Source organism: Aulonocara stuartgranti (genome assembly GCF_965226115.1).
Source record: "Aulonocara stuartgranti genome assembly, chromosome: 15".
In the NCBI taxonomy this organism is placed as follows: Eukaryota; Metazoa; Chordata; class Actinopteri; order Cichliformes; family Cichlidae; genus Aulonocara; species Aulonocara stuartgranti.
Window position 1 is genome coordinate 34,268,211 of NC_138951.1, and position 60,948 is coordinate 34,329,158.

Sequence of the window (60,948 nt, forward strand, 5' to 3'; positions counted from 1 at the left end):
CCACAAGCAATGAGGGAGCGTGCAATTGGCATGCTGACAGCAGGAATGTCAACCAGATCTGTCGCCCGTGCATTGAATGTTCATTTCTCAACCATAAGCCGTCTCCACAGGCGTTTCAGAGAATATGGCAGCACATCCAACCGGCCTCACAACCGCAGACCTCGTGTAACCACACCAGCCCAGGACCTCCACATCCAGCAGGTTCACCTCCAAGATCGTCTGAGACCAGCCACCCAGACAGCTGCTGGAACAATTGGTTTGCACAACCAAACAATTTCTGCACAAACTGTCAGAAACCGTCTCAGGGACGCTCAACTGCATGCCTGTCGTCCTCATCGGGGTTTTGACCTGACTCCAGCTCGTCGCCGTAACAGACTTGTGTGGGCAAATGCTCACATTCGATGGCGTCTGGCACGTTGGAGAGGTGTGCGCTTCACGGATGAATCATGGTTCACATTGTTCAGGGCAGATGGCAGCTGAGAATGTCCCAGTTCTTGCATGGCCAGCATACTCACCGGACATGTCACCCATTGAGCATGTTCGGGATGTGCTTGACCGGCGTATACGACAGCGTGTACCAGTTCCCACGAATATCCAACAACCTCGCACAGCCATTGAAGTGGAGTGGACCAACATTCCACAGGCCACAATTGACAATCTGATAGACTCCATGCGACGATGTGTTGCACTGCATGAGGCAAATGGTGGTCACACCAGATACTGACCGGTTCTGGGTCCCCAGACCCCCAATAGCGCAAAAAACTGCACATTCCAGGGTGGCCTTTTGTTGTGGGCAGTCTGAGGTACACCTGTGCACTACTCATGATGTCAGATCAGCATCCTGATGTGGCACACCTGTGAGGTGGGATGGATTATCTCAATATAGCAGATGTGCCCACTACCACACATTTGGACTGATTTGTGACCACTGTTTGGGAGGGATGGTTATATTGTGTATCTGGAATGAATTTTAGGTCTCTACGTCCATCCCATGGGGAATGGGAGCAGTAACAAAGGTGTTGCGTTTATATTTTTGTTGAGTGTAGTTTAGCTGCAAGGGCAACAATAAGAGTAAACAAAACAATAATAAAAAGGTACAAGACAGTTATTTGCCATTAAGGAGACGGGTTGCAGTGGGGATAAGGGAAATATGGAGTCTTTTGGTATTCCTCACAGGTACTCTAAAACGACGGCCAGAGGTCAAACTCATTGTAAAGTGGATGGTTAAAACAATTAATAGAATAAGCCTTTCCCAGCACGTGCTTGTTATAAATGGCCAAAAATCCATCTTGCAAACGCCTTGAGAGTTTGCTGGGAGTTTTTACCAAAAGTCCCAACCAATTCTTGTTCTTCAGAGTCCTGTTACCAAACCAGGCAGCGATACAGAAAGAAAACATATTTAGTAAAACTTTTGTAAAACAAGGACAACATAATAATAATAATAATGGATTGGATTTATATAGCGTTTTTCAAGGCACCCAAAGCGCTTTACAATACCACTATTCATTCACTCTCACATTCATACACTGGTGGAGGCAGCTACAGTTGTAGCCACAGCTGCCCTGGGGCAGACTGACAGAAGCGAGACTGCCATATCTGGCCATTTCAGATAAGACATTAAAAGATCTCATTTTTGATAAAAAGAACAGACTTTGCTGAACTTTTTTGGTACTGGCATCAGCATGAGGTTTAAAACACAGTTTGTGGTCAAGAACAACCCACAGATACTTGTAACTCTCCACAATCCCAATATCAGCAGTTTTAATGATAGTAGGTGATGGGCTATAAGAAGACTCCCTAAAATCAATAATCATGTCTTTTGTTTTTGACACATTTAATGAAAGGAATGCCTTATCACACCAAGCAGCAAAATCTTCTGCAACCGGCCCATGGACTGTCTCGTTTCAATCGTTCTGGCCAATGACGTTGAGGTCAAACAACGTGCGACTGCTCTTAAGTGTCAGTCTGAGGTCCAAGCTGAGCATCTTACTTACTGAGCATCTTATAGAGAGCAGGTTCGATTCTTTCAAGGTTACTGCTGAATTCCACAAGGGGCTCCACAGGGGCTCTGGTCTGGTGTTTTTATGAACCACACAGGCCCGGTCAAGCACAGTGGATCCAGCAGGGGAGATAACTGCACCTTCTGGTGCTAATGTATCTTCGGAGATTATCTTACAACTGTCGTGGCTTGTGTTTAGGACAGAGTGCAGGGGATAAAGTTTGATGGATTGTTATAGACAGTCGGAATGCAGACATTTTATGTTTGCAAGAGACAGGGTTGTCCAAACAGGACTTGGGAAAACTCAATTGCCTTAATGCAAGATTTTGGGAGTGGGGGGAATCAACAACTGATCCCAGCACAACTATAGTCAGAAGCACAATACCAGAAGGGGTTGCTGTTCTCTGGGACAAAAAATAGACCCTGTGATAAAGCCCATTAGATTGGATGTAGACTGGTGTATTGGTATACAATATACACAGAATAATAATAGCTTTATTATTCTTAATGTTTTTACTCCCTATGAATCTTTTGAAAATGAGGAGGAATACCTCAGTAGTCTGGCTTTTATTAATGCATTTATTCAAGATAATGATACTTACAGTATATATGTTGTGGGTGATTTTAATGCCACTCAGACATCAGTTCTCGGTTTGCTAACCACTTAATCCATTTCTGTGAAGATAATAATCTTATCCTTTCTATCAAATTGTTACTGCCTCCAGATAGCTACATATACCATAAGTGAAGCCTGGCATAGTACATCATGGCTGGACCATTGTATCTGTATAGCTGATGTACATGCAACTTTAGAAAACAGCAACAACTGTAAATAATATAGCTAATATTGCTACCAATGTAAAATTAGACTGGCCAGCGTTTAGTGACTAAACGCGAGACTCTGTCTTCAACGCAAAGTCACTAACAAGAATTGAGGCATGGAATGTAAGAACTTTCCTCCAATGCAGGAAACTGGCCCAATTGCTGCTTGAATTCAATTGGTACACAGTACCGGAACACATCAGAGGAGTAGGCATTGTCATGTCCAAGAAGGTGGGGACAGCTCTCGTAGGCTGGAAGTCTGTCAACGACTCACAGCCTGATTTCGCACAAACGTCACGAAGATCACGATCTTCCAAGTATATGTTACACTGCCAAATAGACCTTCTACAACCACCTTCATGAAGCCTTACGCGAAATCCCTCACCATGACATAGTCTTGCTTATTGGTGACCTAGACGCAAAGATCAATAAAGAGCGGCGTGGTTTGGAACACTTTATCGGTCCCCACGGTTTGGCCTCTTCAGTTGCAGCCGCTTATCACGTGGCCAGCCCCCTGAACTGTTAAGTCACCACCCCTCCCCACGAGGCCGACCCCCTGAACTGTTGAGTCGCCACCCCTCCCCACGAGGCCGACCCCCTGAACTGTTGAGTCGCCACCATTCCCCACAAGGCCGGCCCCCTGAACTGTTTCACTTGCCCTCCTGGTCAACCCCCGGAGCTTCTTGGCTTTGGACAATTGAGCAGTCAACCTTCGGGCCGGCCTCCAGAATTGTATTTTTGGACTCTGTTTTGTTTTTGCTCGTTGCTCCGACTGCTCCAGTCGTGCTCCATGTTCCCTGTGTTTAGTGTCAAGTCCACATCTGTGTTATTCTTCCTGTTTTACTTTGACAGTCCCTTGTCTGATGTTAGTGTGTCTAGTTTTGCTTCACCCTGGTGTCATCATGTTGATTGCTCCCAGCTGTGCTCCCCTCATGTGTCTCATTTCCCTCAGTTTATTTTAACTCTGTGTTTCTCTCTGTCAGTTTCACGTTGTCCCCTCACCATGCTGTGTGTTTCTCCTTCTGTGTTCCCTGAGATTTCTGTCCCTAGTTTCCAGGTTTCCCAGTCACGGTATTACAGAGTTTTTAGTTTTAAGTTTATTTTTGTGAAAATTATTCAACTGCTATAAAGCAGCCTCTTTGAGTTTATTTCTCCGTTGAGTGTCTTGCGCTTGGATCCTACATCCTGCCTACCACATAGCCATACCCTGACAAAAAGTGCGATTATTCTTTTGTTGTATTTCAACACTTCTGTTTCATCAAAGCAATTTTTTTTCTGTTTGGGAGTTACACATTTTACAGATTTCAAAAATTTTGAGAAAATGTAAATTATGTCAACCAGCAATACTTTTAGCACTGCCTAGTATTGAAATCTTGTATCAAACAAATCTAAATTGTGTCTATGTTCTATATTTGTGGGTGTGAAATTGCACTACTTGCATTCTCTCACTACTGCAGAAGACTATTTTCATATACAGCCAGCTCACCCATCATAACAGTGTGGTGCTGAAGAAACTAGTTTCCAAGAGTTTAGAATTTGTCTTTTTGCAGACATTGTACCAACCAATTGTCAACAATCATAACAAACAATTTTAGCTCAGGCCTCCATGTTTCCATGAATTCCTGAGATATACATACTCTTGTGTCACAAATGCATGTCATGGCACCACCAGTTACACAAAAAGCCTACATGTCATCTTTTGTAGTTTTCAAATAAATATGTGATATTTAATAGCAGTTTTTACTCTACATTAGGCATACATTTTTGAAGTACTCTTTCCAAATTCAGACAGCTTTGAGTTAGAGTATGAAATCGTTTGGTTTAAAAGTCTTAAAACTATAGTAAAAGGGTTTTTATTCACCATTCACTGAGACAAATCAGTGACTGACTTTCCATTTTTGACCGAAAGCTTTTAATAATTTTACTTTACTTTGTATTTTGTGAGCATAACTTATGAAATATGCCTTAACTGTTTTGATAACTGCATTAACTGTGGTGAGAATGAACTTGCTCGTGTGAGAACAGCACCAAAGAAATCCATAAAAATTGTAATTTAAATATCTATTATATTTGTACTATACAGTAGGTGCTATGCTATGTTAAATAATTTAAACAATTTGTTCTTGTTTTACCAAAGCATGCTCTTAAGTTGTTAATTATTTCACACTCACACTGGCAACTTGAACATGTCTCCACCTTCAAAGGAAGAGAATGACTCTGTATTCCCTCAAACAGGTTGGATTTTAAATGACTTTCCCTCTATGAACACAGTGTCTCTAGTTACAAACTATGTTTATTTGCCAAATCTACTGTTATTTAAAGGATGTTTTGGAGGCCAGTGAGGACAATGGCAATGTCCAAAATGTTTCTGCTGAACTGAAACAGCCACACACTGATGGAGTGGAATACAAATTCATCGACCAATAGTAGTGCTGACAGTAATGCCGAAGAAGATTTTTTTCAAATGCTCTTTGCCACAGCAACCATTTTGGGTTTTTTTTGTCATTGATCAGAAAGAATGGCAAAAAAACACAGAAAGGGAGGCTTTTCCAAGGTCTGCAGTGGACTAATGTTATAGCCACTGGCATAAAGTCAGTACACCCCTTTTGCATTTTGGTATTTAAGAGGCAGAGCATCAAAACCAGTCAGTCAAGGACTAAGGCACCTGTATTTTCTTGTACGGCATATTGCCGTATTCAGGATTGTCCAGTGACTATGGGAAACAATGAAAAAACCCTGAAGTGTTTTCCCAGGAGGTGAGATGTGCCACAACACAAAAGAACTGAAAACAAGATGCGGTGCGTGGAGAGTCCAGAAATGTCATAGTGGAAAAACTGGAACCCAAATTACCACAAAGTCTTTACCTGGATTCTCATCCTAAAATCCCAGAACATAAAATCCCAGAACAAGAAGCAGAGTGTCGGGATGAGGCGCCATCAAAAGATGTCCTTTAAAATATTTCATGGTCACACAGAACAAAAAAAAAAGACCTCATTCAAATGAGATGGCCAAGTATTCATAGACAGACAGCAAGGATTTCCAAATGAAGTCATTCAAAGCGTGCTCCTGCATCCTAAGGGGATAAACACTCTTTCAGTCTTTTACTAGAGGTGCAAAGAAGTCATTGTTTCCTTTGATGCGACAGCAAGAATTATCTGTAAAGATAATTCTTCTGCTACTCCGCACTATGTCTGTGAAGTCATCGTGAGAAATCCATTCAAGGGATCATCACCACTACCAGTTGCAACATATGTGACATGTGACCACACTACTGTGTCTGTGACATATTTTCTTCAGGCTTTTCAAAAAGAGATTATAGGATGTATAGAAGTAGGACAAACAAAAGGCCAGTGATGATTATATGTGATGGCTCTCTTGTGCTTCTACAGTCCATTTCAATAACATTCTGCAGAGTAGCTTTGGAAGACCTTCTGGAGAGATACTTTCAGCTTATCACTGGACAGAGACACAGACAACTTTGATATACTCATTCTCTCTTTTGGATGAACTGATGCTACATGTCTTATATCATAGTCCCAAAAAAATTTAGGAGTCAACAACACATACATAAAGACCTTATGTCCCAATTCCTAAGCCACATTTGAAGGCCAATTACGTCACAGCCAGACTCCCAATTCGAGGGCTTCTCCAAATGCATCCTTCATTTCCCTGGATTTGAAGGATGGGTCGGGTGTATCTTTCGTGGTCCAGTCTATCCCAGAATTTATAGTGCGGCCCAGTCAATTCACTTTCCAACAATGGCGGCAGCTACGGAAGCGGTAGAAGGGGCAGCAGAGGACAACTACATTTTTAAATTTGAAATACATATGTTAAGGTCGAGGGTTTTTTTGTTTTTGTTTTTTTTTACAGTCATTAGACTTACGTGACTGTAGATCAGGGGTGGGCAATTCCAGGCCTCAAGGGCCGGTGTCCTGCAGGTTTTAGATCTCAACTTGGGTCAACACACCTGAATCTGTTAGGATGCCTGGGTCGTTGACCCAGGGTTTTTGAGTTTATTATATTATTTATACTTTCTAGTCTTTGGTTTCTTTGAGTTCTGTCTTATGGTTTATGTCTCTGTCCTCTCTAGTTGCTCTGTCTCCCCTGTCACCTGTATCCCCTTGTCTAGTTCGCATCTCTGTGTATCCTTAGTTGCTATTTCCCCGTGTCCAGTCAGTGTCTGTGTCTGCCCTGGTCCCACATCTCTGTTCCCTCTGTTGCAGTGCGTGCGAGTCTGTGTCTTTAGTTCAGTCTGTGTCATGTTTCCTGTTTTATTTTGAAGGTCCTTGTCTGAGGTTAATGTATCTGGTTTCGCTTCCCCTTGTCTCGTTAGGCCTGATTTGCCCCAGCTGTGTTTCCCTCCTGTTACCCATTCCCTGATTGCTCCCTCTGTGTATTTAAGCCCTGTGTTTCTCTGTGTCGCGATCTACCGTTTATGGTGCTGTGTGTTTTGTCTGCCTGTATAAGTTATTTGGATTCTTACTTTTGTTCTGTTTGAGTTCAGCATTAAAGCTGTTTCAGTTTACATTTGTCTCTGGAGTCTGCACCTTGGGTCCTTTTCCTGCCTGCACACAGCCGTCACATAACAGAAGATCGCAACCAGAACATGGACCCTGCAGACTCTTTTTTCCTCGGAGTTCAACGGCGAGATGATGCGGATGGTGAGTCTGCTCAACCGCATTGCCCAGTCACAGGATATACGGACTATGGCAGTCGGGCTAAGTGCAGTAGATGCCACCATTCGTCATAACCCTCAGCTTTCTCAGTTTGCTAAGGACACTAAGTTGGATGGCACCATTACTGCCTGGAGAGAGCAAGTCAAGGCTGGTGAGCTTGCTCTCTCACTCACTACATCTTCCCCACCGCTGCCCCAGGACAACACACACTCTCCCCCTGTCTCAACATTGCCACGGACTTCCTCTCCCTCCCCACAACAGCCTTTTTCCTGGCGGCTATGTGGTCGGAGGATGAGGAGGTGGTCTCTTTTTCTCCACCGGTTCTTCTTCCCTCATCCCAAAGGAAACTGCGTTCAGGCCGCCGCCACTCCAGAACCGTTGAACAAACTCCTCTCGGGGGAGACGGTGACTGTTTATTGCACGCTCCATTTGAGCATTCTGACTCTGGACATTCTGACATCGCACCCACTGTGAATAACATTGTGTTTCACTCTGAGGAATCTGTTTCACCTGAGCCAGCTAATACAGAGACTGTTAGCAAAGTTGCTTCTTTGGATTGTTTAGTTTTCCAGTCATCTGTTCTGCAACCTGGTCTTGCTGGAGGGTCCGAGGGGTCCGTCCGGCCTTCATCTGTTGGTCCCGCTGGGGGTTCTGGAGAACCGCTCCAGCCGTCTTGAGTCTCCGCTAGAGGGTCTGAGTGGCCCGTTCAGCCTTCTGTCTCCGCTGGAGGGTCCGAGGGACGGCTCCCAAGCCGTCGCCTGCAGCGCCAGCCTCAGCGGCTCCCAAGCCGTCGCCTGCAGCGCCAGCCTCAGCGGCTCCCAAGCCGTCGCCTGCAGCGCCAGCCTCAGCGGCTCCCAAGCCGTCGCCTGCAGCGCCAGCCTCAGCGGCTCCCAAGCCGTCGCCTGCAGCGCCAGCCTCAGCGGCTCCCAAGCCGTCGCCTGCAGCGCCAGCCTCAGCGGCTCCCAAGCCGTCGCCTGCAGCGCCAGCCTCAGCGGCTCCCAAGCCGTCGCCTGCAGCGCCAGCCTCAGCGGCTCCCAAGCCGTCGCCTGCAGCGCCAGCCTCAGCGGCTCCCAAGCCGTCGCCTGCAGCGCCAGCCTCGCTCCGTCTAGCTTCGTTTGCGCCTGAGGTCCCCATGCTGTCCGGCCTGCTCGTCCTGCACGTCCTGCACGTCCTGCTTGTCCTGTTCGGCCGCTTTCCAGGCCGATGACTGGACGTCGTTGCCGTTATGGACGGCCCCCTGAACTACGTCGCCGCCGGTGCCTCCCGCCTGCCCGGCCCCCTGAACTGTTTTCTGGGTTCTTGGGCCGTCAGCCTCCGGGCCGGCCCCCTGACCTTTGTGTGAACTGCGCCTGTCGTGAGCCTGTGTTTTGTTATGTTGCTTTCCGGGCTCCGGTGTTTGCACTTTTTTTTTTTTTTTTTTGTTTCTGGCTCTTTGTTTAGTTTGTTTTGAGCCCTCCGTCCTGTTTCCCCCCCTGTCATTGTACTGCTTTAATCATACATCAGAATTTAAGTTAGTAGCTTTGTCACTTGACTGTATATTGGCAATGACTGTACTTTCATAAAGATGTCACAGACAGGAAAATATTAGGAAATGTTGTGGGTAATGATAACCACCATGACAAAGTAACATACATCAATATACTGCCAAATTGTACAACTGGAGCTCACTGAAATACAGTGAAATTTGATTATGTAGATCCTTAAAGTTTGACTAACTGTTTCACTTGTGCTGATAGGAGGATGGCCCAAGCTTTGCATCTACCAATGGCAGTGCTGAATGCACAGGTAACAAAGCTCTGTATTACCCTACATTTTGCTTTTTTCCTTCATTGTTGGTAAAACTGTAAATTGGCTTCTGTCATTTTTAAATTGCAAATTGTACAATTGGTTCCAAACCTGAATATATCAAATAAATGCAGTTATAATTCTCATTGAGGTAGAACAGCAAATCACCAGAGAAATGAAAAGCTACAATTCAGATGTGTCTTCAGCAGATACTCTGCTGTCACTGTAGGTAAATAACATGAAATATTTTTTTTGTTAGAAATAAATTTGGTGTAAGTAGAGGTTGTGCAACAACTATTCTTTTCCAATAAATTCAGCCTTTCAAGTGTTTAGGCTATTTTAAGGCAAAACTCAATATATTGTAAATTAAACACATTGCTCAAAGACAGTCTCAACTTGCTATTGTTAGTTCATCTTGAACCAAGTCAAAATTTTTAATTTTGCAGTTGCTGATGGGACAGATGCCTTTAACCCTGCACACAAGAAAGAGGTAGGATATGTCATCTTTCTTTGGTTCTTAAAATGGACCAGTAAACCAGCTGTGCACTTAAACAGCTGTGATAGACATTGCACATTGTTAACGCTGACATATTCACTTTACATTATTATTTAAGGAGCAGTTTAGGGTTGTTTGAGTACTCATCTACACATTATACAGCTGTCAAGCCAATATTGCAATTAATAATCCATTAATATTGAAATTTTCACTATTCATTCAGTGTACATCATGCTAGAATGACTAAGAATGATTGCTGAAAATATCACATGCACACATTATGTTTTTGCCGTTGAAAATAAACATTCTGGGATAGTTTGATGTGTAATATGTACAGTTCATTCAGCTTAAAGCAAAGGTTAGACTGCAGTGTGTTTAGACGGTTAAATTGGTAGAAGGATTAAGTAGGCAAACTCCTCCAGTTTGGACCTCAATATAAAAGGTAGTAAATTAGTTTATGCACTGCAGATACATATTCATGATTTCTGATGTGATAAATATTCTTAGTATTTGTTTTCATGATTGGGTCCATATATTTTATTTATGTCAAGATATGTACATCTTGTGATGTGAGAGCTAAGTGGAATCAAATTGTGGCCTTGATTTTTATGTTTTTTCTTAATTTTAATTTAAAAAAATTACAAATGTCAGCCACATTAAAATGTTTGAGGACAACGTTAAAAACAAATCATTCATTGTAATACAGTTGTTTAAATACAAGGTATGATTAGGCCTTGTCTCAGCAGTAAGGCTTCTTTTCGTACCTATGCTTTTTGCTGTTTGTCATTCCCTCTTTGTTCTGTCTTGTCTCTCCACTACTATCTAATAAAGCAAAAAACAAAACAAGGGTTTTGATTTATTTCTTTGTTTGCAGGTTCAAAGTCGTGGCTTGCCTAGCCTCCAGAAACTCAGGAGACATAGTGTATGTGAGCAACGCTACGAGAGGGCACATAGTAAAAAGTTAAACGACCAGAGGGAGAGGACCTTGTTTCTACACCGTAGCCTCAATACGAAGGTCAGTTGTACTACTACTTCTTTTGGATCCTCCTTTTAGGGGTCGCCACAGCGGATCATCTGCCTCCATCTCACTCTATCCCTAACATCCTGCTGTCACACGCTCTTGACTTGTTAGCACATCTCCATTTCTGTCTTTAATCAGCCTAACCTGCTGCGCATCCTTTCCAGCTCGATCTCTGTCTAGCCAATCAGTACAAGTCCTTCCTTCGATCCTCACATACAACTCACTATAAGCCTTTTTCTTCTTTGCCACCTCTCTCTTGGCTGTACTCCCAATGCTCATGTCTACTTCCTTAATCTCTCTGACTATCACACTTTTTCTTTGCTAACCTCTTCATTTGGACATTTTCCTGTACTTCACAATACCATCAGGTTTCCTGTCCTTTTCTCTGTCTAGAGGATACCCCAAGCGCTTTCTTGGCCGTTGCCCTCCCACTTCAGCTGTACTTTCCCAGTCATCTGGTAACTCTTCTATACTGCCCAACGCCTGTCTCAGCTCCGTCATGAACAACTGTCTTCCTTCCTCATTTTCCACCATTTAATTTTTGCCTCTGCCTTCACTTGCTTCTTTGTCGTTACGTCCAACTTCATCCTACAGACTGCCATATGATGCCGCTTAGCTACATTCTCCCCTGACACCACCTTACAGTCTCTTATGCACCTTCTGCACACTTGTGTGCACCTATCTTCACTCTCATACATCACAATATGTTCCTCCCTCTTCTTGAAGTATGAGTTAACCACAGCCACTTTGATTCTTTTGGCAAAATCCACCAACATTTGTCCTTCTGCATTTCTATCCTTAACACAATACCTAACCAATAACTCCTCATCACCTCTGTTTTCTTCAACTACATGTCCATTGAAATCTACTCTAATCACCAGTCTCTCATTCCTAGTAAAACTCTCTACTACTTCATCTCACTCACTCCAGAACTCCTTTCTCGTCTACCTGACATCCAACCTGTGGGACATACACACTGACAACATTCAACATAGCCTCTCTCTTCAGCTCTACCACACTATTCACATACTCTTCCTTCAGGATTACCCGTACTCCATTTCTCTTCCTATGAACACCCTGGTAGAACAGCTTGAATCCACCTCCAATGCTCCTGGCTTTGCTTCCCTTGCACCTGGGCTCCTGCACACACAATTAATCTACCTTCCTTCTTTCCATCATGACTTCCAGCTCTCTCCCTTTACCAATTATATAGTCCCTAGAGTCCGTACTCCCTCCCCCCTGTGGCTGAGTTTTACTACATCTTCTAATAATGTACTTTAGACAAAATGGTGTAATGCTGAAATATTTCCTTTTTTTTTTTTTTTTTTTCTGTCATGGTAAAGATTATTTCTGGCTTCAGCTGCAGTGTCTGTCTTAGCTTTGTAAGACTTTTTCCAGGTTCTAACAAAGAAAATAAATACACTGCAGTGGTTTGAGCTGAAGGAGAGGAGGTTGTCTGATATGTGTACTTATTGATTTAGGTATTACATCTTGCAGTAGTATAGCTTAGATGTGCTACACTGAGTCACACAGAAGATGATTTTCATACGCTACAGTATGATTTTATTGCTTCACTTGCTTAGGTTGAGGAAGGTGAACATAGTAGTGTATTGTGGTGACAGCTTGTCAGACTGCTGATAATAAAGTGTGCGGTTAAGAATGGTGCTTTATGTACAGTGCAGAAGCACAAGGAGAAAGTAGTTTTATGATAACTCAACATGCTAAACAGTGTAATACTCAGAAAGGTCTTTCCACCCTGCCGGAAAGTGTGAGCCTTTCACAATGACAAAAACAAACAAACCCTTGTTTAGAGTTTATATTTTGCTGGCCAAATCAAAACTGTGACCCATCTTATCTGAAATTGACAACAACTGTGATATTGCTAGAGCAACTGCTGCAAAAATGCATTAACACATTTACAAATCTGTGTTGTAGCAATAATTATTCTGGAATTTATATTAATCTGTAATTGTTATTTGTATCTTTTTCTATTTACTTTTCAGATGGAACAGCAGTTGTCCAGTGACAGCAACAGTACCATTATCATTAAACCCACTTCAGCTGATTCTGACATGGATACAAGTGTACCTGAGCTCAGAAGGACAGACAGTGTTATTGTAAGTTTATTCGTATAACTCCACAACAGATCTCAGATTCTTGTGCACAGAGCACAAAGTGAATAGATGGTAACAGTCAAATTTAAAACTAACAACTAAGTGTTGTGAAAAAAAAAAATTACAATAACTATCCTGTACAATCATGTCACCTTCTTGGATTAAGAGCAAGCCTTGATAGAACGACTGTAAGCTTGAGACAAGGGGTTTCTCATTTATCAATATTGTCAGGGACACTGATGTTTAATGTCTTTTCTAGTGTCTGAAGTTCAGAGGTTTTAGTGCTTCAAGTTCAAAGGTTTTCAAGGTGTTACAGCTACAGTAATAACAGCAGTTTAAATTCAATTAGCATTGCATTTGCATAGGTAGTAATGTATGATTGCATTTAGTTTGCAATAAAAGATTTTAAGGAATAGCTTAAAGTACGTAATGACTTAAAATGAATCAACTGTATATTCTGTATGTTCTCATAAAAGGTGATACATGTTATTTTTAAGCCTACTTATATTTTATCTGTGACACATTTTAAAGTCTCTTTTGTGTAGTGAGGCAACAGGATTCTTCATTGTGATAGGATCGTTTGGATCATTATTTCTTGTGAGGTGGTTCCAAAATGCCCATTTTATTGTTTATGCGCTATGACTAAAAATTATTTCTTTGAATTTGACAAAAGGAGCTCAACAACTGACTGTCATGCTTTTGTCGCCTACTAATTAAGCATTTGTCAGTCTCATCCCCTGACAATCCTAAAATGCAATGCACTACTAAAATCTTCAGTTTACCTGGAACACAGTAGATGAGTAGATATTATTCTACCTTACAATCATAAAACAATGTTCTTCAAAGGTTATTGGTCCAGGTAAAAAATTATATCATATATTTAAATAAAGAAAATCAATTTCTATAAACATTAGTGTATATATATACAAAAAGAAAACGAAGTTCAGCAATTTCCTAGAAACAGGTTAGTTTTAAACATCTGGGACAATGTAATCTCTAAGCTAACACTAAGTGACTGTTAATGAGTGTGACACCACAGCTGTATTGACAGTCTTTGGGTAATGACAGCATATCCAGACAAAGCCACCCAGGGTTGTTTGGTAAATGTGATGCAGCAGAGGAAAGATTACTTAATATGACTAGTTCAAATTAAGTTGTGACATGTGTGGTACGGTAAATGGTATTAATACCACTGTCAATACCAGTACAGCTGTTACAACTACTACTGTACTACCTCTGGTCTTTAAATGCTTGTGAGTGGAAAAATTTAACTATTTTCTTTCTTTCTTTTTTTAGCTTACCAGACAAATGCTTGGATGCCTATCTATATCAAGTCCTGACATCAGTGAGGAAGAATATGCTCCTCAAACTGCTGAAGAAAGTGACAGTTCTGCAGAAAGTATCATACGACACAAAAGTAAGAAGAAAAAAAGCACGGAAAACTACTTCAGGTAACTCTCAGGAAGATGTCCGACAACTGAAGAGAAGGTGTACCCTAACTCAATGCAATTCCTCAAATTCAAATGCTGCAGAAGACACAAACACATCTGCTTCATTTGATGACACCAGAGAGTCCTCTTCACCTGATTGTTCTGACGTGACGGTTATGACACTAAGGAAGAAGAAACATGGTGGCTGATTGTACAACAAAAAGTTCTACTGTAAGTTTTGCTGTAAACCTTTCAGCAAGATGGCACGCCATTTGCAATCAAAACACAAAGATAAACCAGAAGTGGCAAAAGCAATGGCTTTCCAAGTAGGGTCTAAAGAGCAGAAAATACAGTTGAGTTTATTAAGAAATCAAGGGAACCGTGCCCACAATGAGGTGATTAAAAAAGGACGAGGAACGCTGATACCTCGTCAACAATCTAGTGTACCTGTGAAAGCCAGTGATTACTTGCACTGTATTAATTGTCAGGGTTGCTTCAAGAGAAGGTCACTATGGAGGCACATGCAGAGATGTCATCTCAGCAGGAAGGTCAAAGCTTTAAGGCCAGGAACATCTACAGTCCAGGCTCCATGTAAATATGCAGAGCCAGTCCCAATGTACAATTTTGGAAATTGGTACAAGTCATGCATGATGATGAGATAACAAATGTTGTCCGCACAGAGTTGCATACTGAAATTTGGGGAGCATCTTTTCAATAAGCATTGGCATGATGTCACTAAACATGATTATATCAGACAGAAGATGCGTGAGACAGGGCGACTGGTGCTCCAAGGACAGAAAAATGGCAAGTTGAAAATGGTGTCAGATTTTTTTTTGCGAGATCTCGCAAAAGTTTTAGCCGCATTCTTCGGACGCCGGCTCGAAGCCGACCGGGAGGTCGAGGCACGATGTGCCGGGAAAGCGGTGTTCCTCCCGGCTGTAGTAGGTCTCGACCTCCTGTTAGCTCGAAGCTAACGCGAGGATTGCGACTAAAACTTTTGCGAGACTGACTTTTGCGAGATCTCGCAAAAGTCAGTCTTAATTTTTTTTTCTCCCATGTCCCCTGCGGGGCTCCGTAAAAGGCAAACGTGGAAGAAAAGTCCCATACTCCTCACACCTGATATGATGACATCAATGGATTTGCTCGTGAACACTCGCTGAAATTGTGAAGTATTAGATGAAAATCCTTTCATGTTTGCGAGACCGAAAGCACTTACTCACATCAGAGGGTCAGATGTTGTTCGACAGATCACGCAGAGCTGTGGAGCAAAACAACCAGAAGCGTTGTGCTCTACTAAATTAAGGAAGCACATGGCCACCATGTCCAAGATCCTTAACTTAAAAGACAATGAAATGGATAATCTGGCAGACTTCCTTGGCCATGATATTCGAGTGCATCGCAAATATTACCGACTGGGGACGTTACAGCTGGCCAAGATAAGCAAAGTCCTTATGGCCATGGAACGAGGACAGCTGTCAGATTTCAAAGGAAGAAATCTTGATCCACAAGGTAAAAAAAAAAAATGTGTTAATAAATTGTGTATTTAAAATCGAAGTATTTCAAAAATCATGCAGTATTATGCAGATGGCCCATGAGGGATGAGAGCTCCCATTGGTGTAGAGTAGCTAAGACTGTGCGTCCGTAAGCACGGTGGATGATAAGTTCTGTTCTTCTACACTGTCTACAAATGTTTTATTACTCATGAAAGGAGCTTCTTTCTGAGGAAAATTGGTAGGAGGCCTCAAATAGGAGACTGAAAAGGGCTCATTTGTAATAAGCCTTTTCAGGTCATGTGCGAAATGAAACCCACCTGGTGGATACATTTGTGTTCTACCAACTTTCTGCAGACTGAAGAAACTCTCTGGTAGAGTAATAAAACACTTTAACCTAACAAGAAGTTCAATTGATGCAGTTTCTAGAAAACTTTATCTGGATGACTGACAACCTTCAGACAAATACGTATACAGAGCTTTAACTACAGCTATCCTCCTCTCCCTATACCCTATTGTGTGATACTTAACATTGCTTAGGAGCAGTCGTAATATTGTTTTTTTTGTTTTTTTTTTCCAAATGGTTGCTGTGTTTCCCAGAGAACGTAGCTGTTGACAGTGATGCATCAAACAGTGAAGATGAGGATAACACGAGTGTGACAGATGCTGCGTCATCTGCTGCTGCACTCTCATCTGCTGCTGCACTCTCATCTGCTGCTGCACTCTCATCTGCTGCTGCACTCTCATCTGCTGCTGCACTCTCATCTGCTGCTGCACTCTCATCGACAAAATCTTCAGGTATGTTGCTAACTTGTGGATTACTCTGCTGTTGCTAAAGTATTACCATTAACATAAGGGCTATTGCAGGTTAAGCACAAGAAAAAGATACCAGATGTAGGTTGCAGTCATATCATGGATTCACGCTATAACTTGTCAGTCTGTCACAAATGCAGCTGTGGAGGTAATGTCAGAGGTGAAGCTTTTATGCAATGCATTATGGGCATTTTCTTGTACTTGAGGAATACCAACAAGTACAAAGTATAGTCCAAATGTACCTATAGCTTTTGTTATACTTGTCGACATACTCCAAGTATCAGATCTGGTCATAAGGGGAGTCATGTGATTACACACCAACTTGATGCTCTTCTTTTTGAATAACACAGTTACTGTCTACTTTATTCAGGGGCATCACAAACCACAAGAAGGAAGTGGACTGAAGCAGAAATAAAGGCTGTGGAGAAGACACTAATGGAGTACATCAGCTCTGGAAAGGTTCCTGGGAAGACAGTGTCTCAAATTTATTGAGACTTCACCATTAGCACTGAAAGAGACGTTGGGAGGGAGTTAAGTTTTACGTGAAAAACCGAATTAATGCTATATAGTGAGAGTCAGTGAAAACAAGCTAATGTCAAACAAATGGAACATAAACAGCTCCAGTTACAGTTAAAATTTTCTCCTGTTTAGAGAGAGAAAAAAAAAAGGATTGTTCATTTCAACCAGGCAATTGTCACGGTGCTGGGTCGGGGACCCAGTGTTCTTTGTTATTATTGCGGGCTCGTGTTATGCTGTGACCCCTCTGTTCTGTGTCCTGTCATCCCTGCCTGTGGGCTCCCTCTGTTCCAGTTTAGTCAGGTCCCTTTGTTAAGCCCATGTCTCTCAGTCTGTCTTCACATGTGTGTTTTCTGTTTTACTTTGAAGTTCTGTGCCTCTTGCTTTGCCCTCGTCTTTGTGATTTGTATCAGCTGTGTTCCTCGTGTGTTCTGACGCTCCTTGTTATTCCCCTGTGTATTTATGTCGGCATCTCCCTCAGTTCCGTGTTGCATCGTACCCTCACCCTGCTGTGTTTCTGCCCGTGTATCCTGCCTGCTATTTCCTCAGTTTGTATTCTCAGGTTAAGTTAGTTTGTGTTCAGCAATAAAGCTGCTTTTTCGGTTCACTTTCGTCTCCGTGAGTCTGCATTTTGGGTCCACCATTTCCTGCCCATCTACACACAGCCATGACTGCAATGGTACATTAGTATTGAAAATGTTTTCTTTGCTGTTCAGGTTAAGTTTGAGCAGGGAGTTTTCTCTCACATTTAACTGCAGCTATATAATTTGCTGTGGACAGAATTAAAGGGTCTGTGAACCCTTTCTATAACCATGCGAGTATAACATGTGACCATACTTGTTTATACTAAATTTTCTTTTCAGTCCATGTGTGCCTTTAGGTTTAGTGTATTAATACTTTGAGTTTATGCAAGCATGAGATGGAGAATTTGTTTTTGATTGGTGGTGTCTTTTTAAATTATTATTGAATTTGGGAGGCTAATTATAATGATTAGTAGGGGTCTGCAAAATCTAAAATAAATAAATATTGATAAATTACATTTGGATAATATTGGCCACATTAATCATACAATTAAGGCAAAATTGTGGTACTGAAGTAGTCTTGATTAGGCTGGGGTCTAAAATACCAAAGTGATTAAAACTGTCTTAATGTCTTCTCACATTCACTGTTTTTTAAAAGGGTAGACCACATGAAGCAGAATGTTAAATGTATGAGCACATTTTACATATTAAATCTTCAGTATTTTGTATCCCCTTGTGGTATTTTGATATTTCAGTATTTCTTTTTATACTGTATATCTGAAAGATAAGTTGGGAAGCTAAGCTCTTTAGTTGAAACATTTTTTTATTTTTTTTTTATTTTTATTGAAAGCAGGCCAGTGCACAAATACAAGGGGTAATGACAAAATAACAAAAACAATATAAAAATCAATAAATGAAAATATGTAGCAGACACCATTCTCTGAAATCCAACCAGCACTTGAAAGCTTTTTCATTATACCAGCTTTGATTACTCTGGGTTGTAAACGTGCAACAGTGTCACCTGGTGGTGGTTTGTGAAAAGACATAAAAGCTGTGTCCCCACCAGGTAGAAAAACCTGACAAAAATTGGATTTTGTAAATTTAACAAATTGTGGTACCAAAATAGATGTTTGGGCCCTAAAAAAAATTAAGAGTTCAAGTTATGCCTTAATAATACCTCTATTACATTTAGAAATGTTGTGTCCCCATGCGTAACCTCCTAGATGGAAGTGCCCACGTGGCTGGAAAAACGTGTATGTGTGTACGGGAGCGCGCCTGAGGCTGTGTGTTTGTGCGCGCTCATGGGCGCGCCTGTCTCGGGGTCCGTGTTTATAGGTGAAAATTAGGGCTGGGTATCGTCACTGATTTCTAGAATCGATTCAATTCCGATTCACAAGGTCCCGAATCGATTCGATTTAATTAGATTCGATTCGATTTGAATCTGGGAAATTTTGACAGTCAGAAATATTATAATTCAGATCAATACATTTACATATTTTTGTATCTATTAAAAGGAAGCTGACACACGCAAGACTTTATCAAAGGTGTGAGCATCACAGCAGATGCCTTTGTGTCAAAGTAGCTGAAGATAAAACACAGAAAAACATGAAGGTGATTTTCCTGGCCTGGGATTTTATAAAAATAATCTGCAGTACATCAAAAATAGTGATGGGTCGTTCGCGAACGAAATGGCTCTTAGAGCCGACTCTTTGACGTGAACGACGCGAGCCGGCTCCTTATCGCGAGCCGTCACGTGGGTTGTATTTTTTTTTTCTTCTCTCACCCTCTCTCTCTCGCACTTTTTTCCCGCTTCACTCTGCACGCCAGCCTTGTGCTTTACGCTGGGCAGAGGGGGGAGGGGCAGTAGTTACACTCAGTAGCACAGGATCAGAGCCAGAGGGAGAGAGAGAGAAAGAGAGCCAGGGACAACAACGTCACATTAGAAAGGTATAGTAATCATCCACAGCTATTTTCGGTTGCAGGTGATAAAGGATTCAGAAAGTTTATTCATGCAGGTCCATATGACAGAGAATGTGCATGTTCTTTTTGTTTTCATATTATAATTTATATTTAATTGTATTGTGTCTTGCAGTGTTTTGTGTTGTTTTCACTTTAAATTTGTAAAAGGAAAAAGCTGAAAATTTAAATAGTTAAAAGTTGAAATGTGAATAGTTGATTTTTGTATTATATGATTTATTTATTGCATTTTATGTGGAGTGAATAAATAAAAGTATATTTACGGTGGCCCCTAGAGACAAAGCACATACAAACTTCAAATCAAGTACGAACTCTGAAGCACGTACAAACTCCAAAACACGGAAAAACTCCAAAACACGGAAAAACTGAAAACACGTACAAAACACAACAGAAGTGCTCCAGGATGCTAGGCGCAGTGTTGAGCTTTTGTTACCTAGTGGCTACACAAGCCAGCAAGTACCAACGACCGGATTTGGTGTGTGGTAGTAACAGATAAATGAACTTTTTTTTTTTTATTATTTGAATATATATGAATGCCTGTGTATAAACACACAAACAATGCACACATGCTTTCAATTGTGTAATTTAAGTGATCTAGTAGCTCTGCTTTGGAAGTTCAGTTCATGCTAGAAATGTGTTTTGGAGTTTGTACGTGTTTTGTCTCTAGGGGCCACTGCATATATATGTATATATAAACATATATAAATAAAACCACTTTTTTTTACGTTAGTAATTCCTTTTGTGCATAATTTTATATTATTGTTAATAATAAATTAATTAAAGCAACAAAACAACCCAAAGAGCCGGTTCGGAGCCGAAAGAGCCGGCTCTTTTTAGTGAGCCGCTTACGTCACTGTCATGAGACATTGTCGCCAAAAAAAAAAATCACGGTTTCAGTAACGCAGTGTTCCTACGGGAAAGTAACAGTAATCTAATTACCGTTTTTGCAATAGTAATACCCTTACTTTACTCGTTACCTGAAAAAAGTAATCAGATTACAGTAACGCGTTACTGCCCATCTCTGGACGTACCTGGCCAGAGGAAAGGCATCAAGAGACACCGGTACCGACATAGGCCTGTGGGCACGTGCTGGTTTGTATTATTATTGTGATGGGTACAGATTGTATGTCAGAATTCCTAGTGGGACTTCTGGTCTCTGTGCCATGGTACGTTTAGGTGCACCTCTCGTTTTAATAGGTGGAAAGGGGGTGCGGCTGGGTAAGCCCGGCACCGCTCATCTGACAGCCAGGCGGAGACGCCATGTGTTGGCCAAACAGTCACCAGGATCGTTTGACCTTACAATAGGATCACCGACATATATAGATGCCATTGGGGTTCCTAGGGGTGTGCCTAATGAATTTAAGTCAGTGGACCAAATTGCTGGAGGGTTTGAAAATCACCCAATAATTTCTGCATTCTTTCCAGTAACTCCTAGCAAGAATGTGGATCGTATTAATTATGTGCACTATAATGTCCTGAGACTGGCAAACCTTACCAGGGACGCAGTTGAAGGGCTTGCTGAGCAGTTGGGTCCAACATCTTTAATGGCAGTACAAAATCGGATGGCGTTAGACATGTTGTTGGGGGGAAAAGGGGGTGTTTGTGCGATGTTTGGGGATATGTGTTGCACCTTTATTCCAAATAATACAGCTCCCGATGGCTCTGTGACCCGAGCGCTGGAAGGCCTGAGGACGTTGTCCATCACAATGCATGAGCATTCGGGAGTGGATAACCTGCTGGAAGCATGGATGACCTCTGTCTTTGGGCAATGGAAAGGTTTCATTACTAAGCTAACAGGCAGAATGCTACAAGCATAGCTCTAAAGAATGTAGCATCATGGGCAGTGTAGTCCGTGCTGCAGGGAGAATGGACTGCCATACACGTTGTGGGTCTGTGAGCGCGAGGAGGGAGAAAAAGGGGAGTGGAAAGGTACGAGTTGTCATCGAGGAAAAACGGCAGCTGGAAGCATGTAAATATAATAACCACTGCAGCCAAGAAGAGTGCCTGACGAGCCCAGTTGTAAGTAAGCTATTAAGACTCGACTGTACACCGTGTTCGTGTTTTCCTCCGAAAACAATAAGTTCCGTTGGAGCAGCCTTTCAACGCCTCTCTCTGTCCCTCGCAAGAAAAGTTGACCCACACAACAAAGTAAAGCTATTTTTCGGCTACAAGCCGACAGGGACCCCGCCGTATTAGTCAGAGGTCCCTTTACTACAGTTCGGAGTCGCGGACCTTCAGTAATAGTAATAAATCACACAGCAACAGTACATTCACGTTGTTGTAAAAAGCATGATATTAAGTAATCCAAAGTATTCAGAATACGTTACTGTCATTGAGTAACGTATTCCGTTACTCCATTACAGAATACATTTTGGGGCATGTATTCTGTATTCTGTAATGGAATACATTTTAAAAGTAACCTTCCCAACACTGTATACATATGCACTTACACACACGAATGCGCACACAAACATGTAAACATAGTGCTTAGTTTTATGGCACCTGGCAGAGGGCTTAGAAGGGGTGGGTCACATAAACAAAACTGTTTAACAGACAAAGGAGTTGAGATCTGCAGAGGAATTCCGGGGTCCTGTACATCTCCCTTCTAGAAGGTGTAATCAATGAGTGTGGATTAATAAAAGTGTTGTGAATTGACTGAGTCCCGGTGTTCTTTCTGGAGGCCTGAGGAATCAACGAACCGGGGTGAAACTGCTTTCACAACATAAGACATCACACAACCATGAGAATTTGAAATGAAATTACTAGGTTTAACATGATCTCCATTTGTTTTTCAAGATAATGTATCTAAAAGAGATGCGGGTTGTCTTTGTTGACCCATTTGGGGCAACACAAGCACAAATGGATAAGTGCAGGAATGTAACAAGGTAAGTAAAAAAGGCTAATGTTAACCACAGCAGTCATTTTTCTACATGTGAATTACATAAGGCTGCTGCACTGAATAACATTCAGTACCTGGTGTATTTGTTGTTGTTTTTTGGGTTTTTTTTACACAGCTCTGGTTAGGAGAAAATGTCCAACCATTGGCAAATGGACGTGTTCAACTGTTGCCCATCCAAAACAGCAGGACCTAACATCCTGTGGTGTCTTTGTATGCAAGGTAAGTAAAATGCTCATGGTGTATTGTACCTGAATGAACAGATTCTAATGAGTAGACAATGTTCAGCTTGCAGAACAAATACTTTCAGGGACCAATATACTCTACCCTGTTGACGAGGAGGGGGTTGCCAGGCTCAGACTGGACATAGCGCTCTCTCTGATCCAAAACTCAGGTATACCCGAGAAACAGCATTTGGACCTCCATTTAAAACATTTGTGTATATCCTCATTGTGGCATATGTATTTTTGTACTCAATTGCAATCTACAACTTTTCTACCAGGGCATGTGCTGATGTCATTGTTGAGACTACCATGATAATGTAAAAGTGACTTAAAAAAATAAATAAAAAAATCAGCAGTTTCAGATTTGTCTTATTGATAAGGAGGAAGAAACTATAGGGGAAATTGAGAGGGCATGCAGAGAACTGTTGTGTGACTCATTTGCAGATAGTGAAGGACAAGGAAATCTGACAGAGGATCCAACTACAACTTTAAGAAGTTGACCTAAGGTAATCATTGCTTTTGGTTTATGAATTTACTAATTATGGCAATTCAGTTTCCATTGATGTCAAGACTACCATATTTTCTGCAGTGCAAGGCGCACTTTAAATTCTTATATTTTCTCAAAAATCGACAGTGTGCCTTATGAATTCTGGTTGTGCTTACTGACCTTGAACAGATTTTCCGTGGTACACGGCACTCAAGACTCTGTTTTAGTACGACTTTGGTAAGCTATGAAGCCATACCGCTTGATGGATTGTTGGAGCTTTACAGCTACCGTAGTCAGGAGCCTTGGAGTAATCTGGGAGAAAACTCTGCTTCAGGTCCCAAAGTCAAACGAACACTGCGGCATCACTGAGAGTTAACTGTCTGAATTCCTTCATCTTTAATAAAATGATCTGTGTTGCTGCTTTAACAGGTGCAACAATTAAGTTTAACATCCACGCATCCATGAAAACAGAATAGTTTCCACCTAAACGTAATATACCATGTTCTGACTGAGAGACTTCTCTCAACAAAAAAAAAAAAAAAAAAATTAAAACATACAGCTCTGCTATCACTAACAGGATAAATAAAGACGGAAAACTAAACAGCAATGACTTTTGTAGGGTTATTGAAGTTGGACTAGCTTGTATATAATGATGTGCTACATGTAGCACATCATTATATACAAGCTAGTCCAAATGATCACTAGCAACACAACTATGTTAGCATAATAAACTCAGGCTACGTCCACACGTACACGGGTATTTTTGAAAACTGAGATTTTCGGCACAGTGTGACGTCAAAAAAGGCGCACACCTTTGACGCTGCGTTTTCTCAGTTTTTCTCGTCCACACGTAAATGCAAAAATCTCCGTTTTCAGTGACCGAAAACGCCGTTTACGTGGACGAATGGTGCAAACGCATAGAAAAATCTGCGTTTTCAAAAATACCCGGGTACGTGTGGACGTAGCCACAATGAAGCTGGAGGATAATTGCTAACTTTTTTCCACTTGATAAAGTTACGTGAGGGTTCCCGATGGTTGGGCACAAATGCAATCGCTTGGCAGGATGCTGTAAACTTCAGTCAGGAGAACTACTGAGATAATCCATCCACAATACGAGGTTAGTCATTAATATACTGCAACAACGTGGGAATAATGCAGCTGCGAGAGAATTCAACATTAATGAATCAATGGTATGGAAGTGGAGAAAGCAATTAGAATGAGTTGAGCAAAATTTGACTTATCTGACTGTTTTGTTTCGCTTAGTGCGCCTTATAATCCGGTGCGCCTTGTGGTCCAAAAAATATGGTAACATAAAAGTGTTGCAAGACTAAACACTTGAAAACCATGAAATGCAATATACCATTAAACATCACACATTAAACCAGAGGTTCCCAAAGTGTGGGGCGCAGAGCCATTGCAAAGGGGGATGCAGTATGAAAAATGGACAGGTTTTTGATGGGGCTCCCACACAAACGCAAAGCAAGAGATGAAGCATCGCCAAATATGTTTCCAAACAAACTTCCTTCCAAGTCAAATACTAGAAAATATGATAAAGCATATCTTGCCTTTAGCTTCACCTGCACAAGTGCCGAGGTAGGTCTCCCCGACAGAATTAGTTTCCCCTACATCAGGAGCACGCGGTGGGCTGTCCAAATCACTGTTTGTCCGTATCCCACATTCTTGATTTTTAGTTTATAAACACTTCTTACTTCTTGACTAACTACTCCTGACATTTTGGAGAGGTTCGCTCTTTATACAGTAAAGATACAAATAATATCAGTCTGATCCGTCACAATTTGTTCCTCCAGCCCAAATTACAGACAAACAGTATCTCACAGTTGTTCATGTTTTTGAACCCATTTTGCACAGAGAGGTATTTTTTGAAAAACGTATTGATAGCAATGTTGAATATTATTACACAGGAAAAAAAGCAACTACATGTAAAATAATTACACCATGACGCCTCTGTCTTTCTAAATAGCGGGACTGTGTGTGTGTGTGTGTGTGTGTGTGTGTGTGTGTGTGTGTGTGTGTGTGTAAAAAAAAACAAAAAACTGCAGATATTAAGATTAACAGTATTTTGTCGCCATCTACCACTGTAGAAATTTATCTCATGTAAACAATAACGTGGCGCACAGCTTTGACGTTGCGTGATGAACTCCGTATTCCTCGTCCACAAACGCAAAAACTGAGTTGAAAAAAAAAAATCTCAGTTTTCAGTGATTCGAAACGCTGTTTATGTGTGGACGCAAGATCCAAACACAGAAAAAGCTGCGTTTTCAAAAATACCCATGTACTGTAATGTTCTCGAGAAACCTAATATATTGTTTTTGGTGTGCTGTAAAAGACAGTTTCCCTTTGTTCTAAAAGCAAATAAATATTGCATTATAAAAAAATACCCATGTAGGTATGAGCGTAGCATAAAAGAGTTAGTAGTTTATTTTATTGCTACCTGTAATTTATTGCAGTTTACTTTTATTTGTTTACGAAATAAACTGCACGGGAGTTTGAAAACAAAACCAAAGGGGGGCCTAGCAAGAAAAGTATAAGAACCACTTCATTAAACAATATTTTATTGGTCAACTGTTGCTTGAATTAAAGTCACAGCATGTCTTATAGAGCCCAGAAGATACGGAAGGATCAAATATACGAGCCACCTCCAGAGAAGACCACAAGGAGAGAAAGGGCAACACAGTGTATAAATTACAGGTAAATCAATCATTATAAACTTTAATGAAAACATAATGATCAGTCCTAACATAATGATCACTAGAGGTGCAGCTCTGTCTTTCATACACAGTTCAGAAAGGAGACGGTTACATCACAAGAACCTGAGCATTTTTAAGTCAGAAAGCTGTGTATTAAACAAAGTGCAACACTGTGTTCTCTTGTGCTGAAAATTATTTCTCTTCCATTTCTAGTAGTCTTCCTTTTAATAGATTTCCCCTGCTGATTAATTTTTCATTGCGGTAGGTTACACAGATGTCAAATTGAGGAAATTAGCATTCTGTTATGATCTGTGTGCAGCAGGCAGGAAGGGAAGACCAAATGCAGACTCCAGGACATGAAACTTCCACTCAAAAAACTCAGCTTTATTGCTGGCACGAGTCAATACAAAACCAAACTGGAAAACTATGAAAAGAACACACAGGCGGGCATGAGGGAGATCGCGAAGCTGAACAGAAGAAAACAAAGGGTTTAAATACACAGACAATGATGAGGGAACGGGAAACTGATGGTGAACACAGCTGGGACCAATTACACACAACGAGACAGAGAATGGAAAGCTAAACATAACGCATGAGACGAGGTACCTTCAAAGTAAAAGAAGCAAAGCAAAACATGGTGCACACAGACAGGAGACTACAAAAGTAAAACAGGAAGTAGCGGGAACACAAACACATAGATGCAGACAGACACACAGACATGACTGGGGAAACATCGATAAACATGACAGGCAGGGGGAAGAGAATGAAACACGAGGGAAGCGAGACACAAGAACTCGCAACAAAGATAAACACAGACACACAGAGGGCAAAAACACAAGAGGGACTCTAATAATCAAAAAGCTAAAAAGAACAACCTTGGCACTATAGAATAAATCCTTAGCATAACAAAGTGGACTTAAATATAAATCGGAATACAAAATGAAACACACGAAACTCGTGACACGTTCCCAACTTTAAATTGTTAAAGTCACAATGCTGTGCACAAAAACCATACATGCATTAGTTGGCCTTTAAATATTTTAGGTTTCTATGAGGGTATGTTACAGTATAGTAATTTATGTGTTTCCATATGATAAAACAGAATGAAAGCACTTTTACTTGACAGAAATTTTAAATATCTTCTAAAAGTAGGCATATAGGCACTGCGCTGTGGAAAAGAAAGGAAACAGAAGTTGTTGTTACTGTGATTCCATCACAGATAAAAGGGTGTTCACCACAGTGAGGTGAAACCACTGGAACCTCATCAATCACTTCATACTCTACAGCTAAATTTCGCAGTACCCTTTCCAAAGTCAGTAAGGTTTTGGTAGAAGTGAAAAACATGTTGATGACTGAGTCTTTAAAAAGTGGAGAAGGTTTTTTATACAGCCATCACAGAGTGGATGTGACTGAATGACTTAACCTTTTTTTTTCCACATATGTGAAAAAGGTTTTGATCGTTGTGCTGTATATTGCACAGGTGACTCTGTGTTTTCAAAAATACCGTAAATGTAGTATAGTGAATAAATAAAAATGTTCCATTAGAGCAGCAGTGCTTCCCAAATATGTAGGCCAGGGTCCATTGGTGGACTGGGAAAGTACTGTAGGTGGGCCTATGTAATAATAATTGAGTATCAAAAAGTAATTGGTGGTGGTTATTTTGTGATATTGCTTAATAGTCTAATTTACATTTACTGCTTTTGTATGTGAAGGATGCCACACCGAGGATGTGGACAAGTATCAAATTTACATTTCGAACAACGATGAAGGCAATGGTACAGCAACGTGGAGCAATTGCTACAAAAAATACTGGAAGCCTCAGGTGTGTGAACTGTTAAAGCAGAAAGAAAGCACTTGTATGTTAATATGTCCTAGCTCCTAACTTAAAGATATTTCTAATAGTGTTTGAGGCAGAGAACAATTGTTCCATGTGTTCTACTCGAAAACCACCGATTCCAGGGCCTTCAATCACCAAATGGGTAAGACTTATTTATAATTGAGGAATTTATTTTAGAAAGTCTATTTTGTATACTTGCCTTTATTATTATTTTTCGTAGTGATGTAAGTGAGCAAAAGGGAAAATTCACCCTTAGCTTGCATGTAATTTTTTTTTTTTTTTTGGCTTTTGAATATTTGATAAGGAACACAGTGTCCAACACCTACTAACGGCAGATTAATCAATATAGTCATCTAAAATGAGGTGATAAGATACTTGTTTTTTTGAACATCCAGTGTGACAGCTATTCCAGGTGGTTTCACACACAGTGCCTCCAGATGAACACAGAGCAGTTTTGGAAAGCAGAGGCTGGAGAATGGGACCGCTCTCTGTGTGAAGATGAATGTATGTTGTCAAGACAACAAATGGGTTTTCTAACATTTTCTTTATCATTTTGAAGTCTTTGTGTCCTTGTGAATAATGTATATAGTGTTGAATAATTTCATTTAACTTTAAGTGTTTTTATCAGAAAGTGACAAATAATATTTTTCTTTTTTTTTTGGACTATTTTAAGTGGATTTTTGATATAGAAGCAGAATGACAGAATGTTAAAAGTTACGTTTAGCTGCTCTGGGCTGGGAATTGGATTCTCTGGCTGTTCAAAGCCATGGAACTTTAGACCTGTCATGCAAATAAGCTAAACACTATGACATTGAGTCAATAAATATCATAAAAGAACATGAACATGATGTCCTGGGTCTTTGACCCTGCATTTTCAGTTTTAGGACGTTTCCATTCTAACTTAAACTTATGACTTGTTCTTTTGGAGTTTTAGATGTGGATTATATTTGGGCTGTCTCTAGTCTTTTCACTATAATATTGTTTCATTGTGCTTCTAAGTGTCCCTTTTTTTCCACTCAGTTCATATGTCTTAGTCCTAGTCTATGTTTGTTACTTCCTGTTTTATTTATGTTGTCAATTTTATTATTTGATATGTTGTATATGTTGTGTGTGTTGTGTTTAGTTTTGCTTTTCCTTGTCTCGTTAGTAAGATTCTGTTCAGCTATGTTCCCTGGTGTTTCTCATGTCCCTAATAACCTGGCGTATATATGTTGTTGAGTTTTTGTTTTTTGATCATGTTATTCCTCCTGGGTGTTTTCACACTAACAGTATGATTTCCCTGTTAACTCATTCACTGCCAGCCATTTTCAAATCAGGTAACTCCCCACTGCCAGGGTTTTTGAGCATTTTTACTCATTTTTGAAGAGCCACAGAAAACTGTGTGTTATGATCATATAAACGCTGAACCTACCAAAATGAAGAACAGACTCTCTTCTTTCATCCAAAAAAAAAAGCTTGTTTCTACCATTTTCCATTCTTTAGTAATCAGCTGTAGAAGAGAGGTGGGTTCCACCAAAAATGCCTGTTTTGACCAAAAAAAGGGAGAAAACAAGCTTTTTGTGAAAAATACATTTCAAGCAGAAAAGTGCCTTTGACACTAATATTTCTTGCTTTGTGACACCTCTAACATATAAAATAGTTTTTCACTTCTATAAAACAGAAATAACACTGAGAAAGGTTATGTTATATCAAAAAAATTTATTTACAAATATATGAAAAAATAAAATGTACATAGTGAAACATTTATTCACAATGAATAATTCACTTTTGTGTGGTAATCATTATAACACTTTCCGGGATGCAAGGGCACACAACAAGACTTGCACCACATTTTTGTCTCACTGTGCAATCCCTTACGTGCGCAAACCCTGCACCTCCTTGCAGGTCTACTTTTACTGCTGGTGGGCTTCAGTTTTTCAAGTTGCCTGAGGTTGTATTCTAGCCCCTCCCATTGAAAAACGTAATTGACGTCTATAGACGTCAATGGCAGTCAACGTAAGTTTTTCTATAGACGTCAATGGCAGTGAATGAGTTAAGTGGAAGGCTTGATCCCCCCCCCCCCCCCCTCCTCCTTGTATTGTTGCTCGTGGTATTTTGTATGTTGTTGTGGTTTAATAAAATCACCGTTTGGATTATTCCCTGATGTGCCCGAGTTCTGCTCTTGAGTGCAACTGTGAAAGGCACACAGCAAGCCTTGACACATAATTGTTCTATAAATTTCGATGAATATTGCAGCGGATAGAGATGAAACTTGGCCCAGATGTAGACTCGTTGGAGGAGGATTGTGTCAAAAGTTTGACGTCCCCCCCTCATCCCTCTTTTTTTTTTTTTACGTCTTTGTCATAAACTAGAATGTTTAAGGTAGAAATATAATTGAATAACGAGGTTTGTTTATTTTCACAGTAGTGTGCGGAAGTATGGAGGGGAATTTTTTATTTTATTTGCTTTTTCTTTCTCTTTTTGCCTCTGTCGGTGACTCTAGCTTGGTTTCACGGGGCCCAGTTTCCTTTTTCCTATGGATCACAAGATCAGCTTATTTGGGGAGGGAAGGGGGGTATTAGGTATTTCTGGCCAAACAAAGTTTTCTGAAGCATTTATAGAGCGCTTTGAGTGCTCAGAAGGGTAGAAAAGCGCTATATAAGAACCAGTCCATTTACCATTGTATTTTGTGTTTAAAAAAAAAAAAAAAAAGGTTCATTACTCTCTTTTCAATACAGTCCTCTCTGGTGACCATTGGTGGCAAAGAATATGAATGGGGTTTTTTTCTTGGGGGAGCTGTGATTTCTTGATGTTGGTAAATACAATAGACAAAAAATACATAATAATAACGTACAACACATTTTGGAGTATGCCTCTGCTGTGAGGTCCTGACTCCAGGTACTTTAATCACTGGACAGCTGGACAACTATGTTTATAAATAATATTATATTAGGCCATTTTCTTATACATATTTTTGAACCTGGAATTGATTGTGAATTGGAAAGGGAAAATGCTTATGAACTTGTAAAGTAAAAACATGATGCATTTAAAGTTATTATGTTGGGGTTTTATTTAAGAGAATTTGTTCCACTGTGCGATGGCCGAGTCTGTTTCTTTTCTGGGAGATAATTTCTCCTGCCTTAGAGAAAATAATCTCACATCGAACAGAAGAGGCTGGAGTGCACAGAAAGTGCAATGCAAGTTGGTAGAGATGCAGGTATACGATCTTCCTGGGTCCCACAGACGCACCTAAAAATAATAAACAAATTGCTGCAAATTTTGTAGAGTAACATTTTAAGATTATTTTAAAAATAAAATATTTTTTATTATATTAAATTTAGAACAGCCAACAAAACAAAACAATCTGGAGCACCCAGTCCAAAAACATAACTGGGTCTCCGTGAACGTGCTGTCTTGACAGGCGGTACTGAACGTGGATTTGGGGAGGCAGGCCGTGCTTGACGGGCTCGGCTGAGCCTCCGGCTGGCTAGGAAGCCCTAGGCGGCTGTGTGGACTCCCCCGAACCACCAGCAGAGACAGCTGGTGACTGAGAGAGCTCACCAGAGACTCCAGCTGAAACATGATCAGGTTCAGACGCCTGCTGAGCACCAATGGCTCCCACCCGAGAGACTGGGTGTCTTGGTGTCCTGACTGGCCTCGCCCTGAGAACTGGCGTGGGTGCAGGGACAGACCGGACACCAGCCACTCTCACCCGAGGTATCGATACAGGTGCAAGAGATGGCTGATTCATGGCTGCTTTGACCTTAGGAGCCGAAACTGGCACAGGCAGATGACCACTGCCTCCCGCCCAAGGATCAGACGTGGGTGCGAGGTCAAGTGGTCCGCCCTGGAGCAGGAGTAGAGTCCAGAACATTAACTTCTTGAGGTGCTGATATGGGAGCAACACTTGAAACAGTCTTTGAATTTCCTGAGTCTTTGACATGGTCCATGTTTTCCTCAGATGCTCCCTCTAAACAGTTAAACACAGTTCTTTCAGTCTCACAGCATGACTCTGACAGTGTCAACCTTGAAATTAATCAGTTCAGCCTCATGAAAAACACTCATATCAGTGTTTATGGGCACGTTACTTAAATTTTCAAATTTAAATCTGACTTTTTTGACCCTATGCGACCCATATTCGATCATGGTATGACAGTTTGAACAGCACTAATCTGATATTTTCAAATCCGACCCAGGTCACTTTTGTATGTGGTACTGAATCCGATACATATCTGATGTTTCAGAAAGCGACTGCTGTCTAAATGGTCATGTCGCATTAAATCCATCTTTTATGTCACTGACACAAGACAGACGCCAATTATCAGCGCCGGAGAAGCGCCCGAGAAGACATCATGAACGCTTCCTGGCCATCCAGTGAAACTGTTGGGAAGACAGCGTTGGAGAAACGTGAACATTTTATTTGTACTGTATAATCTGCAGATTCTGACAGAAATCTGCAGCTATCCTTTGAAGCACCGCTCCTCTCTAAAACAGCAATAAGGATAATTATTAGGCCATATATAAATAACTTTATAACTTAAAGCAAAATTGGGAAACGTAAAGTCCGAAAAAAGTCTTTATATTAAGGGCCATCAGTCAAACAATACTGTTTGGTCTGGGTCTAAACAGAGCGTGTTGTGTGTGACGTCTTCTTTGCGCATGCGGGCCGCTTTGAGGGTTCACACTAGAGCGCGTTTGCTGTCACATTTTATTTGTAGTGTGAACAACCAGACAAAAAAATCGGATTTGATCAAAAAATTGGAATTGAGCATTAAGACCTGCAGTGTGAACGTAGCCTTACTTATACAAGGGTTAGCCACAACATAAGAGTCCCTGGAATCGGTCACAGTGAGTTCATAATTTGACCCTGGATTGAAACACAAACAGTTTGATAAACAGACTCAATGGAAGAACAGTCTTCAGCAAGATCAACACACAGAGACGCTAAGTAATCGTGCAGGCGAATAAGACAGTGTGTGGAAGGCGTCCCTTATGTCTTAATAATAGCCCTTGTGCTCGTGGGATTGCTGCTGGATGCTCCACTTACAGTCATTTTGTTCCTGAGTGCCATGGCAGGAGTATTCTCAGTCTTTGATATTTTATTGACATGAACAGTTTTTTCATATTGTTAGCTGCCATTAGCTGAGGTTAGTTCATAGACTACCTTCAGAACTGCACAGGATTATTTGCAGCTAGCAGGTTGTTAATGCTATCCATCAAGTCTAACAGTCTGTGGTCTATGAATTAACCTCAGCTAATGTCAGCTAACAATTGTAGCTCGGTGGCTAGTAGCCTTCAGTAATAGCAATAAGTCACACAGCAATAGGACATTGAAGATACTGAAATTGCACATAACTCATGTAGCTACCACTAACTGGCTAACATTAGTTTAAAAAAAAAAAAAAAGTCTTTTGACGCTGAGAGCAGCTTGGTTCCTGGCAAAGTTTGCATTGAATGGAACACCAACATTAACAGGACACTTACATTAGAGCCTCTTATTTCTTGTTTTGGTTGGGTTTCCAGCAATGTGTGGATTTACCAAAATTAGGAGGGGATAGCGAGAGGATAGCTTAACATATGAAACAGGAAAAGCCATGTAATCCATTTATTTCAACAAAGTATTCTAATTATTACCTTTTTAAACAGTAACTGTAACAGAATACAGTTACGCATATTTTGTATTTTAAATACATAATGAAGGTACATGTATTCTATTATTCCTGAGCACTGAGGGTTGCCAAATGTATTTTCTATAACTGGGCATGTCATGCCTGTTTTCTATGGGAGTGATAACATGCTTATTTCAATTCTTCTTCCCACCTACACTCTTGGTCTGTTTTAACTTCTTCACTTTGGAGCTTGGTTGTCTGTGACAAAAAGAAATCACAAACAGAGATTAAGAATAACCCAATTATTTATAATACAGTTAGGGTTTGAAGGGAGATGTGTAAAAGGTTGGGTAGAGAAGATTGCACTTAATTTTTGACTCCTTTATTAAGAAACTGAGACTTTGTTCCAGGAATGCCTAGCAGTCTGTTTGACATGTGGCATAACAATGAGCTAAGGATAATTTGGGGCTTGTATCAAAACAACACACTGATGAACTTTCAGCAATTGCAGTCACATTTTAATATTCCTACAGAACTTTTTTTTTTTTTTTGGCTTTCTTCAGGTTCCTAAATTTGTTCATCCCAAAATTTCACAATCTGCAGAAACAGCTATATGATAATTTGGAGACAGTTTTTTATTAAGTGAAAAGACAGAACTCATTTTATTTCTGCATTTTATTCATTATTGTATGCTCATAGTAGCAGTACAATGAGTGCTGTTTAAAAATGGGAGAGAGATCTGAATAATCAATATACTGATGAGGATTGGAAAGGAGCCATTAACATAACTAGATCTAGTTTTACTTGCAACCACTTGGGAGAAACCCAATACAAAATTTTGCACTTGAGGGGGTAGGGACAAATAAGTAAATACTTCTGCCTACTCCTTTTCAAACATATAATGGAATGATATTTTGTAATGATTGTGAAGGCACATGTTTGAAATAAAAATGAACTGAACTGAACAAAATTTTGCACCGCCTATATATAGCGTCTAATGTTTTGCATAAGATTACACCTCATGTTTTTCACTGTGTTGCATTGTTCTGGTAACATTGACAATAAAGATCTATCTGTCTTAGGAGGAAATGAGGATTTATTCCTCAGTGTTTGGTCTCCTTTGCTTATTTATTTGCCAGATGATTTCTCCCAACTGTTGAGAGGGGCCGGTTGTCTTTAGGGTGCCTCCAGTAGGAAGTGAGCACAAAGGATGGGAGTTCACTTTTGTAGCTTCTTTTTAAAATCTGTGGGTGAACAGATGGTAAAGGGGGGGTAATGACTTTAAATGCATGTGATTCTGGTTGGTTTTTGTTTTGTTTTCGTTTTTTGTGCTGATAATTAATTAATTTTTGAATATGATGCTACCAGGCTGTCCTAATGCAATGTGTGTGCGCGTGTGAGTGCGCGCGCAGGTGTATGTGTGTATGGCAAGCCATTATGGCAAGCCATTAGTGCCAAATATCACCCCTTTTCTAACCCGTTTGGTTAAGAAATGGCATAAAAAAATGCCGTTTAATTAATTAAAAAACCGAAAAAAAAAGGCGTTATCGTCTGTCTTTGGACACCGCTTTTTACGTCACTCGGCAGAAAACGCCGTTTTTTACGGCATTCTGTGTCAGCTGTAAAGGCGTTTAAAACTGCGTTTTATTGAAATTATGCAGGGCACTCCCCATGGTTCCCTCATCCAATTACTTTCAACTCATTTCACCCAATCAAAGAAGAGGAAGTGCAGACCACACTAATGCATCACCAATTCACCTTGCTGCTGAGTGATTGCCTATTCAGTACCAGTGCTTGTCACAGTATTGACTTGTATTATAATCCCACTATGCATTTTGATGTGTTTAAAGCATGATCAAGCAAACAAATGACAGAATGCTTTTTCTGAAACCTTAACTGTGTTACCTGTTATAGCAGCTCTGCTCATTTCTGAGCTTCTTTCTTATTTTCCTCTTTACTTCTCTTAACCTTTAACTTGTGTCTTAACAATCAGATTCTGCCATCATGCATTACCGCTTCGTGCTATATGTTGACTTTTCTCTTCTTTTGTCTCCACTTTTTTCACCCGTATTTGGACACTCGGTGCATGGCTCCTTTGTTTACGTTAGGGATCAGCTGTTAGCGCTGCGCCCTGCAGGCGCTACCGGCAGACAGACCCTACATCCCCAGTGAGGGAAGAGACGGGGTTGATGTCTCCCGAGAAGGACACCTTACACACAATCTCTCCTTCCTGTAATTACTGTAAATATTAGATCGCTCCCTGATATGACTGAGGAGCTAATGATGCTAACCCGGTCACAGTGGCAGTACCCCGGCACTGCCCTGTAATCCCTCTGTGAGTAGGCTGCCCGGCTTCCAGCTGCTGCGGGCGGACAAGACGAGAGACAGCGGTGAGAGGAAAGGAGGGGGACTGGCAGTGTTTGTTAAAGACAGTTGTGGTATCCCTGGGCACATCGCTGCGAAAGAACAACTCTGCAACATAGACATTGAGCTATTAGCCGTTAGCATCCGTGGAGGCAGCCTGTGACTCTCTGTGGTCCGCAGACTGCAAACGCAATCTCCGAGAGCTCTTCTTCTAATATCAGGGGACTTTAATCATGTCTCGCTGGACTCCACACTGCCCACCTTCACCCAGTATGTGACCTGCCCCACCATAGGCAATAAAACATTGTACTAAATGTATGCCAATGAAAAAGTGCCAGACAGTTCATCACCTCTCCCTGCCCAGGGAAGATCTGATCGTAACCTAGAGCGCCTTGTCCCTGTGTGCAGCCCTTAGTGTGCAGGGAGCCACCAATCACCCACGCAGTGCAGAGATGGTCCGCGGAGGGCATATAAATAAATAATAAAAGCAAATAAATGACAGTATGCTTTTTCTGAAACAAACGGAGACCTTAACTTTTATCAAAATACCGTTTTACTCAGTTTAAATTGATACCACTGTATAATAGCCTTCAAATTTAATAATGTTAATAGTATCTCAGGAATATTTTTGCCCTTTCAACATGCATTAAAAAAATAGATATGCAGTTTTGAATCAGATCTGTATGTACGTTTTCTGAAAAGTGATGTAAATAAGTAATCTCAAGAACATGAAATAATAGTTTCCCATGTAAATTGGAGATGTCCTTGTCAATGTCATCAGAGTACTCTGGATGTCTTACACGAATTTGAAACATAAAACCAGAGAGTGGCACATGACAGCATTGAACATAACATAACTAGTTTACCTGTATGACATGAAGTTATAAAAAAAAAAGAATCCATGTAACTTGGTTATGGCTTCTTTCTGATAACTGTCGATACCAATCGGCTGCATTATCTTGACAAAAGTATAAGATACTGAACCCGCTGATACGATGTGGTGGAGGAGTACAAATACCTGGACACCCACATATATACATTTGCTGAACTGGAAGATCAAAACAGAGGCTGTACACAAGAAGTGGATGGGCAGGCTGTTTTTTGTGAGCAAGCTTGTGTGTGCATCAAAATGTTAATGACAGATGTTCTGTTAGTTCAGGTGAGTGGTGCACTTTGATGTGTTCTTCTTGGATCAGGAGAGCAAGCTCTGTGATTGGCTGCACTTCGGAAGCTGTGGTGGAGAGGAAGTGAGTGAACAAACTGCCATGCATCATGGATATTCCTCTCAATCCACCTCACCAGGTACTTCTCTACAAGTGTGACTCAGGTTTGTTGCCCCAAAGGATACAGGAAATGCACTGATGATCATGTCTGTTTAATGCTCCATGATGATAACTTTCCTATGAGCGTTTGAAAATCACTGACATTATGGCTTTTAGCCTCATTGTTTCCGCAAAGAGATTTCTCCAGTCACTGAATCTTTTGATAAAATATATTTTTATGCCTCTAGAGGATGGAATATTTTAAGATTTTACACTTGGGAACATTATTCTGAAATTGTTGCACAATTTGTTAATGGAGTTTTTTTGCAGATTGATCAACCTCTGCCCATATTTCCTCCAGAGCAACTCTGCTTCTCTAAGATGCTCTTTTAATATCTAATCATGTAACTGACCTGTTACTTTTAAAATATCCCTGCAGCTGTTTCTTTTTAGTACCACTTTTTTCCAGCCTTCTCTTGCCCCATCCCAACTGTTTTGAAACATATTGCTGCCATCAAATTAAAATGGACTTATTTTTAACAACGTTGTCTCGGTGTAAACATTTGACATTTGCAAATCACTGCTTGCTCTTTTTTACTCACATTTTACACCGGAGTCCAGTATTTTCAGAACTATGTTTGTAAAAAGCATAATCTGTACAAAGCAAAACATAATCTGCTCACTAATGTTAACACTTTTTTTCTGCTGTGAACTGTCGCAACATTAAACACACGCTAAACCACTTTGTTAGAATGCCTGGGTCGTTGACCCAGGGTTTTGAGTTTATTATATTATTTATCATTTCTAGTCTTTGGTTTCTTAGAGTTCTGTCTTATGGTTTATGTCTCGGTGTAATCCTTAGTTGCTATATCCCCGTGTCCAGTCAGTGTCTGTGTCTGCCCTGGTCCCACATCTCTGTTCCCTCTGTTGTAGTGCCTGCCTGTGAGTCTGTGTTATGTTTCCTGTTTTACCTTGAAAGTCCATGACTCATGTAAATGCATCTGGTTTTGCTTCCGTGGTTTTGCGTCTCATTAGGCCTGATTTGCCCCTCTTGTTACCTATTCCCTGATTACTCCCTTTGTGTATTTAAGCCCTGTGTTTCTCTGTGTCCGTGTTGCGATCTACCCTTATCGTGCTGTGTAGTCTGTTTGCGTAAAGGTTACCTTGGAGTCTTAGTTTTGTTACCCTTTTGAGTTCAGCATTAAAGCTGTTTTGAGTTCACGTTCCGCCTCCAAGTGTCTGCACATTGGGTCCTCCTACTACCACTCCTGCCTGCACACAGCCTTCACACAACACACTTTATATCTACTACACTATACTGAGCCACTTCAAGACCTACTATACAGTTTTTTTTAATTATTTACTCTCAATGCTTTAGTTGTATTTATCAATATCAACAGCTGTAACTTTTAGATTAATCAAGTTGACTTTATCGAGATTGTTTCAGTTGTAAACTTTCAACTTCACAACTTCCATCTTACACACTTTAAAAATCACTGAACATTTTTTATTGTCAGTGTCACACAGCTTGTTCTTGTATCTCCACTACTCAATGGTACATAGTAAATGCGTATTATAACTTTTCACATTATGTATCCAGTCACCTAGATATTTTGAAGTCTTTCCACTTGCAACGGTTGTTGTTCGAGGCATGAAGGAAGACGACTGTATCCATCAATAGCCCCATGAATGACTATCCTCCACCTAAAAACAGTGGTCCATAAGAAGAGAAATATTATTTGCTTTGTTATTGAAACAATGGAAAACACACTCTTAATTAATTTACATGGCACTATTGCAAGTCAAGTTAGAATTTTTCTCTGTATGTTGCTTGCGCTGTCTGTTCTCTCATCTTCTCCTTTAAACATAATCAGTTGTGTTAGAGGACTGCCCATCCCAGGGCCTGGCTCTATTGGACGTATCTTACTGTTCAACAATTATATTTGATGTAATGCTGAATTTCACTTTGGTCAAAATAGGTGTTCAACAAATCAGTGTGTTTGGTTACCTTATCAGCGTGTGATTTCCATCAATGTGCCACAGTGAGTTTGGACCTGCATCTTGATATGGTCTTCATTCTGGTCTCCGCAAAACTGCTCTAAGGGCAGCTGCTCCAGGATTTATCTGTAACATGCTTGCTCGAACCCTCCTTCGCTATACACATAGTCCACGTACTCGCAGGGAGGCTCTGACAGCCTTAGGACAAATTTGTTCATTGCCAGCGACAATGTCCTGCACATGTTCATCAGTCAGTTCCGCATACATTGATGCACGGGTGAAATGATACTGTCTGAAATCAGGCAAAAAAACATGAGTAATGTATCACTACAATAACAACACACTTCATTACTTGACTAGTGGTGCACATTCAAATATACAAATTTTTACAATTTCACAATACCATTTAATTTGAATAAACAGTGAGTGTGTGTGTGTGTGTCACAAAGAACTGAAAGTCACACTGGTTTCAAAAGTCACTGACAGCAGACGTCTTCGAATTGTACGAAGTGAAACATTCAAAATATCAGCCATCTGAGGTGCAGTGAATCCACATGACTTCAGGAATGAAAGCTGTTCCCGAGTGATAAGGAAAATGGATCTACCTCTACCTCTGTTGAAAACCACAGGTGCCTGGTATCCAAAACAGCCGGAAAATATATGTTTGGTGTATTTGGAAAATAGGTTAAGACAGAGTCAAAATTTATTTCACACTTTTGATGAGTCAAGGAATGTGTGTGCTTACCTTGTTGGCCATGCTGAGTAGACAGTTCGACCTCCTGAATCAATTCAGCCAAGTCACACAGAAGTTGATCTGCTGCAGTTACATTGATCAGTCTTCCTATTGCCCACCGAAGGCTTCTCTGCATTGTCTCCAACCTCAAAGATATCAAAAAATTTCTTCTTAATTCATGTTATATTTTCAGGCCATATCCCCCTTAAACATTTTATGCAAGTTTAAATGTTAAATGTTTTCGATCATGCTTTGATCATACCTCCTTAACGTTAACTGAGGATCACCACCTTAGACAAATCAAGCCAGCTGTATTTAAGACCACCGTTCACAACCAGTCTTTGCCATATTATCTGTTAACATATGTTAGTTATTGGCCTCACGTTGCTGTAGTACTTACCTCTCTGTTCATGTCTTCTTAGTTACTTCCTGGACAACCTTTCACACTCGCAATAGCCTCACTCCCCTGGACGCGGATCTCCACTTGCTCCTCAACAGCTGATAACCTCTCACTCTTTTTTATCCATTCGTGCATTACTCCACCTGCAAACAAGTAAGACTGTTCAGACTGCCTATTTGGATCTTTTCTGAACTTATTCCAAGACCCTCCTGACTCTGCTCTCCCTCTGTTGCAGTACCTGTAGAGCAGGGGTGCTCAATCCCGGTCCTCGAGAGCTACCGTCCTGCAGCTTTTAGATGCATCCCTACTCCAACACAGCTGAATCAAATGAATGGCTTGTTATCAGGCCTTTGCCAAACACGATGGCACGCTGAAGAGGTAATCAAACCATTTGATTCAGCTGTGTTGGAGTAGGGATGCATCTAAAAGCTGCAGGACGGTAGCTCTCGAGGACCGGGATTGGGCACCCCTGCTGTAGAGGCTATGCCTACACTTGAAGCCACTGAAGTGTTTGATGGCAGGGGTGAGGCAATGTAACTGTTATGAATTAAACTTGTAACAGCCCAACTCCAAGCTATACTTGTCTTGTACGGCTAAGATTGTTTTTATAGTCATCAGTTTTATTTGCTTGTCTTTGACCAATGTCATTTATCATAACGGCACAGAGTTTACAAACTGTTTGCTTGTTCTGACCAAAAACACCTGGCTTGAGTTACGGTTCTCTTAAATACATTTCCATAAACACACCATACGTAAAAACACAAAAGGTGACCTGTAGCGGCACACGTAAGGTAACAACACAAAAATGGTTCCCACAGTGCTGTTCCACCATCAACTCTCACACCACTGTTTCACTTGCCAAGCTCTGGCGGCCACAGATCATGTTACTGTTCCCTCTAATATGAACTACCGTAGTCCATGTTCATAGCATTCCTAGTTGTAGAACTCAAAGTTAACATTAACGCATTCTAGCCTTGTTTTTAATTTTACCTTTTGCATCACATACACATACTTGTCTGGTTTTTTCTATTTTATTACTATATTTATATTTCTATTGTACAGCACTTTGGTCTATCAGGTGTGTTTTTAAAGTGCTATATTAATCAATGATGACGGAAAGAACGTTTTCTGTTAACTTCACTCGGAGCCTGTGCCCGAATCTGCTCCTGAGTACACTTCATGTTTCTCGTTGTTTAAGGAAGAGAGTTCGATTATAGTCTTAGTCATTTACAGTGATACAATAGTTGTAGGACATACCCTGCTTGCTGGTGTTTTTTCGTAGACAAACTTGGACTGTATTAGAAATCTATACATTACTGTGATCCTACAAAGACAAAAATTTAAATTATTATTTTCAACAGGTTTACATATTTAAAATTCCACGTCAGTCTTCTGAAAATTGTGACTGAGCACTTTTGGAAACACTCGGTCATCACTGTAATTATTGAGACTGAACATTTACAGAATACATCTGAAATAAATATCAGATTCTAACAGATTATATTTCTGTTAATAGAGTTTTTGAATCTACTCTTCATACATATTCCTATCTTTAATAACAGTATGTCAACTATTTCAACCAATATTTTCATATTTCAAATACACACCCAGGTTAAAAATTTGAATCTCCACATCTTTTACTGTGCATATCTGAAAAATCTGTTTTGATAATGTTACAATTCCATTGTCAAATGTTCCCATCTATGTTATTCATCTATTTTTTTTTTTTAAATGCTGTCCTTAGTATTTATTTTTTTTCCAACTTATTAACAAAATGAACATGGTCTACATTGTTTTGTTCACTTGAATAAAACTACATTTTTGTATCGTACTCGGGGTTCTTGAAGACCACGCTGTCTTTTAACTTTATTCTTTATTTTCTGCGTATACTGTTCTTTATTCATTTCTTTACTTTGAAGCTGTTCTCCTGGCATTCTGTGTTCCTAGTGCAAAGTCTGCATTTCTGTGTCCTATCTTTAGTTGGTTACTGCTTTATATTGTTGACCTCTAGTCTTTTGTGCACTTGCTTTTGCTTCCACTGGTCATACTTGTTTGATTCAATTCACCTGTGTCTTGTTTCTCCCAGCTGCGTCCTCTCTCCCTAATCAACTTGCGCAAGTATTTAAGCTCTCAGCTTTCCTCAGCTCTTTACTCTTTGTTCTGTTTCAAGTTGTACACTTTGTTTGTCTACCTTGTGGCTTCCTGTGCGTTAGTTTTGGATTCTTGGAACTTTTTTTAAATAGTCAATATTATTATCTGTCTTCACTTCATCTTCAATTATCTTTCCAACACATCTTCTAAAAAAGATTTTTAAGGTTGTCAGTTCTGACATTTTAGCTATTTTTAATAGCAGCCTTAGCTCAGGTGTTGTGCCAGCCTGTTTTAAACATGCTGTTGTACAGCCTGTACTTAAAAAAACCTAATCTTGACTCCTCCGTCCTCACTAACTTCAGGCCTATTTCAAAGCTCCCCTTCCTGTCAAAAATTTTGGAAAAGATTGTGTTTGTTCAGCTGCAATCTTTTCTAAATGGACACAATGTTCTTGAGAGGTTTCAGTCTGGTTTTAAAACTCTTCATAGCACAGAAACTGCACTTTTAAAAGTTCTTAATGATCTTTTATTAGCCACTGACTCAGGTGACTCAGCTGTGCTTCTGCTTTTAGATCTGACCGCTGCCTTCGATACTGTTGACCACAGCATTTTAATCTCACGGCTGGAGCATTGTGGCGTAAAGGGCACCCCATTAGAGTGGTTCAGGTCATACCTGTCTGACAGGACCTTCTCTGTTAGCTTTGGCGATTTTATCTCTTCCTCAGCTCCCCTTACTTGTGGTGTTCCCCAGGGATCTATACTGGGGCCAATATTGTTCTCCATTTATATGCTGCCTTTAGGTCTAATTTTTAGAAAATACAGCATTTGTTTTCATTCATATGCCGATGATACTCAGATCTATCTTCAATAGAAGGGAAACAGTCCTGCCTCACTAGAACCCTTACTTCAGTGTCTCGGTGAAGTTAAATCCTGGATGGCTTCTAATTTCCTTAACTTTAATGAGAACAAAACCGAAGTGATCATTTTTGGACCAAGCGGCAATCCCAACACTTCTAATTTTAACCTGCACAGTCTTGAGCCTTTTGTCAAATCACATGCCAAAAATTTGGGGGTTATATTTGACAGCAATTTCACCTTTGAAAAACAAATTAGCTCAGTTGTACAGCAGTCTTTCTTCAAACTGAGGCTTTTATCTAAGGTGAGATCATTTTTATCTTTTAAAAACTTTGAACGAGCGATTCATGCTTTTATTATATCCCAGCTGGACTATTTTAACTCCTTATATGCTGGAGTCAGCCAGACCTGCCTGGCAAGGCTGCAGTTGGTCCAGAATGCTGCCGCTCGTCTTCTGACACGTACTAAAAGATGTGAAGACATTTCCCCGGTTCTTGCCTCCCTTCATTGGCTCCCTGTCCGCTTCAGAATTAATTTTAAATTTTTATTGTTGACTTGCAAAGCCCTGAATGGACAGGCTCCCAGGTATTTGTCTGACCTCTTGCAGACTTATACCCCCCTTAGATCTCTTAGATCAAGTGATCTTTTGCTTTTAGCTGTACCAAGGTCGAGGCTGGTTCATAGAGGTGATCGAGCATTTGCAGTTGTAGCGCCTAAGCTGTGGAATAATTTACCCCTACACATCAGACAGGCTCATACTGTCAATCTTTTTAAATCTTATCTTAAAACGCATTTTTATTTACTGGCTTTTAATACAGCATGAGAGTTGTTTGTTAATTCATATTTGGTGTTTGCTTTTAATACTCTAAGTTTTATTATGTATGTTGTATTCTTGTACAGCACTTTGGTCAACGCTCCTGTTGTAATTAAATGTGCTATATAAATAATTAAACTGTGGATTTCCCGCACTCATATTTAAGGTCAGTTTTCAGTTCATGGAGTTTGTCTTTCAGTCTGCAGTGTCGGGTTTACAGACTGCTTAACAGTCTCATTTGGCTCTTTGTATACCCCACTGTATTACTAAATCCTTGTATTGTAGATACAATTATGCATGCGTTTAAAAAGGCATATGCGTGCTTATCAGGATGGACATCAAAAGCTGAAAATTCTGAACATCTGTCACGATCTAATTCAGATGAGTTTACTGAAATTACAACTCGGTGTTGCACTATGACTTCATGGGTTGAGTCTGTTAATCCTGCTTACTGGAAAACGGCTCTTGGGATAATTACTTGGCTGTAGAGTTAAATGACTAAATTTCTCCCATTGAACATAATGTATTATATGCAGCACTTACGCACAACCATACCGGAAAATCAATGCGCAATTACGTGGCTCTAATATTAGAGCCACATAATTGCGCATTGATTTTCCGGTGAGCATGCAAAGTAAAGTCACGTGGGCATGCTGTGTGAGCAATCGAACTGAGTCTAAAGTTTTCATGTGCGAATTGAAGCGGGTGCTCTCCAATCATCAAAGGTAACAAAGTCATTGAACACATTTATACAGTTACGTTTACCAATCATATATCACAGAGTTATTATTATTATTATTATTTTTTTAGTACTATGCAAAAAAGCAACCACAGAGCGACGGTCTGGGTCAATGGTGGCCGAGGCGACGGCAAGGCTAACAAAGGAACCCTCAACGCGTTAGGCTAGCTTTGTAACGGAATATAACAAGTATGAAACGAAAATGTGTTCTTTGTTGCTGGACTGTGTTCGCAGTGCAATTTATTTGTTGCCGGACTGTAAGATGAAAGTAGACAAAATTTCGGGCTCCCACATTTTGTCCGAAACTGTATATTAACGAGTTTTTTTTACTGTACTGGAAATAACGAATAGAAGAAAATTCATTCTTACCTTATACTAATCGTGGTGCAGGCCAGTGCAGTGCATGAACTTGTATGCCTTCTCCGTGAATTCCGCTGAGAGTAAATGTAATGTTCCGCTCTACTGTACAAGACGAATAGTTATGTCTATAACTTCTGTTCCCTGAAGGAGAGGAACGAGGTACAACACATAAGTATAGGATATCACGCCCTCGCGTGTCCTGCCTGACGAAACCTTTATTCACGCCTTTAAGGCAGATGACGTGTGATGACACGTGCACGGCCCCGCCTGCACATATAGCCGCTGTCATCACAGTCATCCTTCAGCTCGATAGCCGCTCTTCACCGAGCCAAACTGCTCAGTGGGGCCACCTTGTGTTTTACCTCGTTCCTCTCCTTCAGGGAACAGAAGTTATAGACATAACTATTCGTTCTCTTTCAGTCGATTCACTCGGTACAACACATAAGTATGGGACATATATACACGCCCCACAGAGCAGCCACCGAACCGGAATCGGACCACCACATCCTTAGTGAGTGGTAGACCCAGCAGAAAGGACAGCATGAGCCACCGAAGGGGCTGTAACGTATAACCGATAAAACCGCATAAACGTGTGCGGTGATGCCCAACTAGCTGCTGCACAAATATCAGCTACAGGCACCTCTTTAAAAAGAGCCCATGAGGTTGCCATCCCCCTGGTGGAATGAGCTCTCACCCCGTGGGGCAAAGCAAGACCTCTGGTGCCGTATGCCAGTGAGATAGCTTCTATAATCCAGTGGGACAGCCTCTATTTGGACAGAGCTCTACCTCTATTTGGATTAGCGAAGCAGACAAACAGCTGGTCACATAAACGCACATTCTGAGTGCGCTCAATGTAGGTGCGTAGCACACGCACTGGACAAAGAGAATGCATCCTCCTCTGCTCCTCAGATGCAAAAGCTCAGCAACTCAAACTCCATTGAGCTATAAGACGCAGGCATGATCTTGGGAAAATAGGCAGCATTTGGACGCAATACGACCTTGTGACCATCAGGAGAGAACTGTGTGCAGGAGGGATGCACAGACAGCGCATGAAGGTCACCCACTCGCTTTGCCAAAGCCAAAGCGAGAAGTAATGCAGTCTTATATGAAAGAAATTTCATATCCAGACTCAATGGGTTCAAACGGGGGGCTACAAAGGGCCTCCAGCACCAAAGAGAAGTTCCAAGCAGGGACACTGGACTTAAGCACGGGCCTCAGCCGTCGAACCCCTTTCAGAAAACATATGGCGAGGAGATGTGCACCTGGTGTCACCCTGTCAAACCCAATATGACAAGCAGATATAGCTGCTAAATAAACCTTAATTGCCGAAAATGAAAGGCCCTTAGCCAGCAGAAGGTCCGCCCCCAGGTTCAGGTGAAAGTAAAAAGAGCCGGCTCTTTCGGCTCCGAACCGGCTCTTCAGATTGTTTTGTTGCTTTAATTAATTTATTATTAACAATAATATAAAATTATGCACAAAAGGAATTACTAATGTAAAAAAAGTGGTTTTATTTATATATGTTTATATATAAATATATGCGGTGGCACCTAGAGACAAAACACGTACAAACTCCAAAACACATTTCTAGCATGAACTGAACTTCCAAAGCAGAGCTACTAGATCACTTAAATTACACAACTGAAAGCATGTATGTATTGTTTGTGTATTCATACACAAGCACTCATATATATTCAAATAATTAAAAAAAAAAAAGTTCATTTACCTGTTACTACCACACATCAAATCCGGTCGTTGGTACTTGCTGGATTGTGTAGCCACAAGATAACAAAAGCTCAACACTGCGCCCAGCATCCTGGAGCACTTCTGTTGTCTTTTGTACGTGTTTTGAGTTTTTATGTGCTTCTGAGTTTTTACATGCTTATCAGTGGCGTGTCTAGAAAATTTTTGTTGGGGGGGCCAGGTAGGGGCACAGATTTGGAGAAGGGTGGCAGATTTAATTGGCAGATAATGTTTAAAAAAAAAATTCTACCAACCGTTAACCATAATTCAATAATCCTATAAACCTAATAACCAAATGCACTTTTAACTCTTATTAGAATGAGATTTTAACCACTACGGTGCAAAGTTTTTAGATACTGCGTTGATAAAGTACAAGAGATACAATCAGTGCTTTGTCAGTGTTTACTCAGCATTCAAGGACAGCAATATTTGCATAGTATTTTTACTGACATATAGTGCACATATGTTTTGGGCAAAAACATTTTTGAAAATTAAAATACGAACATTTGTAACAAACAATTGACAAATTAGCCAATGCCAATGCAAAACTTTATCTGCCTGTTAAAAAAAGAAGATAATCTTCTCACAAACTGGTGTTTGATTTTGAAACAGGAAAAAAGTGGGGAAACAACTGAAAAGACTAACATTTGAATAAAACCTGAAAGCAAGTAAATACTTTCTATGCTGCCTTATCGTAAAATTTGGTAATATTGATAAAGAACAACACTGGCTGATGATAAAATACAGTCAGCTGGCATGGTGACACTGCCAGTATTAACCTGCAGGGCTGGACTGGGACAAAAAAATTGGGTATTTTTACTACAGACCGACCCACCAGGTATTAAAGCCATAAAGCCTTTGAATGAAAATGTAACGGAGCGAAGGTGATTTTATTTCCACAGTATCGTTTTTTTAAAGGAAGGAAACCTTCCTCCAAACGGACAGAGCAGTGGAGCCGCCAAGGGAAAGCACACGATTAAAAATATAATATAATTAAAATATAATTTATTATATTTAAATAGTTAAAAATGCAAAATGAATTAAAACAACCTTGGCCAAGGGGTAACACAATAAAAAGCAATAAAACACAACATTAAAAGTCCAGTGGCATCCGCCACGATATAAAAGTCCAAACGGTGCAGAAACCAACAGGATTGTCGCCGTCCTGTCGGCCTCTTCATTCTGATGCCAACTAGAAAAAGGAGAGAGGGCCAGCGGCAGTCACCATTCTTAAATTCCACTGGAGGTTCGTCTTAGACGGGATGAATCGGGACTTACCCCAGATGGGCAGAGCTCCTAACTCCGCCCACCACTGTGTTGTGCTTCACACGCGTAGCCATAGACTCGCCGTCCCGGGGACATAAGGCGCCATCCCGCTGCCTCTCTATCCCCTGCCGTGGGCCTCTCTCGGCGAGGAGCTACCTCCCGTCAACACCAGCACAGACCTCTCCGCTCAGCTCCGATCACTCCCTCCAGTGCGCGGTCGTCCGCGATCTCTGGTCTCGTTCTCCTTTGCCGCACGCCTTGGCCAGCTGCCTATAGCCGGGCCTCTGTGCCGCTCTGCGCGGCCGTCGCCCACACCGGTTACCATGCCATGTCTCTCCTCCTCTCAAGCCTTCTCTCAAGCTTTTTCTCCCCCCTGCTCTATGGTCTGCCAGGCCCTCTTATTGGCCTCTCTGGGATCTCTCGCAGGTGTGATCAGTTTACTATCAGGTAGGGGCGGAGTCTTTCCAGGACAATTTGACAGTATAACGAAAACATGCAACAACATAACCACTGCACAAAACATGACCAATACATGCAATATAAAAACCAAGTAAATACACTTCATATTAAAATATTAAAAAGGTAAAACAACAAAACATGCAAAACTTAAATAACTTGTCCTTTTCCACCCCGTGACATCCCCCCACACTGAAAGATTAGCAGTCCCTGCTAAAAACCCAGCTTCCAGTCATGAAGCTTTCTTGAGTCCGGTTCTGTCTTCTACCCCCAAGCAAAAATATAAAAAAGTGCACCATTCAGTCCAAGGCCACAAACGAGCAATCACTCTCACGTCCTCGTAGCATAGCTACCCGGAAGCCATAAGGTCCTACACTGCACCCGGCTGCTACCGTGGGGATACTTCCAGGCCTAACCTGGGTCTCGTGCTTAATCCCAAGCACTGCTGCCTAGCAGCAAATCATTACCCCACCTCCCGCAAGCCTGCAGCTGACCTCCCATGACAACCTCGGTTGGACGTTCTTCATTCACTCTTGGTGTGGCCAACACTCATACTTGTGCACACTGTCCATACTCATTTGCTCAGGGGACATACGACCTAAAACACACATTATTGGGGGCACTAATATACACATGCATCATATATTTGCATTTCCCCTGACTAACCCAACTGCTCTGGCTCCGTATCCTGTCGACAACGCCAATTATGTAACGGAGCGAAGGTGATTTTATTTCCACAGTATCGTTTTTTTAAAGGAAGGAAACCTTCCTCCAAACGGACAGAGCAGTGGAGCCGCCAAGGGAAAGCACACGATTAAAAATATAATATAATTAAAATATAATTTATTATATTTAAATAGTTAAAAATGCAAAATGAATTAAAACAACCTTGGCCAAGGGGTAACACAATAAAAAGCAATAAAACACAACATTAAAAGTCCAGTGGCATCCGCCACGATATAAAAGTCCAAACGGTGCAGAAACCAACAGGATTGTCGCCGTCCTGTCGGCCTCTTCATTCTGATGCCAACTAGAAAAAGGAGAGAGGGCCAGCGGCAGTCACCATTCTTAAATTCCACTGGAGGTTCGTCTTAGACGGGATGAATCGGGACTTACCCCAGATGGGCAGAGCTCCTAACTCCGCCCACCACTGTGTTGTGCTTCACACGCGTAGCCATAGACTCGCCGTCCCGGGGACATAAGGCGCCATCCCGCTGCCTCTCTATCCCCTGCCGTGGGCCTCTCTCGGCGAGGAGCTACCTCCCGTCAACACCAGCACAGACCTCTCCGCTCAGCTCCGATCACTCCCTCCAGTGCGCGGTCGTCCGCGATCTCTGGTCTCGTTCTCCTTTGCCGCACGCCTTGGCCAGCTGCCTATAGCTGGGCCTCTGTGCCGCTCTGCGCGGCCGTCGCCCACACCGGTTACCATGCCATGTCTCTCCTCCTCTCAAGCCTTCTCTCAAGCTTTTTCTCCCCCTCTGCTCTATGGTCTGCCAGGCCCTCTTATTGGCCTCTCTGGGATCTCTCGCAGGTGTGATCAGTTTACTATCAGGTAGGGGCGGAGTCTTTCCAGGACAATTTGACAGTATAACGAAAACATGCAACAACATAACCACTGCACAAAACATGACCAATACATGCAATATAAAAACCAAGTAAATACACTTCATATTAAAATATTAAAAAGGTAAAACAACAAAACATGCAAAACTTAAATAACTTGTCCTTTTCCACCCCGTGACAAAAACAAATGCTGTTGTGACAGTGATGTACAGTCTTGTTGGTATATGTATGATTTCTATACATTTTACGTCAGATAAAAACTTTGGTTGTAAGATTTAGATAATTATTTAATAAAAACTAGGTATTTTAAATGAGAATAAGAAAGAAAAGTATTTCTTTGTGCCCACCTTTCCCTGTTAATGCCCTACCTGGCCCCCTGGCAAAACTTTGCTAGACCCGCCCCTGCACAGTTACCAGCTGTCAGCTACCTAAAAAAGGATCCTGGTGTTATTTGTCTCTCAGAAACAGTTCATAACTTCCCTTCAACTCATTCCTGTCACCTAAAAGGTAAACCTGTTTCTCCATCGCCTGTTCAGCTCTGATGATTCAGTAAGGACATCTCCTGGTTTCATCTTCATGTTTCCCTCTCACCACATATCCAAACCGACATCATGACCAGCAGCTTTACAGCTGTGGCTCCAGCAAACATCAGCTGATACTAGAAATTAATATTAAATACATTCTAACAACGGCTGATCAAGCTTAAACGTGCTGCTGTTGTTTAGCGCGACATCCGCTGGTTTCCTCTTTCTGGCGCAAAGTGGGCGATAAACAAGAGAGAAAAGCCGATCAGCTGATCATTGATCAGTTTCATGATTGAAGTAGCAACAGGAGAGGGAGGGGGAGAGAATGAGAGAAGAAGAGGCAGCTGTGCAGCGTAAACACACAGAATAAATCCAGCTTTGTGTCTTTTTTCCATTCTAGCTAAAGTCCGGGACAAACTGCGTCTCTTCTCAGCTCGATACGAAACGCGTAATATTTTCTCTGAATGAGGGACCATTCCATTTTTTTAAGGAGCCGTTGGCAACTCTACTAACTAACCTTATGAATAAAATAAAGTTCACTATCAGTAACATCATAGCACCCACCCAGCTGTATAAAAACTCCGTCAAACTGGCTAGAACGCAGTATGAGTTATTGCAACTGACAGTAAAAAGTCAGCAACATGAAAATAAACTCCACCTAAACTTGGTTTATATCTGACCCAGATAGACTGCAGGTCATAACTTCTTACCTGAAGTTCAGTTCACCTGACACTCGGACTGGCGGCTGCTTCGGGTCTCTCCTCCTGCCTCCCCTTCCCTCATCCACCTGCTGCCTCTGTGGAAGCCCCGTCATAGCCACCACCAAACAACGGAGTTATTTCTACACATCGACCTGCATCTGGCCAATCCACCACCTCTCATTGTTCATGCCATTACAAAAAAAATAAAAAATAAGTCACTGGGGATATGCCCGGTATGCCCGATGGCCAGTCCAGCTATGTTAACCTGCAACCAAATCTGCAGCTCCATACAGCAATGTTACAACTTAGATTATATCTTATAACTCATAACTCTTATGTTAGCTGCCCTCAGTAGCATACTGTCTGAAATATTCCACAGCTGCAATAATTCTTTAAGTGTTATTTTTTTCCTTGGTATTCTAATTTCACCGAAGTTTACTAAACTCAACAAACTTGATATTACTTACCGGGACATTTATTCTGTCCTCATTTTCTTTTACCGAAAAATTGTTTCCTGCAGTGCCGTCTTTCGGCTTGGCTCTCCTACCTTTGCTAACGTGATGCGCATAGCGCAGAAGCGATGCTGCATTCACTTACACTCGGATATCTGAGCGTCACCGTGAAAACATAATCGGACATTTGATATTTGATTGAATTTTATTGTTTTGCCTTTGGGGTGGCACCTGGGGTGGCCAGTCTGGTTTGGGGGGTGGCCTGTGCCCCCCCCAGGCCACCCCGCTGGACACGCCATTGGTGCTTATGAGTTTTTACGTGTTTTGGAGTTTGTACGTGTTTTTACGTGTTTTGGAGTTTGTACATGCTTCAGAGTTCGTACTTGATTTGAAGTTTAGATGTGCTTCGTCTCTAGGGGCCACCATAAATATACTTTTATTTATTCACTCCACATAAAATGTAATAAATAAATCATATAATACAAAAATCAACTATTCACATTTCAACTTTTAACTATTTAAATTTTCAGCTTTTTCCTTTTACAAATTGAAAGTGAAAACAACACAAAACACTGCAAACCACAACACAATTAAATATAAATTAAAATATGAAAACATAAAGAAGATGCATATTCTCTGTCATATGGGCCCACATGAATAAACTTTCTGAATCCTTTATCATCTGCAACCGAAAATAGTTGTGGATGATTACTATACCTTTCTAATGTGATGTTGTTGTCCCTGGCTCTCTTTCTCTCTCTCTCCCCCTCTGGCTCTGTTCCTGTGCTACTGAGTATAACTACCGCCCCTCCCCCCTCTGCCCAGCGTAAAGCACAAGGCTCACGTGCAGAGTGAAGCGGGGAAAAAAGTGCGAGAGAGAGGGTGAGAGAAAAAAAAAAACCCACGTGACGGCTCGCGATAAGGAGCCGGCTCGCGTCGTTCACGTCAAAGAGGCGGCTCTAAGAGCCATTTCGTTCGCGAACGACCCATCACTACTGCCCAGATAGCAAGGAAACAATGAGTCAATATCAGGCGATGTCATTGAATCAACGTTGAAGTGTGACGTTGACCTAACGTCACTCTTGCACCTTTTTTTTTAAACGTTGAAACAACATCAGGTTTTGATGTTGAATCAATGTTGAAACCTGACATTGATTCAACGTTATATTTTCTAATACTGTTGACATTGTTTCAATGTCAGATTCTGATATTGAAACACTGTTGAGCTATGGTGTTGATTTTCCACCTCTTTCGCACAGTTGCTTTTTATTAAAACAACAATTAAATCATGACTGGAAATCTACCATCTACCTTTCTTTATAGGTATTTTAACCAGTACTAAACTACTGCATGTTTCCATCAATACTTAAACCACCTAAACACATAATTGTACTTATTCCTCAAATTGGACACCCTTTATAAAAAAAAACAAATGTCTCACAATGTATCATGTCAATATTAATATCCTAAAATAAGAAAGCATTGCATGTGATGTAACAGAGAAAAAAAATAAACAAAAGGTCAATAGACATGTTTCGTTTGCTAAATACTTTATTAAAAGACTGTTTCCTATTTACATTTATATGTTTCACAGAAGTTTGTAATTTTTTTACTCCGGGATGGGGATGCATGATGTGCGTCCTGCACCACCCAAACGATCTGGGGCGTATCGGAGCCATTTCTGCACTGCTTGTGCAAAGACAAACTCTGACATAGAGTTTGCCCCTAACTGCTGCGTCAGGCCATCTAGGAGACACACACACACACACACGTTTCTTGGGTTAGAGGGACAATTTCTGAAATTTTTGGCAAATCAGACTGGACATAGGGCTATGGGGACACCGGGTTCCAGAGGTGCTAGAGCTACAATATGCATATCAAAAATCATGAAAAAAATCAGCAAACCTATACACAACTTAAAATTTAAACTTTTTTTTTTTTGCTCGACTGAGATATAAAAAAGGCTATTTTTTTCAGACATTCTGGTGGTTTGTAGAGACTTTTCTGTAGCTCGGTCTATAAGGACAGTCTGGTGTACAAGGTCAGTGATGGCATCATACATATACACAAAGTATAGTCTGTTCTGAAGGGACACATGGTGTGTAAAGCCAGTTTACTGTACACACACACACTGAGTAAATCTGGTTTAAAAGGACACATGGTGTGTAAAGCCAGTTCACTGTACATATACGCACACATGCACTAAGTATAACCTTCTTAGAAAAGAACGTGTATTATAAGACTGTGACTGATACATCATTATAGTAAAATTGAATAAATTTGCTTACGCTGCTGCCCCCGCAACCCGGCCTCGGATAAGCGGTTGAAGATGGATGGATGGATGGATGAATAAATTAAAAATAATAATAAAAAGACTATATTTTGGTTTTCTCTGAGCATTACAATCTGACATACAAGCATACATAAAACACCACAGATCATATCTGTTGTGATCTACTAACAGGTGGTCAAAGTGTCATTAAAACAACTAGAAGCATAACACAACAGTGCTTGCATCAACTAGAACAAACTATGTTTTATAGAGTTTTTCATTGTCCTGAAGAAACTGGCACTGAGTGGCTGACCAATAAAACAGCACCTTTGCATACCAGGGGTGAGTCGGGCTGACACCATGACTTAACCCTTGTGTGGTGTTCGTATTTTTGTTACTCAGCCAGTGTTCATGGGTCTGGTGGACCCGCTAGAGTTTTGGCTTTCCAAATTAACACTATCAAACAATTTTATGTTAAATTACTCAACAGATGTTTACTTCATCCCAATTACAAGACATATGAACAGCAAACATGGTTAATTTTTTCCCTTTACCTTTGTTAGATCACATTTATGAATTAATGTGCTTCTCGTTTTTCTTTTATATAAAATGTTATAAATAAATCAGTTATAATCAAGTAGAGTGAGTGGAAAGACACAACACATTTACACGTGAAAAAATAATTAATTGTTTAATTTTTCTTTTGAAAAAAACTGAACACGGGTCTCACAGACCCGAACACCATACAAGGGTTAAACATAAGACTTATATCAACACACAACACATTTGTTGAATTACTGAACTATATTTAATATAACCAACTCAATAATCAATTCCTTAAAAGGACAGCATTGTAACAATTATTGAAGGAAAATAAAAGTGAATCCTGGCATTAAAAGACTCAGGCTAACCACACATCAAAACAAAACACTGCCTGTGAGCACAGTGAAGTCAACTACATACTTTTTGAATGGAGAACACTAACCTTGAAATCAGGCCCAGAAAGGTAAAGGCTCAGACTGTCAAAAAGTGCATTTAGTGTTTAACATTTATTTTTTTTTTTTAAAGGCCAGTCCTCTGTTGCGCACAAAATCTCGAATGTTTTGAATAGATCTCGTCTCCAAGATAGGTTGTTCCTTTTCTTTGCACTTCAGACACTGCTGGTTGGTGACAGTGATACCGTTTTCAATAAAAGGCTTCATATGTTTCATCACCACTCCTATCTCCTCCTCAGACCATGGTCTCTTCACACACCGCCTTGATGAAACACGTAAACCTGTTCAATAAAACAAAACAAATTTGAAGTTTAAAAAGATCATGTGAGATGCACTTGTAGGTAGAGATGGTGTTCAAAACTGTGAAAACAAGCTGGTACTTGTCTAAACAAATTGTGTGTGATAATAAATAGACTGTAGACCTGATAAAATTTAAAGTTTGATTGTTTTCATTAACATGATAGTTCATCACACTGCTTGGTAAACACAAAATACATTCAGCTTCTTTATATGTTATATAATGTCTAACCACATGATGTTGGTGTTGACTGCACATAGTGCCTAGTGATGGACATGGCATTTGATTTATATCATACCTTTAGTAACTGAGTCAGGGACAGGAGGTGAACCAGAAGTCACACAGGCATCATTCCCCTGGTCATCTAAAAAATATTGCACAGTATAAATGTATGGGCTTAAAGAGGCTTTCTGCCTACCAATCAAACACCATGGGCACAGAGGGGACAGTGACAGCCAGTTCTATTATACTAACTATACACATGGCAATGCTGCTGAACTGGATGAAGTCAACAATACCTTGGGTAATGAGTTTACTGGGAAATGATGTAGATTTTGCACAGGCCAAATCTTGCTTGACCAAAACTGATGAAGCATCAAAATACTAGTCATAAAGCATTAGTGTCACAATTAGGAATGGAACAACTAACAATCGACCATGTAAAAATGTACTGATGGTTAGTAATATTGTTCTATACACAATCCCAGGTTATCGTAATCAGCATAGTAGTGTTAATAGTAAAGTCTGATTTCATTTTTAATGCAATGAAAAACAGAGATGCAAGTGGCATTAATGAAACAAGAGAGCATCGTTATCATACGTGATGTGCGCTGTTAAAATACGTTACTGCACATTTCACTGGATTTGTCTCTGAACAGGACTAACTCACAGATCCCAGCTCATTACATAAGATATGTTGGGCAAACTTTGAGTACAACATTGAAAATGTACCTTGAGCTGCAGTCTCGGAGAAGTGAGGCAAATCAGCAGTCACAGAAGTTAATATTTCTTCATTGTCATTGATAGATTTTTCTAGCAAAAAAAAAAGAAAAAAAAAAATTATATATATATATATATATATATATATAAACACCCAGCACGCCCCTGCGGCCGGTTTATCCTTCAAGCTCGGGTCCTCTACCAGAGGCCTGGGAGCTTGAGGGTCCTGCGCAGTATCTTAGCTGTTCCCAGGACTGCGCTCTTCTGGACAGAGATCTCCGATGTTATTCCCGGGATCTGCTGGAGCCACTCGCCTAGCTTGTGAGTCACCGCACCTAGTGCTCCGATTACCACGGGGACCACCATTACCTTCACCCTCCACATCCTCTCGAGCTCTTCTCTGAGCCCTTGGTATTTCTCCAGCTTCTCGTGTTCCTTCTTCCTGATATTGCTGTCATTCGGAACCGCTACATCGATCACTATGGCCGTCTTCTTCTGTTTGTCTACCACCACTATGTCCGGTTGGTTAGCCACCACCATTTTGTCCGTCTGTATCTGGACTCCTCAGGACTTGCCTGACCCTCTGCAGGTACTTGGTGGTTGCAGCCTTTCTAGCGGCCTCTTCATGGTTCCCATTTGCCTGCGGGATCCCCAGGTACTTGTAACTGTCCTCTATGTCTGCAATGTTGCCTTCTGGTAGTTCAATCCCCTCAGTTCTGACTACCTTCCCTCTCTTTGATACCATCCGACTACACTTCTCCAGTCCGAACGACATTCCGATGTCATTGCTGTATAGCCTGGTAGTGTGGATCAGTGAATCGATGTCTCGTTCACTCTTGGCATACAGCTTGATGTCATCCATGTACAGGAGGTGGCTGACAACTGCTCCGTTCCGTAGTTGGTATCCGTAGCCAGTCTTGTTAATGATCTCACTGAGGGAGTTCAGGCCTATGCAGAACAGCAGTGGGGACAGAGCATCTCCTTGGTAAATCCCGCACTTGATGGTGACTTGTGCTATGGGCTTGGAGTTGGCCTCTAGTGTTGTACGCCACATCCCCATTGAGTTCCTGATGAAGGCTCTTAGGGTCCCATTGATCTTGTACAATTCTAGGCATTCCAGTATCCAGCTGTGGGGCATTGAGTCATAGGCCTTCTTGTAATCAATCCAGGCAGTGCACAGGTTGGTCAGTCTGGTCTTGCAGTCTCGGCTGATTGTTCTGTCTACCAGTAGCTGGTGTTTTGCGCCTCTGGTATTCTTGCCAATTCCTTTCTGTGTCTCGCTCATGTATTGATATATATATATATATATATATATATATATATATATATATATAGATATATATATATATAGATATATATATATATATAAAATACATACAGTGAGGAAAGTAAGTATTTGAACACCCTGCTATTTTGCGAGTTCTCCCACTTAGAAATCATGGAGGGGTCTGAAATTTTCATCATAGGTACATGTCCACTGTGAGAGACATAATCTAAAAGAAAATTCCAGAAATCACATTGTATGATTTTATAACAAGTTTTTTGTATATTTCTTTGTAAAATAAGTATTTGAACACTTGAGTCAAACTATATTAATATTGCCTTTGTTAACAATTACAGCGGCCAAACAGTTCCTGTAGTTCTTCACCAGGTTTGCACACATTGCAGAAGGTCTTTTGACCCACTCCTCCACACAGATCTTCTGTAGATCTGTCATGTTTTGGGCCAACACAGACTTTTAACTCCATCCACAGATTTTCTATTGGACTGAGGTCTGGAGACTAGTGAGGCCACTCCAGAACCTGGAAATGACTCTTACGGAGCCACTCCTTGGTTTTCCTGGCTGAGTGCTTCAGGTCTTTGTCTTGTTGAAAGACCCAGCCAGAACCCATCTTCAATGCTCTGACTGAGGGAAGGACGTTTTGGCCCAAAATCTCACAATCCATGTCCCCGTTTATCTTCTCCTTAATACAGTGCAGTGGTCCTGTCCCCTGTGCAGAAAAACAGCCCAGAGCATGATGTTTCCACCCTCATGCTTCACTGTAGGATGGTATTATTGGGATGAGACTCATCCTTCTTCTTCCTCCAAACCCCAACAATGGAGTTTAGACCAAAAAGTTTTATTTTGGTCTCATCTGACCACAGGACTTTCTCCCATGACTCTGGATCATCCAGATGGTCCCTGGCAAACTTCAGACGGGCCTGGACATGGGTTGGCTTAAGAAGGGGAACCTTCAGTGTGATGAATGATTTTAAACCATGACGTCTCAGTGTATTACTGATAGTAGCCTTGCCAACGGTGGTCCCAGCTCTCTTCAGGTCATTGACCAGCTCGTCCCGTGTAGTTCTGGGCTGATTCTTCACCTTTCTTAGCATCACTGACACCCCACGAGCTGAGATCTTACGTGGGGCTCCAGTCCGAGGAAGACATTAGCCTCTTCCCTTCAGGGGCGCCTGCAGGAGTCTTGCAGAGGGTACGCACAGTCACCTGCACGCGCTCCATCTGGTACCAGACCCACCTGGCCTTTTTGACGGCCACGTCTGGCCCATGTACCTGAAACATAAGAACATCATGGAGGCATCAGCTGTTGATGTTGTGCAGCTGGACAGAACCAAGTCAAAGGAGGCGCTGTTCAACTTTGTCTATGGCGACATCCTGAATAACATCCAGAAGTCTCTCTAACAAAAATCAGCTTGGTGCACACGCACCAAGCTGCTTGGCAGTGGCTCTGGAGCCCTTTCCAGCTTTGTGAAGGTCTAAAGTTTTGTCTCTTGTGTCGTTGGACAGCTCTTTGGTTTTACTCATGTTGCTGCAACACTTTTGACAGATTGTGGGGTGCACATGTGTCTTTATGAAAGCTAACGGCATCAAACAGGTGCTGCTAAATTAGAATCATGAGCAGAGTGTAGTTGGACTGTTTAAAAGCAGAATAACAGGTCTTTGAGGGTCAGAAATCTGCATGATAAGCAAGTGTTCAAATACTTATTTTAAGCAGTAATATACAAAAATATTTTAATAAAATCATACATTGTGATTTCCGGAATTTTCTTTTAGATTCTGTCTCTCACAGTGGACATGTACCAACGCTGAAAATTTCAGATCCCTCCATGATTTCTAAGTGGGAGAACTTGCAAAATAGCAAATACTTACTTTCCTCACTGTAAATGGTATTAACTACACAGCAAAGTACAAACAGAACTGCAATAACATTATCTAAATATATAAAAATGTAAATTTTAAATACTTTATCAATACAACTGCAAAGTCTATAACACAGAATACAATAATTTCAGTACCTCGCAATGTGGAAGCATCAGGGAGTTGCTGTGATCCAGTAGCCATCCCATCTATGTCATCTATAAAATTGAAAAAATGTTATTAGACCAACCATATTCACAAACACCAAGCCGATTTAACAACATATAAACCATGCATACCACCAATTTCATCCAGAGTTTTTCCTTGAATATCCTTCACACTTCCCTTCTCCATGGCCATGAGCAACTTGGAGATCTTAGCCAGCTGAATTGTTGATTGGGGCAGTCGATAGTATTCTCTATGGACCCTAATGTCATGGCCGAGGAAATCGGCCAGCTGGTCTAGTTCATTATCTTTCAAGTTCATGACTTGGCTTATCGTGGCAATCTGTTTGCGAAGGTTAGTTGTTGTTGCTCCGCAAGCATCTGCAAACTGACCAAACTGCCCTCTGTAGTGACCATCACTACAAGGAATGGCGAAAAGGTACATATTGTTTTCAGATACCCCGCACTCTTTCCTCTTACTAACGAGGAGTGACAGGTTATCGGTCATATCAGAAGTCAGGATCACAGCCACCTTTCGTCCTTTTTCCCCCTTCAGTTCCACTCTGGCAAACTGTTGGCAAAGCCTTTTCTCAACTTCTGTAAGCCCAGAGCTGATGTCATCGTTTAGTTTGGACATGTCACGATCTTCAAAATTTTTGACAGTCATACGTGCTACTTCACCTTCCCTCCTCCTATTGAACAAAATCACTTGACAAAGGATCACCTTTGCTAGTGCTGCATAAGTTCCTGCTGTTGGGTTATCACCTAGTTTCTCCCTAGCCGATTCCACTTGCTGACCAAGATATAACTGCAGCTTCTGAACATCTCTGGTCAGTGGAAGGCTGTCGACCGTGTTGTATTTTGCCTCACTCAGGTTTGATAAGGCTGAATGGGAAACTAATTCAGACCACTTTGTTTCATGAAGTGTGTGAAACCTCCTGATTGAGCCTCTTGATCCTCTTCCATGAGAGCACGACACATGATAATATCACTTATTTTTCTGAGAGAATGTCCAAGCTTCAGGGCTAAACTTGGGGCTTTGAATGTGCTGGTTTCAGTATCAAAACCTGAAACTCTCTTGACAGCATTAGTAAGAATAAAGAAGTTGGCTGGTTTTATTGCCTCTTCCATATTATGGATTCTTGTTGTGTGACGCAAAGTCACAAGTAATCTCCCAAGTTCCCTTACTTTCTGTCTTATATACTCATGCTTTGATCTGTCACTTCCATGCTTATTAAAAAGAGACTGAGCCAACTGCATAATATAATGATCATTCCTTATTGCACTAGACACATCATCCTTGTGCATCTTGCCCAGTACTGAGTAGAGTTCACTTGAAATTGGCTGAGACATTGTGGATTGAGTAGATGCTATACCAAAGACTCTATCTTTCAGCTTCTCTTCAGCATTATTCTCTGGTCTTA

At 41.0% G+C, this 60,948-nt stretch overlaps 2 protein-coding genes and 2 long non-coding RNA genes across 7 annotated transcripts; 2 read left to right on the top strand and 2 right to left on the bottom strand.

Moving 5' to 3' along the window:
• Nucleotides 1-7,133: 7,133 nt before the first annotated feature.
• LOC309689371 (uncharacterized protein) lies at nucleotides 7,134-15,259 on the top strand. Of its 2 annotated transcripts, none has more exons than XM_082505740.1 (6): nucleotides 7,134-7,482; nucleotides 9,234-9,282; nucleotides 9,729-9,772; nucleotides 10,653-10,793; nucleotides 12,803-12,916; nucleotides 14,210-15,257. In XM_082505740.1, the coding sequence occupies exons 1-6, from the start codon at nucleotides 7,471-7,473 to the stop codon at nucleotides 14,366-14,368; spliced, it is 519 nt and encodes a 172-aa protein (XP_082361866.1). In that variant the 5' UTR covers nucleotides 7,134-7,470; the 3' UTR covers nucleotides 14,369-15,257. The 2 variants fall into 2 exon arrangements, with proteins under 2 accessions (XP_082361866.1, XP_082361865.1); XM_082505739.1 differs by lacking the exon at nucleotides 7,134-7,482 and adding an exon at nucleotides 7,764-7,967 and having other exon boundaries at nucleotides 14,210-15,259.
• Nucleotides 15,260-22,114: 6,855 nt separating this feature from the next.
• Nucleotides 22,115-29,785, top strand: LOC309689319. 2 transcript variants are annotated; one of them, XR_014271335.1, is made up of 9 exons: nucleotides 22,115-22,363; nucleotides 22,457-22,545; nucleotides 22,675-22,778; nucleotides 22,845-22,950; nucleotides 23,225-23,286; nucleotides 25,887-25,976; nucleotides 27,688-27,797; nucleotides 27,878-27,954; nucleotides 28,208-29,785. It is a non-coding gene; the product is annotated as an uncharacterized lncRNA (long non-coding RNA). The 2 variants fall into 2 exon arrangements; XR_014271334.1 differs by having other exon boundaries at nucleotides 22,115-22,545.
• A 7,786-nt stretch (nucleotides 29,786-37,571) lies between these two features.
• LOC309689950 lies at nucleotides 37,572-46,410 on the bottom strand. The gene is made up of 4 exons (XR_014271564.1): nucleotides 45,025-46,410; nucleotides 40,158-40,300; nucleotides 39,035-39,903; nucleotides 37,572-38,730 (listed from the first exon to the last, which is right to left on the bottom strand). It is a non-coding gene; the product is annotated as an uncharacterized lncRNA (long non-coding RNA).
• An 8,337-nt stretch (nucleotides 46,411-54,747) lies between these two features.
• On the bottom strand, nucleotides 54,748-60,465 carry LOC309688804 (uncharacterized protein). Of its 2 annotated transcripts, XM_082504773.1 has the most exons (5): nucleotides 59,660-60,465; nucleotides 59,519-59,578; nucleotides 56,234-56,314; nucleotides 55,581-55,646; nucleotides 54,748-55,265 (listed from the first exon to the last, which is right to left on the bottom strand). In XM_082504773.1, the coding sequence occupies exons 1-5, from the start codon at nucleotides 60,189-60,191 to the stop codon at nucleotides 55,039-55,041; spliced, it is 966 nt and encodes a 321-aa protein (XP_082360899.1). In that variant the 5' UTR covers nucleotides 60,192-60,465; the 3' UTR covers nucleotides 54,748-55,038. The 2 variants fall into 2 exon arrangements, with proteins under 2 accessions (XP_082360899.1, XP_082360900.1); XM_082504774.1 differs by lacking the exon at nucleotides 56,234-56,314.
• Nucleotides 60,466-60,948: the final 483 nt, after the last annotated feature.

What these genes read in the sequence shown, in the direction of transcription:
- LOC309689371 (XM_082505739.1), top strand. Translation starts at nt 7,776, where the DNA reads ATGTGGTCGGAGGATGAGGAGGTGGTCTCTTTTTCTCCACCGGTTCTT. An exon ending in ATTCTGACATCGCACCCACT is followed by an intron (nt 7,968 to 9,233) that starts GTGAATAACATT and finishes TTGTGCTGATAG; the next exon opens with GAGGATGGCCCAAGCTTTGC. An exon ending in ACCGTAGCCTCAATACGAAG is followed by an intron (nt 10,794 to 12,802) that starts GTCAGTTGTACT and finishes TTTACTTTTCAG; the next exon opens with ATGGAACAGCAGTTGTCCAG.
- LOC309688804 (XM_082504773.1), bottom strand. Translation starts at nt 60,191, where the DNA reads ATGACTGTCAAAAATTTTGAAGATCGTGACATGTCCAAACTAAACGAT. An exon ending in TGATGCTTCCACATTGCGAG is followed by an intron (nt 56,315 to 59,518) that starts GTACTGAAATTA and finishes TTTTTTTGCTAG; the next exon opens with AAAAATCTATCAATGACAAT. An exon ending in CCCTGACTCAGTTACTAAAG is followed by an intron (nt 55,266 to 55,580) that starts GTATGATATAAA and finishes TTTATTGAACAG; the next exon opens with GTTTACGTGTTTCATCAAGG.